Source organism: Peromyscus eremicus, chromosome 7 (assembly GCF_949786415.1).
Source record: "Peromyscus eremicus chromosome 7, PerEre_H2_v1, whole genome shotgun sequence".
Classification (NCBI taxonomy): Eukaryota; Metazoa; Chordata; class Mammalia; order Rodentia; family Cricetidae; genus Peromyscus; species Peromyscus eremicus.
In genome coordinates this window covers 93,976,146-94,048,234 of record NC_081422.1, presented here as the reverse complement: position 1 = coordinate 94,048,234, position 72,089 = coordinate 93,976,146, and the positions used below count along the sequence as shown (strand labels likewise).

The window sequence follows — 72,089 nt, the reverse complement described above, 5'->3', positions numbered from 1 at the left end:
GAAGCAACTGTGTCACACTGAACATCACTTGAGCAAAGGGGACCTCAAAGCCCACACCCACAGTGACACACTTCCTTCAACAAGACCACACTTACTCCAATAAAGCCGCACCTTCTAATGGGGGCCATTTTCTTTCAAACCACCACGGTACCTCACCCTGGTAAACCAGGAAAGGAAAGTTGCCCTCTATTACAGCCCATTGTTAAACTTAACTACATTTTTGGAGAGTGGGTGTGATAACCAAAATTCTGCTTACTACATTCTTCTTCCCATATATTGATGATTATGACTCTAAAGAGCCCCAGGATCCCACTATTAGCCTTACTCACTGATAAGCTTCCCCTCTACTATAGTCTCTATAAGGACAGGACAGTGCTTTCCTTGCGTGTACATCACTGTATTCCTTCACCAGAACAATACTCAATAGTCCTACAATAAACAGCCACTGTTTGAATGACTAACCCTGCTAACTATCATGCCTATTTGGTGACTGAGGGGTAAATATTAATAACTGACCTTCAACCACCAGCATTTGCATGGTCTCATCTTCCTGCATCAGAGCAAACAGAGTCATATGCCTGTATGTCTTCCTGTCTCTGAGATGCTTGCTCTCTAGACACACATTCTGAGATCCCTCAAGAGCCCAGCTGTCATGATATGCTAAGGCTAAGCCCGTGGAACAATCATAAGCAGTGGACTGGGAGCTGGTCCTGTCACTCCAGGACAAGCCCTAGACCTATAAGATTCTGGGTGACTCCAGCATCCAACAACTCCACCATTTTGTGTCTTCTATGCTGGAGCCCGACACACATCACATTGGAGCAGGAAGATAGCCATCCTTGCTGTCCTCTGCCCAAACTTCTGAGTCAGAGTCTACGAGTATAACAAAAATGGTACCTGAGAATGCCAAGCAGATATGCTGCGCTGATAGCCAGAGCTGGTTCCAGAAAGTAAAACTAACTACAAAGAATCAAGTATGCAAATTAAAAACTATGAAGTAATAAATAAAACCAAAGGCCCTGCAGCCATCGCAGAAAACACTAACACAACTGTCAACAAACAACGGAATGAATTTTTAAAATTTACGGCTAACAGACAATGCAATGTTGATCTAATAGATGCATCTGCAGTTTCAGAATTCAGCGTGATATATAATACACACTCTTTACAAATTGAATTTTAACTAATTATTTTAAATTATTTTTAAAATGATTCACACTAAACTTATGTTAACCCGCAAAAAAAAAAAATCTCAAATGGTTTGAAGAGTTAAACTAGTACAGTGTGAGCAATGCTCCATGATATAACACAAGCAAGAAGTGAACAGGTTGACAGCAGGAGACATCCAACTGTAAAGTGTGTAAACTGTGCATCCACATTCAGAGTTTAAAGAGAAAGTCAAAAAGAAGACTGAAAATGAACAATAAAACAGTGCATGAAAACCTTAGGGGAGAGCAGAATCAGGACTTGGAAGCTAATATATGCATTCATTAGTCTTTTTGGAGGGAGGGCTGGGGATCAAAGCCTCCTGCATGCAAGGCAGGTGATCTACCACCGAGCTACAGCCCTAGCACCAGATGTGTTCTTTGTAGTTACAGTAAAATTCAGACATACACAAAACTAAGGAGGACTTTATAACAAACCTCTACCCTTTGCCCAACCTTAACTCTTATCAAGATTTGGCCATCTTCAGTTATTTGGCAGAAAAATATATATTTTACCCACAAATCCTTCAGTGTATATCTCTAAAAGATATGCCCTAGCATGCTGTTAATCATCATAAGTAAATGATTAATTATTAATAATTCTCTAGTAATTGTATAGTTTGTTTGAATCAGGATTCCAAATAAGATTCAGTTATTACTTTGGTTTATATGTTTGTAGGTATCTTTTAATCTATAAATGCCACCCTTTCTTCTCTTCCTCCTTGACAATCACTAGTTGAAGAAGCCTACAGGAGCTGGTGAGATGGCTCCATGGGTAAAGGTCCCTGCTGCCAAATCAGACAGCCTACGTTTGATTCCCCAGGACTTGGAAAAGGAGAGAACTGATTCCCAAAAGTTGTCATATGTCCATCCATATGTACTATGGTATGTATGCAAACAGACAACACACATACACACACAAACACACATTCACAACAGACTATAGATAGGTAGGAGAGAGAGAGAGAGAGAGAGAGAGAGAGAGAGAGAGAGAGAGAGAGAGAGAGAGAATTTTTTAATTAAAAGAAGCATACGAAAAAAAAGTTTCTCTACAAAATTTCTTACCTCTTGGATTTCAGTGATTCTAGTCCCACAGGCCCACTGAAAGTATTCAGAATTTCCTATTCTTCCTATAAACAATTGCTCATGGTTTAATTGTGGTTCAAGAACACTTCACAGACAGTGGCATGTACTCCCCAATGCATCAAAGCAGCAGGCTTTGGCATCATTGAGAACCATGGCTGACCTCTGAATGTCTACTAAGGGCTGCAAAGGAAGGGTGTGTATACATTCTTTATTAATTAACTAAAATTCTTCCAAACACAACTTACCATCAACTACTATTTTCCCTGAGGTACAGTTTATATAAGAAAAGCAAGATAAATGCTACAGTCTCCCAATTTAAAAGGTTTTTTAGGATATCCTCACATTAAACATTACTGTAAGGAATATTTGTAATATCATTATGAGCTCATGGGTTTTAATATACATGATGTATTTCAATCCTCTACAGATTCCATTCTTTTTTGATGGTTATATTGTCTCACTGTTGGCCAGGGAAAATGGGAGCCTTTAATTAGGCATTAGGAGCCTATTGTTGTGACCCTGGTTGTCTTTGGTAGGGTCTTTGTTATCTATTGTGACAGATGCTCCAGGATCATTTTGTCTATTTTCTTCTCCAGATCTGGACTCTGCTATTCTTCTATAAGCACTAGTTCTGTTCAGTGGTGTGACGATTGGAGAAATGCATTTTCTAACAGACAGCTTGGAAATCAGTTGGTTAGTTATACAGTAATTTCAAGATGCCAGAAACAGAAACTGTCTCATCAAAGAAGCACAGTAGGGGGGAGAAAGAGAAGGGAAGAAATAAAGACTTACAACACACTTCCAAAAACTACTGTGATTAATTTAATGATAATAAGCTTTGAACCAGACTGAGTGTGAATGAAAAGGCAGAAATAAGTGGTGACATGGAGGGAAATGTGGAGGAGAGACCTAGATCTACAGTAAACATTAAAAAAATCATTCCATAAGTTCAATATATTGTGCTTCCTGAACTTCTAGAAAACCAGAGTTCAGTTCCCAGCATCCATGTGGGTGGAAGGGCTCACAAACACCTTTAACTCAAGTGCCATGAGATCCAATACTCTTTTTTGCACCCATGTATACATATTACACACACACACACACACACACACACACACACACACACACAATTTTAAAATTCAAAAAGAAAAATGTAAAATTTGGACAGAACTATGAAAGAACTGAATAAAAATCAATAAGTTTTGCCCATTCTTAAACACCTAGAACTAGGAGAGTGAGTCCTATCAAATGGAGGACCGACCCATGGTCAGAGCCTGGTGCACACTGAGAATCCAATAAACTTCTGCTAAATAAACACAGTTTCAAAGGTGGAAATTAATTCATGACAGCAGGTGAGTATAATTTCTATATTAAAATGAGAGAAGGAAGAAAAGCAGGGAGAAAATGACAAGAGAAAAGGAGAGAGAAAGCAAGAGAGGGGGGTATAGACTCATCACTTCATAAAAGGAAATGAAAAAAATCTTAGGTAAAGTATCATCAAATTTAATTCTGGAATATATTGTAATAATGTAGAGTGTATCCCAGGAAGGTAGGGAGAGCTTTTAACACAAATATCCAATATAACACTAGGTGAGAACAGGATATAAGCATCCCAGTAAATACAGGAAAAGGTCTGATAAAAATTGAACCTTTCCACAAGCAGAAATCATTTATTTCACCGAGACAGAGCATTTGTCAATGCCTAAAACAAACAGTGTACTAAAGGATGCAGTACTGGAAGAGGTCTCTTTAAGACAAAAACCAGGCAAAATGCCTATATCATCACTTCTGTCCATCACTATCTTGAATACCAGCAACTTAATCCTTTATGCATAGAAGAGATATCCCCCAACAAGAGAATTCGGCGCTACTCAAGGCGTAGCACAGTGCTCAAGAATTTACTTAGCACACACAAAGTTCTGGGTTTGAATTCTAGCACTGCAAATGAGAAGAGGATTCAGCAAGTTCACTAAAGACAAAGCGTATATAGAAAAATCAGTAGAGAATCTATTCCGTATAATTTATTAGAAAACATAATAGGACAATAGCTCACCCACATTGTCAAAATATAAAAGTCTATATAAAGAGCCTTGGAACAAGTAGATAATATTTTGTGGGAGAAAAAAACTGAAACATTATTGAAGTTCATGAAAGCAGCTCTGAAGGAATTGAGATTGTCTACAATCACAGGCAGGAAGCATCCATCCCATGAAGATGCCATCTTCCCCTAAAGTAATCCATACATTTACTATAACTCTAATCAATGCCTAATCAATATCCCAACAGAGGTCTTAGTAGAAGGCAAGAGGACTTGCTTTGCAGACAGTGGCAAGCACTTCCTTAAATGCACAGAGAAGCATAAAGACCAAAAATATTTGAAGAAGAGAGACCAGGGCAAGTAAAGGATAGGCTACTGGTGCCAGGGCAGGGGAGGGAATGGCCTTGTCCCATGAGATTTCAGACTTTCTACAAAGCCATTGTAACTAGAATGATGAGCCCTGGTGCCATTACAGATGAGATGTTCCAGCTCTGCTGCCAGTTAGCAACATGTCCAGGAGCAAATTCCTCAAACAACTTCCCCAATCCCATCTGGAAATTCAGTTTTAAAACGTATACATTGTAGGTGTGTTATAGAAACTACATGAAAAACTGATGCAAAGCAATTGATTCCGAAGGAAATAGTAAGAACTTTTTTTCAAAGAGTAGAAATGTATTTGGTCTTAGCTACTAAAAAACGGTAATGAAGGTATAATATGCTTTATTAAAAGTATTGATTAAATCCAGGGGCCCTTGAGCCTACTCCTTTCTTCCTTCTGTTTCTGATGCTGGCTTGCCTCAAATGTAACTCCTCATCTGCCTTTGAATCTGGAGGTTGGTATTGCGTTCTTTGCTTGCCCGTTCGCTATCTGCTTTCTAACACACAGAACTAAGTAAAACCATGACCTTTCCTGTGAGTCTGCACAGTCCACACAAGAAGGAGAATATACAACCTTGCCGACCTGTGGCTGGGAAAAAGTCAGATAGTGAGGATGTCTAACTTGAATCAAAAACAACTCTCAGACATCAGAAGATATTAACATTCTTCAAGCATGCTTACAGATGGTTCAGTTGGATTCCCCCACCTAGGTTTATTTACCAAGTGTTCTGTTCTTCTACAGTTAAGATTCTCTGATACAAAGTCTTTCACATAACCTAAGCTAGCCTTGAACTCTCAGTCCTGCTTCAGCCTTCCTACTGCATTGCCATACCCAGATCAGATATTTTATAGCCACACAAAAGTAAAAGCACTTTGGAAACATGAAGAGTATTAAATGATACATTTTATTAAAATAAATATTTAAATTGTTATTTGAGACAAAGTCTCACTCTGTAGCCCAGGCTGGCCTCAAACTCATGGCAGCCCTTCTGCCTCAGTCCCCAAATTGTGGGTTATATGCATGAACTACCATATCCAGATTATTTAATTTTTGAAAAGGAAAAACATATTGCAGGAGTACATCTCTTCCTTGCAGGAAAAGGCTGCAAATTTTCACTGAGTTTCTAGGTCAGGGCCTAGTCCATGGAGCCAGCTCCAGATTTTAATACTGCCATTGCCTCCTCTATCTTGAGGCATAATTTTCTTTGTGAGTGCCACAATTATGCTAGACAAGTGATGACTTTGATACTAAAGGAAGAAAATTAGAAATAATTTCTTTTAATTGTCTGGCTTCTGAAACTCATTACATGTGACACAGATGCTTTCAACAGCACAGAACCAGACTGAGATTACTAACTCCAAAAATCCAGCTGAAATGGGAGGCCGAGGTCAGTCAGGAGGAGGATAAAAACCAACGTCTTGTACTGCTTCTCTGAGCCCAAGAATTTCTTTTCACAGCTCTTTGTCCCCACTGAAGTTGGTGATATGGCTTTTTAAACAGTCCTGACTGGAAGGTCTAAACCTCAAAGGACTCCCAATACCACATACAAGATGCACGATATCCCCATGAGGGTCATAGCCCAAGAACATGCACTGATTATGGGCAATAAGATGAAATGGACCATAATGTATACATACCTCTCCCCTTCAAGGAAGTACAGGGTAAAGGCAGTTTTAAGGAGGCATATTAGCTTTCTCTGGAGGAGCAGAATCAATAAAATGTAGACATAATTCTGAGAGAATTTAGTAGACAGAGGGGTCTGGGTGATAGCTCAGTTAGCAGAGTGCCTGCCACGTAAGCATGGAGACTTGAGTGGATTCTCAGATCCCACATAAAAAAAGGCCAAGAGTAGTGGCAGATGTCTGTAACTCTAGTGTAGGAGAGGGAGCGAGGGGACAGGTGGATCCCTGAAGCTCACTGGCCATTCAGCTTACTTTAGTCAATGAGTTCCAGGTTCTGTGAAAGACCTTGTCTCAAAAAAAATTGAAAATAAAGTTGGAAAGCAATCAAGAAACACTTGAATTTGGCTTCTGTCCTCTACACACATGCACAGCCACCCACAACCATGCACATAGAAACAAGTATGTACTCTGCATGCACATACACAGCAACATACATACACATACACACAGAGCTTGGCTCACACAGTGAAAGACTGAACGGCCCCACTGTGCTGGTCTGCAGGAGAAAGAGTGAAGAGTACCAACAGCTTTTTAGTCCAAGAAACCAAAAGCCTCCGAGCAAGAGGAACCAACTATGCAGCCTAGGTCCAAGCCTGAAGGCCTGTGAGCCCCCTGGAGAGCTGCTACCACAAGTCCACATTTAAAGATTAAAGAACTGGGGCTGGAGAAATGGCTCAGAGGTTAAGAGCATTGGCTACTTTTCCAGAGGTCCTAGATTCCATTCCCAGCACCCACATGGTGGCTCACAAGTACCTGTAACTCCAGTTCCAGGGGATCTGACTCCCTCTTCTGGCATCTGTGGGCACAAGGCATGCATGTGGTATGTAGTCATACATGCAGAAAAAAAAATACTTGTACACATAAAATAGTAAAACAATCAGTGTTTAAAAACAAACAAACGGAAAAGCTGAAGAATCTGGAATCTGATGTTCATGGGCCATGGCAGAAAAATGCACCCATTCAAGAATGAGTCTTGCCTGTAGCAAGCTTTCCCCTTTTCCTACTCTCTGCTCCATCTAGGGCCCCAATTATTTACTGGTGTTCCCTACATTTGGGATGGGTCTTCACCTATCAGTTCTGTGCTCTCATGCCAACCATCCCTAGAAACACGCTCACAGACACACCCAGAAGTGTTGCCTTTCCAATTTCCCAGGTATCTCTCAGTCTAGTCTAATTGACAACCAAGGTTAGCCATCACAAAGGTGGTACCGTGAAACGTCTCTAGATCTTGTAAACACACTGAGTTGCTCAGAACTTCACAACTTGGGTTGTGGTCAAGGTCCGTGCCACTGAGCCTGATGAGACCCACTTGGGTGGAAGCAGAAAACCGACTCGTGCAAGGTGCCCTCTGACTTCCACCCACATGCCATGGCATGGACACATCAAAATAAAGATAAGTTCTAAATTTTTTACATCTTTCAAACGTTCACCATCTCTGTCATAAGAGGCTAGCCGAGGGCACCTGCTCTAAGGACAGAGCCTCAGGTAGCAACTCATCCGTTCACATTGCTGCCCAGTGGCAAGAACCCTGTTCTCAGGTATCCCAAATCTCTCAGTCTTCTTGAGATGGAGTGGTCCATTCATGCAGGCCCTGCGACTTTCATTGCTTGTTAACTTTCATCTCAATGTCTAACTTTAATGGACTCTTGAAGTCTAGAAATCAGAACCCTCTTTGGGTTAAGTTTAAGGCTCCCTGGCAGAAGACGAATCTTTGGGCTCTGTGGCAATTTTAAAAAGAAGTTTAATTGAAGTCTGAAATGTTGCATAAATGGAAGATATAAGTTTTAATTGAAAAATAATTATAACCACTTAATCATTTTTAAATGAGGGCTGTAATTGCAGTCAGCACACAATAGCCACATACAGACAGTAAGATCCCCGCAATAAAGCAGGGATGGTACAGCTTGATTTGCTAATAGCGCTTCCACTTCTCCTCCCTTTTGTCTCAAAGATTAATTCAGGCAAGGGCTATTAGTGCTGTTAATTGGTTCTGCAATTTAGACCTTGTGTCTGTGAATGAATGACTGATGCAGTCGCTCAGCCAATAAATGGGAGCACTTCGTCAACGCTCCCCATTGTCCAGCAGGGCATCATCCTGGATGCCCAGCCTCCCTCCCACCAGCCACTGGGGACAAAAGACCCAGGGCCTCTTCTAGGTCACGGCTTCAGAAGGGCCTGTGGTAGGTCAACATGATGCCTTTGAAATGAGTCTGACTTATTATATCTAATGGATATTCAACCAGCGTCCTTTCCTGCTCACCAGAGGAAGATGTTTTTTTTAATCCTCCTCTCACTTTATTATGAGGCTATGAAGGAAGAGGGGTTCCCGCTATTATGAAGCTTGGCAAAAGAAAGCACCAACTGTAACACTGACTGGAAGATAAATACACCCCAGAGCTCAGAGTGAAAAACCTTCCTTCAGTTGCTGCTCTGCCTTCTTGGCATGGGCATCCTACCCAGGGAGGCTTTGGAGACTTATCAGACCCAATGGGAAACCATATGGATTGTATTCCCCTCAAGGACTTGGGAGATAAGTGTGTGCTGAAACATCACCAAAGACGAGTTCTGATTGAAGACCATAGTCACCAGCGATCATTGGCTGGACTTCACCACTCAGGGAAGGGTGCTGTGACTCCACAAGAAAGCCCCTCCTCTACAACTGCAGGCCCCTTACACTGCCATAGGCATTGAGGTTGAAGCTGTCCTGAGCTTAGATACTAAGAGTCAACTGCTTGCCCGCCATTTTAGCCCCCAGGAACAGCCTTAAGCCGGAAAAGGCCAAAGAGGATACAGTGTGTCATACTCCAAACCCAGGGAGGGAGATGAGGATGTAAAGGGCCTCTGAGCCCAGTTGGCACTGGACATGGAAACGTGGACATCCCTTGAATGTTTGGCAGACTGTATATTGAGGTTACACATTTGGGTCTTTGCCCGTGAGGTGGGAGGTCTGTATTCAGCTTTGTTCCCATTCACAAAATGATTTTTCCCTTCAAAACAAGAGTTTAAAAACCTCTTCTATCCTGACAAGAAAGATTACAGCATAGAGAAGCTCCACCACTCAGATTCCACAAAGAAGCAGTTTCCACAAGAGCAAATTACTGGGCATAGGTCTCCAACCATGAACTCCAATTCAAGAGAAAATAACTCTGTTTAGTAAATAAAAATGAAGTTTACTGTGAGACTCTGTTCACTCCGAGACAGAACCTGGAGAGTCCCTGGTTCTCTTGAAGGGTGAAGAAAACAGACAAGCATCAGAGATGCTTTAAAGTCAATAATCATATTCACTTAAGTTCTGGTTTTGTTATTATTATATGGTCTCTCCATTGACGACAGTGATAAATATTCCTCCTTAAAGCATCTTTTGTGGTTTTAACATCTAAATAATTTTTGTAATTGTGCTCAAGTATCGATAATACATATATAAGTTTCAAATGGGCACATTTTTACTATTTATCTTTGAATAAACATTTTCTATTCAGAAGTTAATTAAGAGTATTCCCAGTTGGCCCAAGGCACACAGACATAGCTGGACACATTTGCTTCAGGAGTGCTTGCTGAAGGGTCAGGGATCACGTGTGCTTGCTTTGGGCACAGTTAAACATGATCGGCTGCCTAGAGTACTATCATCCCCACCTGCCAGCAGGAAATGGGGGAAGAGTAGTAATGGTGTTGTTATTGTTAACTGAGGATGCTACTACAATCCTGCCACTTTACAAAGCCACATGAAGAATTGCTTGTCTTTAATATTAAAAGAATGCAAGCTTCATTTGTAATCATTTGCATTTAAAAGTATTGGGGCCAGATAGATGGCTCAGAGGTAAGAGCACTGGCTGCTCTTCTCTGCAGAGGACCTGGATTCTATATTCAGCACCTATGTGGCAGCTCACAACCTGTGACTCACAGTTCACAATCTGTGACTCCAGTTCCAGGGAATCCAGTGCCCTCTTCTGTCTTCCACAGGTACAAGGCATACATGTGGAACACAGACATGTAAGCTAAACACACATACATAACATTAAATTAAATATATAGAGAAATATAGCTGTATTGTAGCCAGTGGTAATAGTACACGCCTGTAATTCCAGCACTCAAAGAGTGGAGACGAGAAGATCACAAGTTCAATGACAGCATAGGCCACATAACAAGACCCTGTCTCAAAAACTAGCAATAGGAAGGTGCTAAATTGTCATAGCCCAGTGAGGATCAGCTAAGGCAGTTCTGTAGTCTTATCACCTGCAACTTCTCACCTGCCACCAAAGCCATCTACTAAAGAACTACCATGTGAGGTCCATTGCAGCACAGACCCCAACCATAACCATCTATGCCCTGCCCCCAAGCCCCAGGAGCCTCTCCAGCAGAACAACCACATGTGGCCCAGCCCAGCTTAGCCTAGACAGACAGACAGCTCCCCTGCCTTAATTACTACAACCCCTCCTCAACTCTAAGAGCCCTCTCCAGCTGACCTTCCACAAATAGCTCAGGTTACCATGGACCCAGTAAGTCAGCCCCCTTACCCTGACCCACCTCTGTCCCTTCTAATCTTCCTCAAAATACCCATCCCACAGCCAGCCACTGGCCCAGTGGGTTAAGATGTAACCAATAACCCAACCACACAAGTACAGGTTTCATCAGAAAAACATAAGTAAGAAAATATGTCTCTCAGTAACCAATCCATAATAATGGTCCCCAAGGAGAATGACTTAGATAAAATTTGAAACTGAGAATTCAAAATAAGAAACAACTATAAACATGTTCAAAGAGTTCAAAGAATTTAAAGGAGGTCATGAAAAAAATTCCTGAATGAATTGAGATGAGGTAGGGATAAATTGAGTGAAGCCCATAAAAACACAGGCAGTAAGGAAGACAAATCAAGATATGAAAATAGAATTCAGTAAAGAGAATTCAAACTGAAATGAAGCTGGAGTGGACAAATCTAATTAATCAAATAAAGTCCTCACTAACAGAATGGATCATATGGAAGACAGACTATCAGGATTTGAAGACAAGGTAGATGAATAGATTATTCACACAAAGGAAATGACTTTTTTTTTAAATGCAGTAACGAACATGTAGGATATTTGAGACAACATGAAAAGAACAAAGTTTGGGGGCACAGAAGAATGATCTTATAGAGAGAGGTTCGCAGAACACCAAACAGACAGGACCAGAAAATCAACCCACTATGACATATTACAGTTAAAACACTAAAAACACAGAATAGAGAATACTGAAAGCTGCAAAAAAGAAAAGTCAAATCATATAAAGACTGATTAATTTGAAAACAGCTAGCCTTAGAAAAATGTATTCCAAGCTCTGAAAGATCGCAAGTGCCAACCCAAAAATACACCCAGCAAGTCAATCTTTTATAAATGAAGAAGACGTTAAAATTTTCTTTGATTAAAAACAAACTAAAGGAATTTATGACCATTAATCAGCTCTACAGAAGATAGTAAAGAATACTCCAAACTGAAGAGGATAGAGACACCCAAGAAGACACAGGAAAAAATAATACCAAGACAGTTAGTCAAATAATATCTAAGAAAACCCCACCAAACTCTCAAATGACAGGAATTAATACACACCTTTCAATAATAACTCTGAATATTAATGGTCTCAATTCACTAATAAAAAGACACAGACTAGCCTGTTGGATTAGAAAACATGATCCATTGTTTTGCTGCCTACAAGAAATATATCACACTATCAAAGATCAATTGCACTGAGGCTTGAGAAATGTCTCAGTGCTTTAGAGTGTGTGTTCTTCTTTCAGTGGACTTAAGTTTAATCCCCAGCACTCGTGTTAGGTAGCTCACAACTGTCCGTAACTCAAGAAAACCTGAAGCCTCTGACCCCAGTAAGCCCCTGAATACATATGCGCGTGCATCTGCACACACACACACACACACACACACACACACACACACACACACAGTTTTAAGAGATAGAAAATAGCTGGAGAGATGGCTCATTGATTAAGAGCTCTGACTGCTCTTCAAGAGGACCCAGGTTAAATTCTGAGCACTCACATGGCAGCTAACACAACTGTCTGTAACTCCAGTTCTAGGGGATCCAACACTCTCACACAGACACAGACTGCATGCAGGCAAAACACCAACGCACATAAAAAAAATTTTTTAAATAACTAAATAAAAATTTTTAATTAAAAAATAGAAAATTATTTTTGAAAAAGATAGACACTACCTTAGAGTAAAGGAATAGGGAAAGGTATGACAGGCAAATAGAACTAGAAAAAAAAAAACAGGTGCAACTATTCTAATATTGGACAAAATCGACTTCAAACCAAAGGATATGCCTTAAAAACCTATATTCTATAATATTTTTAAAAGTCTAGAAGAGATAGATACATTTCTAGATGCAGATGACCTACCAAAAATTAAATTAAAATAAAATAGATAACTTAAACAGATTTATAACCTACAATGAGACTGAAGCAGTAATAAAAAGTCTCCCTTCCAATTAAAAAAAAAAAAAGACCAGATGGATTCAATGCAGAATGCTACCCAACCTTCAAAGAAAAACTGTTACCAGTACTATTAAAATATCCCACAAAATAGAAAAGAAAAAAATGCTTCTAAACTCTTTTAACAAAGTTAGTATTATCCTGATACTAAAGCTAGATAAAGACACACATACAAAAAAGAAAATTACAGACTGATTTCCTGATAAACATAGATGCAAAGTTTTTCAACAATATGCTTACAAACCAAATTCAAGATTATATCAAATGGATTATTCACTATGATTAAACTGACTTCATTCCAGAGATGTAAGAGTGGTTTGCCATATTAAATCAGTAAACAAAATTATCACATGATCATCACTAAATGCAGAAAAGATCTTTGATAAAACTCAACATCCTTTTATGATTCAAGGCATGGAGATGTTAGTGATGGAGACAGCAGTATAGTAAAGGTTATACGTAAAACTTTACAGCCCACATCACAGTAAATGGAGAAAAACCTCAAAGCATTCTCACTGAGACCATGACCACGGTGGGTATATCCATTCTCTTCACTCAGTCAATAAGGTGCTTGGAGTCTTAACTACAGCAATAAGACAAAAGAAAGAATTAGAAAGGATACAAATAAGAAGAGAAGAGATTAAAGGATCCTTTTTTCATATTATGTTATTCTATATACACACACACACACACACACACACACACACACACACACACACAAAAAAAAACACCTTAAGGACTCCACCAAAAACAGTTCTTAAAGCTGATAAACATTTTCAGCAAACTGGCAAGATACAGACTTAACACACTGTCTTAGTTAGGGTTTCTATTGCTGTGACGAAACACCATGACCACAAAGCAAGTTGAGGAGGAAAGGGTTTATTTGGCTTACACTTCCACATTGTTGTTCATCACTGAAGGAAGTCAGGACAGGAACTCAAGCAGGGCAGGATCCTAGAGGCAGGAGCTGATGCAGAGGCCAAGGAGGGGAGCTGCTTAATGACTTGCTCCCCATGGCTTGCTCAGCCTGCTTTCTTATAGAACTCAGGATCATCAGCCCAGGGATGGCACCACTCACCATGCGCTGAGCTCTCTCCCATTGATCAATAATTGAGAAAATGTCTTACAGCTGGATCTCATGGAGGCATTTCCTTAACTGGGGCTCCTTTCTCTCTGATGACTAGCTTCTGTCAAGTTGACACACAAAACCAGCCAGTACGCACACAAAAATCAGTGGCCTTCCTAAATACCAATGACAAACACACTGAAAAACAAATCAGCAGAACAATTCCAAAATAATCTGGGGATAAACATAACCAAGGAAATGAAAAACCTCTGTAGTGAAAACTTGAAGCTACTGAGGAAAGAAATCCAGGGTGACACCAGAAGATGGAAAAGATCACCCTTTCTCGTGGATTGGAAGAATCAATATTGTAAAAATGGCCACCCTTACCAAAACCAATCTACAGACCCAGTGTAATTCCGATCATGATTCCAAGGACAGTCTTAAGAGACAGGGAAAAAATCTGAAAATTCACATGAAAACACAAAAGACAAGGAGAGGCAAATTAATCTTGAACAAAATGAACACTGTAAGAGGTATTGCCATTCCTGATTTCAAGTTGTACTACAGAATCATAGTAATAAAAACAGCATGGCAGTGGAACAAAAACAGACACACAGATCAGTGGGAAAGAATAGAGGACCAGATAAAAATCCATGCAATTATAAATACCTGATTTGACCTAAATCCAAAGGTTGTCACTAGAGAAAAGACACCATCTTCAATAAACAGTGCTGGGAAACCTGGATATCAGCATGTAGAAGAATGAACCTAGATCCCTGTATCTCACCTTTGCACCAAAATAAAAATAAAAAAAATAGAAAGAAAGAAAAAAAGAAAGCATCTTCAAATGTATCAAAGCTCTCAATATAAGACCTGATATCCAGAAACTGCCAGAGGAAAAAGCAGTAATTGGATTTTTTTTTAAACTTTTTTTTTCTGACGAGGACACAGGAAATAAGATCAACAATCAACAAAAGGATTACAGTAGAACTAAAGTGTTTCTGTACAGCAAAGGAAACTAGTAATTGAGTGAAAAGGTGGCCCACAGAATGAGAGAAAATATTTGCCCGATATACATCCGATAGAGTGTTCATAACTACAATATACAAGGAACTCAGTAGCTAAACTCCAAAAAAATAAACCATCTAATTATAAAATGGCTTATGTAACTAAACAGAGTTTAAACACACACACACACACACACACACACACACACACACACACACACACACACACAAATGGCCAGGAAAACACTTTTTTAAAAATGCTCAACATCCTTAACCATCAGGGGAATGTAGATTCAAACTACTTTAAGATCCCTTGTACTTGTTCACCATCTCTGCTTCTTACACTCCTCTGCCTCCTTTTTGGTGATGATCCCTTAGTCTTGGGAGGTGGGGTGCCATACAGATGATCTGTTTAGGGCTGAGCATTCCACAGGCTCCTATTCTCTTGGTCAGTTGTGGGTCTCTGTGTTAAGCACCATCGACTACAAACAGAAGCTTCTATGATGAGGGTTGAGAGATTCACTCACCTGTGAGTATAACAGTAAGTCATTAGGAGTCTATTGAAAACTGTGTTAGCAGTGTGACGACATGCACAAGGGCTGTGCAAGCTCAAGCCAGATCAAACCACGACCTGGAGGGACAGGGGGGATGGAAAGTCCCACCCCTAAACAAAGAGCTATTGGCAGTTGATAGCTGCTGAGGAGAAAGTCGGTTTTTCTTTAAAAGCGACTTTCTACTTCCCAGCGGCTGCCACCTGTAGGTCGACCGATTGTAATGAAAGGCCACACATTCATAAATGCGTGGGCAGCACAAATTGTGCTTCGTAGGTGAAAGGGAAAAAAGAAAACAAAGTTAGGGAGGGAGGGAACGAGAGAGATGGGTGTGGGAGGAGTTGGGGGAGAAGATCAATATGGTCAAAACTCATTATATGATACTACAAAATAACTAATACAAAAGAATATAATATTTTAAAAATCTGAAAAGTGATCTAAAATGGTCGTTGTAAATATTCATTTTATCTATAATTTGGGGTAACTACTTCTGCCTACCCATTTGACATTAAATTTACTTTTAGAAGATATTAAATACAATCTTGTCATGGATTTACTATTCTGATTAAAACTTTACTTAGTAACATGAATAAGAAAGTCAAAAGAGAAGAAATAAAAATGTCTACCAAGGCAGGAAGCCGTGTTCATCAGTAGATAAATCAAGAACTTCCAAGTTGGGGAGGAGGGATCTGCTTGTTTCTGAAATGATTTTTAAAAAAATTGGAAAACCTTTAGTTTTTAAGTAAAAACTGATCCTTTTAAATCTGAATTTATTTTATGTTCATATCAAATATCCCACCTCAGAGAGTTTATCTTAAGAAAAAAATGAAACAATTGAGAAATAATTGGTCTTCTAAGATACCTGCACCATTATCATTCACAATAGAAAATATTGGAGACATACATTAATACAGTGCTAATTAAATTAAGTTATAATGCAGTCAAACATTTTGAAAGTTTGAGGTAAATAAGTAATAAAATTTTAAATTATGCCACTAAGTAAAAAAATGAAAAGGCATAGGATATGTGACCAGCACATTGAATAGATGCTTCTGTTGACATAATAAAAATGTAGTCAGGAACTGGGAAGATGGTTCAATCCATGCAGGGCACGACCCTCAGCATCCATGTATAAGGCTGAGCCTGGCAGTGTGTGCCCACAATCCCAGCACTGGGCAGTCAGAAACAGGAGAATCCCTGAGGTTTTCTGGACCAGCCAAATCTATGAGCTCCAGGTTCAGTGGGAGCATGTACGCACATGCACAAATGCAATTTTAATTTTTGCCTTTTGTTGGCATTTTATAATTTGGACAGGGGGTGTTCATTTTTTTCACCAACTAAAAGTGAACGCAGCACCTTCATGATTCCCTCACTCTCTTGGGCTTACTAGACATCCCTGCAGTCACTTTATGCTATAGTTACCACCTCAGGTAAAAACAAGGAGAATGGGGCTGGCAAGATTGCTCAGCTAGTAAAGGCACTTGTCACAATCCTTGAGACCCACGTGGTGGAAGGAAAGACTGGACCCCAGCAAGTTATCCTGTGACCGCCACAAGCGCAGCAGGGTACATATGTATATATATTATACATAATATATATACATAATATGTATATATACATATATATTAAACTAGAAAGTTTTGTGGGGTTAACAAAATTCCAGATCTGATTGGGCCGATCTCTAGGCCAATTTGACATTTGTCTTTTGTCTTTGTTTCTGATGTTTTGCTGTATAGCAAACCAATTTCATCCAGAAGCCTGCAATTGGAAAATGACTGGTTAATTGTCCTCTTCACTCTTCCGTGCAGGAGCGCACCGCAACCACACTTTGCTCCGAGGCTTCCTTCCCTTCCGTGAAGACCACCAGCTGTCTGGCTCCTTGAGGGTAGAACGGAGTTCATGTTTACCAGTCTTCTGACAATGGCCTTTTTGCTTAGTCAAAGAAGCCAGGATTTGACTACGATGCCATGGATAAAATTTGATCTGAAGTGCAAAGGCTCCTGGTTATGTGACCAGCTCTGGTGGCGGAGGCAGACGGAACAAGACACCCCAACTACCTGAAAGAGATGGCAATGAGTGGTTGAGAAGTGCAAAGAAAGACCTGTGTTAGCAGCAAGAGAATTAGTCATCAAGCCATCTCCGTCTCTGGAGCAGAGATGCGCTGCCCGCCTTTGGTGTGCTAGCCGCTTTATGGGCATTCCTTCCTCCTGAGCCCTGTGTGTGTGAGCCTCCTTTAACAAAGAGCATAAATGAGGCTCAGAGAGGTTAACTAAACAGCAAAGCAAGACACTGAACCCAGGACCCGGGATCCAAATCCCCCGTTCCTTTTTGCGTCTTCCGCAGCACTCAGGATCGTCTGCGGAACTTTCAAACTCTAATCCATAATAATCCTTAGGCGCATCCCCAGCTTGAACTGAATCCAGGCCTCGAGGTTTGGGAACTCACACATAAGGCAGTCAGTTACCCTCACCGCCTTTGTAGGGAGGGAGAACTGAACTGAGATTTAGTAGCACGGCTCCTGGACCTCGCCCTCCGTACCCTGTCACCTGCTGCCCTTCCTGGGCACAGCTGCGAGGCGGGCGTTGTCTCTACACGGGTGAGGAAGCTCAAAACAGCCTCGTGGTGAGCAAAGCAGGCTCCACCGGCAGAATCCTGGTTCCTCTTCCTTCGCTCCCATTGGCCTGAAGGGAACGGCCATAGGAAGGGGGAGGGGACGATCAAGATACTACCAACAGAAAGAACCAACAAACAACTCGACAGACTCCTCCAGAGTGGCTCAGACAGGAAAACCCTGGCTGGGAAAGCGAGTGTGACAGATGCTGAAGAACCCGCGCAGGCAGTGAGTTTCCCTAGCCTCAGGCTGGCCCGGGACTTGAGGTCTGCAGGAGGCTTTACTCCGAGCTGCTGGCTCCCTCTCGTGGTGGCTGCCACCGCCGAAATGTGCGCCTCCTGGCGCCTTGGGAGGTTGGAGACGGTGAATTGGAATCCCCTCAGGGCCTAGGGGCTTTTAAAACAAGCTCTGAGACAAGAGCCACTGCATTCCAAATAACCTGGAGACAACTGGATCTGTGTTGTCCCATACTGCCACCAGCAGCCAGGAACAGCTGTCGACGACTACTCAGTTCTAAAGAAAAATGAAGTAAAAAAAAGAAAAAAAATCGCAGAAAAATGGATGGGTTTAGAATAAGTGAAACGCAACATCACACAAACTCAGAAAGAAGTCATGAGTTATGCGAAATCGAGCCAAGTGAGCATGTGTTTGCAAGTGTGTGTAATATATATGTGTAAACAAATGCACATGCCGGTACAGTATAACATGAGGAAAGAGACCAAGAAACGCTAAATGTAACGGAATTAGGAAGGACTGAACTCACATAATGGACACGAGCTTATATCTATAAAGTTAATGTTTTTCTAGTTCTAATTCCGCCATGGGTTTTGTCTGTTTGGGTGGTGATTAAGTGCAGAAGTTTAATGTGAAGATTCACAGCTTCCATTTTCATTCTCAGTCCTAACTGTGTATAAGTTCGTTAAATTGTCTGTGAGTCTGGTTCATTTTGATCTGTAATGTTTTTGTTTATTTTCAAAGCTTTTTTAACAATAAAGTAGGAAAAATGAACATTCTAATTGCAGCGGAAGTGCAGAATACCCACTGGATTCCAGAACCACAGGACTAGGAAAGAATTTCTGTATGGATACATGCTGAAAGGTTTTTTTTTAATGATAGGTTCAATAAATGACATTACTCAATTTGCTTCTTCCTTTTTACTTTTTAAAATATAGCTATTAGAAAGCTTAGCGTTACAGATGTAGTTCGTATCTGCTGCTTGAATCATATGTCAGGCTGCCATGCTTAACAAATAAGAACAATGGGTGCCCTGTTAAATAGGAATTTCCAGTAGACACAAAATTTCTTAGTGTATCTAAATATGTTCACTCTAAAGTTTGGATTATACTTATAATAAAACCCATTTTCTGGAATTCTAATTTAATTAGGCATCCTGTATTTTTATCTGGCCACCTTCCTCTCTGTCTCAGACAGCACCAGTTGGACCCTTGCTACTCAGAACATAGGTTTCACCTGGGAGCTCGTCTGAAATTCGTGTTCTCTGGCCTTGCGAGAGCTGCTGAACCAGGTTCTGCAGGTTAACAAGCCTCCATGTTTAGAGGCATTGAGCTTAGCAATCCCCAACAAAGTAGAGGCACAAAGGAGAAGAAAGATGAGACCCTCCCAGTACTCCTGGGCAAGGCAGACATCCCTAAATCCCAGGCCCTGAGCCCACTCATGTCTCTAATCATCCTCAAACATAAAGATTGCTTAAGAAACTGAATTATGTATGAACATATAAGTGAGTGGATAGATAAGTCAATTCAAGAGCAAATTGAGGATGGTTGAAAGGAAAAATTAGCTTTTTAAATTTAATTTTAGTTGTTGTTATTGTGGTGTATGTATGTGCAGATACACACATGCCATGGGGAGGTCAGAGGATATCTTTGGGGTGGGGGGAGGTCTCTCCTTCTGGGATAGACTTCTGTCTTCAGCAAGTACTTTGACCCACTGCACCAGCTCACCAGCCTGAGAACACAATTTGAGTGAAGCAAATTCTGAACTACATAGGCACAGCAGAAGAGGCGGAATGATCAGAGAGAAAACACCGTAAATGGGTCACTTAGAGTGAACAGCAGGTATGAACGTCCTATTTGTCTGAAGTTCATCTTGTCATCACAGAGACTTGAGCCCCTCAGTGACCCTCTCTCCTGCGTCTCTACTTCTCTTCTGGTTTCCCATCTGTAACTGCACACACTAGCCATGCCTCCCTGCTCTCTCTCACAATTTTCCTCCAACTCCATGCTCTTTGTTGTCATGGTGCTTTTTCTCATCTGCCCTTTCTTGAACAGATTTTTGATAAAAAGTCTCTGCTGTAACTTTCCCCCTTTTCATGTCCTACACATTCCTTCTCTCTATGTTCCAGCATCCTTCCTTAACATTTGTACTAAAAACATCCTTGGCTTGTGAGCGTCTTTGTCAATCAACCCATAAGATACCCCTCAGTCCTCTACTTGTTTGGCTTCTAGCAGCACAAGACAGTGTCTCACCCCTTCTTCTTCTCAAAGCACCGTTTTCTATTGCCTTCTGTGACCCTACACCCAAAACTTCTTTCTACCTCTTTGCTCAACCCTTCCCAGTCTTTTTGTTGATGCCTCTTGATCTGCTGCCTTATAAGGGTTGAGAGCATTCCAAAGACCGGATCTGGGCTCTCTGTAGAACCAATCTTGCAGTCTCTTCCTGCGTCATTTCAAAATGATCATCTTGCTTCTCTCATCAGGTGTCATCCACGTGCTGAGAACTTAGAAGCCTGTGCCTTCAGATCCCTGCAACTAACTAGGGAACTCTCTCTCTCTCTCTCTCTCTCTCTCTCTCTCTCTCTCTCTCTCTCTCTCTCTCTCACACACACACACACACACACACACACACACACACAATCTGCCACAGTCTCCTTAGATACCAATGCTAGATGTTAGGGATATGTTCTTAATATTTTTTCTCTCTTGCTCTTCTGTCTTAGTTAGCATTAACTGTCAACTGACACAGCCAAATCACCTGAAAAAGAGAGTCTAATTGAGCAATTCTTTTTACCAGATTGGCCTGTGGGCATATTTATAAGAAACTGTCTTGATTGCTAATTGATATAGAAGAGTCGATCTCAGTATAGGTACACCACTCCCTGGGCAGGAGGTCCTTAACTGTATAAGAAAGCTAGCTAAACATGAGCCTGAAAGAGTGAGTCAGCAAGTATCATTCCCCATGGTTTCTGCTGGACTTTCTTGGCTGAATCCCTCAATCAGAGATAATGTCCTGTGGAATAGTACGCAGGACTGGCTCACATCTTGAATGCTAGCTTTCAACTTCTACCCTTCAATATTACAAAATTCAGAGGTTCTAGTTTTCCAAAAACTAATGCTATACATAAAAAGCAAACTCTGGAAACAATCTAAATATCCAAGAGTGGAAGAGGCAGCCACCAACTTGATGGTGGCTACCCACAGAACAAATTGTTGAAACATATGCTGGCAGTGAGTTCTTAATGACAGCAATACATTTCCTGAATATAAAGTTAAATTTTAAAAAGCATGGCTAAAAACTGTAGTGGGTAGCTGTTCCAGCTTTGACTTGGAAGTGCCACCCCCATTGAGGCTTTGGTAACTGTCACACCTACAAGGCAGAGCCGAGAGAGGACCCCTGAAGACCCAAGATCTGGATGGGTCTGTTCTCTTGGTTCCTGGATCCTGGACACTGGAGGTAGACCAAGCAGAGTTCTCCAGAGAACACCACTGGACTGCTCTTCACCTTTCCCAGACCCTGTTACCTATCCCTTCACTTGTAAGTTACCCCACAAAATAAACCTCCCTTTTAACTACGTGGAGTTGCCTTAATATTTAAATCAATATCTGGCGCCCAACGTGGGGCTTGAACCCACGACCCTGAGATTAAGAGTCTCATGCTCTACCAACTGAGATAGCCTGGAGAACTCTGCTTGGTCTACCTCCAGCATCCAGGATCCAGGAACCAAGAGAGCAGGCGCATCTGGATCTCAGGTCTTCAGGGGTCCTCTCTCAGCTCCGTCTTGTAGGTATGAGAGTTACTGAAGCCTCAATGGGGGTGGCACTTCCAGGTCAAAGCTGGAACGGCTACCCACTACATCAAACTGTTATGTGTAGTCTGGTTCTAGCTATATAAAAATATGTACAATACTAGGAAAAGAAGATAGGAGGTAAATAAAGACAGATTGTTACGAGTAGTAACTCCTAAAGGGAGAATTGCACTTTATTTTCTGTGCTTTTGTTTTTTAGGAATTTGAGGGAGGAAGGGGATTTTATTTATTTTTCACTTTATTTTTACAGTAGTTGTAGGTTCACGTTGAAATTGAGTGGAATGAAGGAGACTTCCTATACATACCTTATCCCATACCCATCCAATGCAGAGCCTCCCCTGTTGTCCAGGTCCCCCAGCAAGTGGTGCTTTTCTCACAGCTTACAAGCCTGTGGTACCATGTCATCACCCAGAGGCCACAGGATTCAGGCTTCAAGTTGTACTTTCTGGAGTTTAGACAAATATTTAGCAGCAGGTATCTACAGCACATCATATGAATCAGTTTCATACCCTGAAAGTCCGCTGGGCTCCTCCCAGCCATCCTTGTTTGGATGTTGGAAAACATTTTCATTTTTTCTCTGTTTTTCTGTGTTTTGTATGACATTTCTGATAAGGAAAAATAAATATGTCATTTAAAGGAAGTCTTGGTGAGGGAAAATCAGATTGCATTCTTAGTTTCTCCCATGACTCAGAAACACTGTGTGTAAATTGGTATCTCCCCTGAATAAAAGCACCCCAAAGTGAACATGCAGTTCACCTATTGACTATTGGGAGATGGCAGGAAGCCAAGCAGGCCGACAGCTAGTCAAACAGAAACCAGCCTTCCCACCTTGTTTGCTCTCACCTGACTCTGCTCCTGATTCCTGAGAGCAGGAAACAGTCCTCTGCTTCCTGATACTAAACGTTGCTCTGATAAGGCGGGTACTGGGTGCTGGCAGGTAAACTGAGACATGGATGGTCACCATCCCAACTACTTCTCATGTAGGCATTCTCCTCTCATCTTATTGTTGTTACCGAGATGATGTGTTACGTATGTTAGCTAATGATAATTTTATTTTGTACTTAAAAGTTCGCTTTGTTTCAATTGATAGAAAGTCAGAGGCAAACTCTCTCTCTCAGTTCATGTCCACAAACATCTCAGTTTGAGAAATGGGATCACTACATAAGACCTTCCCCCAGGAGAGTTTAACACATGGAATCTTCCCAAGAGGACCAGCTATACTCGTTCTTAACTTATCTTCATGCTTCAAAGTGAAATGCTATTCCAAATTCTTAAGGCTTCTCGCAGCATCATATTCAGTCAGTTGTCTTGACTTTCTTGGCAGTATCCTTTGACACTCACAAAAAGTCTGATTTCGTTAAAATCTAAAATCTTTGTTTGCATTTGTTGGTTATACTTTGGGTGTCATACTCAAGTAACTATTCCCTGCTCTGAGACGAAGATACATGTCAATGTTTTCTTCTAAGATGTTTGTAGTTTTAGCTCTTGTGCTTAGGTTTTTTGGTCCCTTTTGAATTGGCTTTTGTGTGTGGTGTAAGGTAGGGATATGACTCTATTCTTTTAAATGCAGATATTCAGCTGTCCCACCATTTGTTGAAGAAATTATTCTCCTTCTCCACTGAATTGTCTTAAAACTCTTTCAAAAAGCAGTTGGCCACAATATGAGGGTTTATTTTTGGATTCTGAGTTCCATTCACTGAATCATGAACCTGTTCTTGGATCTGTGCCACACTGTCTTGATCACTGTAGATCTGGAATACGTTTTAAAATCAGAAAGATGAAGTCCTCCAATTTTGTTCTTCTTTGTCATTGACTATCTTAGATTCCTTGAGGTTTAGATAAGCTTGTCAGTTTCTACAAAGAAGTCACTCGAGAGGCAGAGGAATGTGGAGCTGTAGGCAAATTTGAGGCCACTCTGGTTTACATGGAGAATTCCAAGCAAGTCGAGTGTGCATAGTGAGAGAGAGGGGAGAAGGAGAGAGTGAGAGAGGGGGGAGGAAAATGGAGGGAGGGAGGGAGGTAAGGAGGGAGGAAGAAAAGGAAAAAGAAAAGGAGAAGGAAGGCTGAGGCTGATCTTTTAATGGGACTGTATTGAACCCATTGGGGAGATACTGGCTTCTTAATAACACTAAATCTCCCAATCAGTGGATGATTTCTCCCACTTATTTCTATCTTTTAAATTTTATTTCAATGATGCTTTGTACTTTAAAGAGTCTAAAGAGTAAAAATGGACCTGGAGAGATGGCTCAGTGGTACAGAACATTTGATGCTCTTCCAAACGACCCAAGTCACACATATGCAAAATGAAAATAATAAATAAATATAAATTTTCCAAAAGCAAAAGTTTTATACTTACCTTATTAAATTGATTACAAAATATTTTTTCTTTTATGTTCTGTGTGTATGCGTATGTGTATATGAATGTATGCATGTTTGTGTGTGAGCATGCAAGGATGTGGAAGTCTAAGGATAACCTCAGATGTGAGTCCTCAGTTTATACCTTGTTGGAGAGCAATGTCTCTCCTTTTGGTCACCACTGTAAACCAGGCTAGCTGCCCATGAAGTGCCAGGGATACTTTATCTCACTATAGCAGCACTAGGATTACAGGTGTGTATGACCATGACAAACATTTCCATGGGTTCTGGGAATATGGGCTCAGACCCTCACACCTACACAGCAAGTGCTTTACATCACCTCCCCAGCCGATATTTTTCTCCTTTTGATTCTGATTTGACACTGGGATTGTTTTCTAAACGTTATTTGCAGGTTTTTCATGGCAAAGTGTATGTGACCTTGAACCCTGCAACTTGACTTACCCCATTATTTGGCTTTTTAAAAATGGTTTCTTTAAGTTTTTCTTATATGTAAGGGTATAAGAGTAAGAATCCTATGTATAAGATATTTCCTTAGCAAATGGAGATGTTTTTGCTTCTCCTTCCAATCTGGATATCTTTCATTTCTTTTTCTTGCCTAATTTTGATGGCTAGAACCTCCAGGAAAATGATGAAAACAGTCATATTTGCCTCAGTCCTAACCTTATGGGGCAAATATTCTGTCTTTTATTTTTACTTCTGATTTCCGTGATAGGCTTTTTATTCCTCCACCACACCACTTTTTTTAGCTTAGAAAGCTTATAAACTTTTTTTTTTTAACTTAAAACATTTCTTCAGAATTTGCTCTGTTACAAGTCTGCTCTTGGCGAACTCACTCTATTTTATTGGTTTGAAGACATTTTAAAATTTATGTCTATTGCTGCAAGATTTTGTTTCCCAAGTGTAGAATTCTACATTGCAGCTACCTTTCTTCAGCTCTGAGAGGGTGTTGTTCCACGGCGCCTTCTGTCTTCCACTGTTGTTCAGTCTAATTACTGCTAAATGCCACTCCCATAAAGTGAATCTATTTTTTTTTTTTTTTTTTTGGTTTTTCGAGACAGGGTTTCTCTGTGTAGCTTTGTGCCTTTCCTGGAACTCACTTGGTAGCCCAGGCTGGCCTCGAACTCACAGAGATCCGCCTGGCTCTGCCTCCCGAGTGCTGGGATTAAAGGCGTGTGCCACCACCACCCGGCGAATCTATTTTTTATTATTAAAATGTTCCTTTGTTATTGGTGAAATTATTAAGGCCACTCCACGTAGTTAAAAGGGAGGTTTATTTTGTGGGGTAATTTACAAGTGAAGGGATAGTTTACAGGGTCTGGGAAAGGTGTAGCACAGTCCGGTGGTGTTCTCTGGAGAACTCTGCTTGTAGTCATATTAGTTTAGTTTTCTAGGTATACATAGATATATTTCAGATAGATAGGTAATCTTCAAACACTTCAAAGGCCTACAGAATATGGCATTTAAAATGTTTTAAAAACTTAGACTTTCTGGACAGTGAGACACATCTGCTCCTGGCAGCACTGATTTACTTCAAAGAGAAAGATGGGCATCGAAGACACACCATATGGAGTTTATCTTCTTCTTGACAAAAATAGCCATTTGAGCAAGCAACTGTTCTTGTCTGGACTGCTTGACACAATGTCATGTCGACTGGACATGCAGAACCCATGGGAAGGTCACCACTGAATTTTGCAAGTTGAGATGGTCCTTCAGGTTCCTGCTCCACAAAGGAAACTGCCAGACATTCTACAGGACACAGGAAAAAGTGACTGAGAGACTAGGCCTATGGGCTGAAGATGGATGCCCCAATGCTGCAGAAGAACTTTGGATGACTGTCCAGGCAGGCAGCTGTCTCTGTCATTCTAGATTTTTGGAAGTTGCTTACAATGCATTTCCTGCTTACTTAGGTAATATTATATCCTTCTGAGGTTTTGAAGTAGTTGAAGACTAGATAATTATAATTACAATTTTCATTGGTTATGATAAGAAATAAGTTAGATATGAAACCTTAGAATCACAAATATAGGATAACTAGGATATCTTCTTTAATTTTGCCAAATAGAAATAGACTAGATATTATAACTATAATTTTTGCTTGATAATTGTTTTGTTATATGTAATTTTACTATGTTAAAGTTAAAACTTTCCTTTTTGAAAAAAAGAAAAGGGGAAGTACTGTGGATATCGCTCTGTCTACTGTGAATGTATTGCTCTGATTGGTTAATAAATAAAATGCTTATTGGCCAGTAGCCAGGCAGGAAGTATAGGTTGGATAAGAAGAGAAGGAGAATTGTGGGAAGGCTGGAAGGCTGAGTCAGCAGACACCAGCCCACTGTCCAGGGAGCAGCATGTAGTGACATATAGGTAAAGCCATGGAACACATGGCAACATATAGATTAACAGAAATGGGCTGAGTTTAAATGTAAGAGCTAATCTGTGGTAGGCCGGAGCTAATGGCCAAGCAGTTTTAATTAATATAAGCTTCTGAGTGATTATTTTATAAACGGCTATGGGGTCTGTGGGGCTGGGCAGGACCAGAGAAAACTTCAGCTACAAATGGTGCCCAGCATGGGGCTCAAACCCATGACCCTGAGATTAAAAGCTTCCCTGGTGGTCTAGTGGTTAGGATTTGGTGCTCTCACCATGGCGCCCAGGTTTGATTCCCAGCCAGGGAACAAAGCTCACCACTGGCTATGGGAAGCAGTGGGTCTATGCTTTCATCCAGCAACATATTATGTGGCTTGGAGACACCTCTGTGTAACATGGCATAGGTCAAGCCCATACGCCCAGAACCCACCATAGAGTAGCTCAAGCCTGCATGTTGTGGTGTCTCACTCCCTGCATGAGACATGAAGCAGGAACATGTTTTGAGCTCCATTTAGAATTGCTTATTAAGTATTCTCAGGTTTCAGGTGGAAACTTAAGCCATTGGGCGCCATTTGTAGCTGAAGTTTTCTCTGGTCCTGCCCAGCCCCACAGACCCTGCAGCTGCTTATAAAATAATCACTCAGAAGCTTATATTAATTAAAACTGCCCAGCTAGCTCAGTCAGTAGAGCATGAGACTCTTAATCTCAGGGGCATGGGTTTGAGCCCCACGTTGGGTGCCAATTGTAGATGAATTTCTAAAACAGTCTTATTAAATAAGAAACACAGAACCAAATACAGGGGTGCAAGCCATAGAGTCAGAGAAATAGTGATAGCCACCAAACTAACCTTAGCTCACCACACTGCTGTTGCTTCCCAAGAGAACTGAACCAGCTTCTTCCTGTCTAACCTGCGCCTTTATTGCCTTGCTGTTCTGCCTTCTCATTGGCTCTAAGCCCAGTCACATCACTTCTTCATCACTGCTTGTCTATACAGACCTCCATGTCTCTATGGTTGGTACTGGGATTAAAGATGTGTGTCACCACACTTGGCTGTGTCCTTGAACACACAGAGACTCTGCCTGCAATGTGATGGGATTAAGGGTGTATGCTACCACAACTTGACTTTTGTTTATGGCTTGGCTATGACTTCTGATTTCCAGACAAACTTTATTTATTAACATACAAATAAAATATCACCACATTTCAGCACAAATAAAATATCACCACAACCAAGAGTCTCCATGATCTACATTTTGCTCTTAAATGTCACCAACCCAAAGCTTGCCATCAACAATTGACTAAACTTTGTAACACAAAGATCTGTGGTTATAAAACTATGTCAGAGATGGTGGAATGCTGTTTGCTCACACCTGTTGTTAAAGCCTTAGACTCTCTAGAGAGCATCAATGAGATGTCGGCTTCAGAAAATCTTGCTACTACAGGAGAGAATGAGAACTTGAGAAAATGAAAAACATTTCATGGAATTTTTGACATCAGCTCTTACCAATAGAAGTGAATTCATCATCCAAATGAGTTTTTCTTTTTGTTTCATCTAAATAAATGTTGAAGAAATATTTAAAAACTTTGTATTGGACAAAGAATTATGTATTATTAGTCTGTTTGTTCCTCAATTTCATCTTTACCCAATTTAGCTACTCTCCAAAAGCCACCCTTAAGTCAATTTTTAATACAGTTTGTCAAAATGTACTGTTGATTGCCTTAGGTAGAGGGAGAAATTAAAATCACAAATACAGTATAGCAACAAAATCTGTAATTTTCTAAATATCCTTTAGCTATGGTTCTGAATTATCCCAATTATTTCCTCATTAGAGAACAGTTGTCTCTTTTTATTCCTGGTCATTTAACCCCATGAAACTTCTGACAATCTCTGTCTTACCTAAAGGAAAAGTGGCAACTACCTCTACCCCTTTCTCCAAGCATCAAGATGCAGAATGAACAACGCCTCTGGGTAGGGCACTATATTTTGATTTTCTTATCTGTATTTGATCACTACAAGCTTTGTTTGTCAGGATTCTATTAACTGAAAGAGAATACCAACCAAACCAGCTTGAGCAGAGCATGGGTTGGGTGGTAAGGGTAGACGGAGACATGTTGATTCACATAATGAAAACCACCCATGTGAAGCTCCCTTCAGGCATAATCTGGTAGAAAGGCTCAAATATCAGAAACTACGGGTTCTCTTCATCTCTCTGCTGCTCTCTGCCATGATTGATTCTAGTTTCTACTGAAAAGTCTAGCTTTAAATGTTTGTTAGGCTCACTACCTGTGTGATTCCACTGAAAGCATCCCCCCTTTTCTTTCCCAAGAGGCCCAACAAAACTCCAGAATTTCTAAGAATGTACCTTGGTTAAAATGTTTGCCTAGAATGCATGAGGCCCTAGGCTTGAGGCCCAGCCATGCAGAAACTGGGCAGGAAAGGAAGCACACGCCTGTAACCCTAGCACTGAGATGGGGGAGGATGAAGGGTCAGGGTTCGAAGTCACCCCTTGACTATGTAGAGAGTTTGAAGCCATCATGGGCTATGTGAAATTCTAGCTTTAAAAGGGTGTCTAAAATTGAGTCTCCCTGGTATTGGTGTCATGTGCCCATCCACAACCCAATCACTGTGACTGGAAAGTGAAAGGCACCAAGCAGCAGGGCCTCTGCCCATCCTACCTCTGCAGAAGCAGCCACTCCCCTGGAGTTAGTGAACTGACCAGGCATAAGACACTGGTCCTCACAGTATCAATTAAAGTGCTATGACTGAAGTTAGTCAATTGTCCAGTTTGTCTGAAACTGGGGTATTTCCACAGCCAATGGCTTTCTGTGATAGGAGGAGAGTCCTTCCTAAGCAAATTAAGCTGGCTGGTCCCCTACTGTTATCAGATGACTCAAAATGCTAACACTGAGCCATTGTGCCCTCTGACCTAGAAACCAGAATCACTGAGGCTTAAGACTTTTCCCTCTCCCAGGTTTCGTGTAAGCCCTTCCCACTCTGTCCTCTGCATTACAGAAGCCACCTGCCACCATCATCAGACAGTGTCGTGTGTATCTCATACAGAAATATGGTGAACCACAGGCCCAGCCTCAAACTGTAGTGGGGTCTAAATAAGCTTGAATTCCAGAGTTTCAAGCTGCCTTTCTGTGGCTTAAGCTCTGCCTCACTGCCTCGTCAATCACTCACTTTTCTTGTTTTGTTTTGTTGGTTTTTTGAGACAGGGTTTCTTTGTGTAGCTTTTGGAGCCTGTCCTGGAACTCACTATGTAGACCAGGCTGGCCTCAAACTCACAAAGATCCTCCTGCATCTGTCCCCCAAGTGCTGGGATTAAAGGCGAGCACCACCACTGCCCGGCAACTCACTGGTTTCTTAAACATTCTCCTTCTTTTTCTAATTCCAAACTACATTTTATTTTTCTCTCTTCTTTCCACTTCATTTCTCTTTATTACACTCTTTTCTCTTTTATCCCAAAGAAATTTAGACCTTTCTGCCTTTGAACTCTTTCTCTTTCTCAGCCTCCCCAAAGCCATTTGCTTGCCTGCCTGCCTTTTTCTCTCTCAGTGTTGATTTGGCCATGATCTTCAAGTCCAGACTGTGCACAGGCCAGGAATAGACAAAATAATCCACTGGGTGCAGGGAAACAAATAAAGAAGTTCTGTTGAAAATCAGTATTGAACTTGCCTCTTTCAGTTTTCATGTGAAAATATCATGTATGTAGGTATGTAGGCATGTATATGGGGTGCTAGGGATTGAACCTATGGCTTCACACATGCTAGACAAGTGTTCTAGAGTACATAACACATAAATACATCATCACATTGTCTTAGTTAAGGTTTCTATTGCTGTGATAAAGACTATGACAAAAAGAAGCTCAGGGAGGAAAGGATTTATTTCAGCTTACAGTCCACATTGCAGTCCATCATCAGAGGAATTTCAGGGCAGGAACTCAAGCAGGGCAGGAAACTGGAGGCGAGGAAGGAATGCTGCTTACTAGCTTGTTCCCCGAGGCTTGTTCAGCCTGCTTTCTTACAAGATCAATGACCATCAGCCCAGGGGTGGCTGCTCATTGTGAGCTGATCCCTCCCACATCAACCATCAATCAAAGAATTTCCCTACAAGCTAGCCCAAAGGCCAACCTGATGGGAGTATTTTCTTGAGGTTCCCTCTTCCAAAATGACTCTAGTTGTGTCAAGTTGACATAAAACTACCCAGGGCATATGTATTTACAATTTATACACACATGTAACTATGCATATCTGGGAACAAAATTACACTCTACTTGTTTCTACATTACCAGTATTTGTTTCTACATCACCAGCAGTGATGTGCACTTCATAGCTCAACAATGGCTTCTTAGCCTAATGCATCCGTGAATGGATCAAATCTATCACCTAAAATCCATCAGTCACTCTGTGACATTCCTCATCCCTGTCCACAGAACACTCTGAATCCCTCTAAGCGCATAGACACCATCCCAGGGATGTTTTGTTCCTTCCTTTCTCGCCTATCCCTGACATGCATTAGTTTCCCCTGACAGCACTTCTCCCAACCTCAGTCCCTGCCCTTCAGCTGTCCTTGGACTTGCCTGCCTTTGCCCTGAAGTTTGCCTCCCCCCAAGCTTAACACCTCCCCACAGGCTCACCTAAACTCCCACTGTTCCCTTCAGCTCAAGAGTTGTATTTTTGACCTTCATACTCCGGCATGGCTACTCAACAAACCTTAGCGATAAATATCTCATGGGCTATACCAGCAGCCCAGCAGCCCAGCAGTTCCAGGCTCCTGTATCCATGCTGGCCTGTGAACTACCCTGGCCCATGATCAGGCTGTCCTCTCTGAGAAAAAAAATATGAAATATTAATATGTATTGAGCTGTCAGTGACGTTCTTTTATTCTGAGATGGTAGTTTTCTATCTTTTGTATTAAAACATTCTCTTATGATTGTGGTAACTAACAGTGTCCTTGCTTGGGAAAGTGAGTTGGCAATCTTCTTTGGGTTCCTAAATAATTTACGTAAAAATATATTCATTCATAAAATCTTAAAGGCTTGGGATCACCAAATCATCTGCAAACACAACATCCTTTATATGGTTTGTTTTTACAGTGGAGAGAGAAGTTGTAGATGGGGTTACAAACTAGACTTTCTAGCCATTCATTGTTCTTAGAAGGTAGATTAGGTGCCTAGAGCAGGAAATAGCAGCTAGAAGGAAGGTGTTAGAGAAAGACAGATGGGAGAACCAGAGAAGCTAGGATTCTCTGTGATGATACCCAGTCCTTGCCACAGGCTGGGTCTATATAAGAATTCTGCCCTCTAAGGCCCTGTATCTCAGCACACAAGCATATGCTGGCAGCAGAGCAAGCAGCGTCCTGGGTCGTATCCATTTTCGTATGTTTTATCTGTTTGGGTTTCAGCTATAGATATAGTTGAAAATATACAGATCTACTTCTTGTCTAGCCCAAAAACATATATGTTGATTATTCAAATTCTTTCCCAAAATGTGCTTGAATTTATGAGCTGACTTTTAAATGTTTTATTACATTTTATTTTATGGACATGTGTATATGTGTGGGTGCATGAATGGCCTGACTTGTATGTGGACATCAGAGGACAACTTGCAAGAGTCAGTTCTCTCTTTCTACTATGTGGATCCCAGGGATCCAACTCCAGCGGTGAGGTTTGGTAGTAGGCTCCTTTACCTACTGAGGCATTTCACCAGCCCATTATGAGCTGCTTTTGATCTTAAGTTTTGTTGAAAATTCATATGCTGTTAGTCACCTGACCTGTGCATAAGACAATAACTAGTACCAGAAACCTACTTGATGCTAAGCAGTATTCTGGTTATTCATGCTTTCTGGATTTAAAATTTTGAATTGAATGAAATAGAGTAAATGGGCATTTAGACTCCAGCACATAGCCGCAGGAGTATTATCTCATTACTCCCACAAGCTAAACCAAGTGGAAATGAGTCACTACTTGGCTGAGTCGTGTTCTTGGAACACCCACATTAGACTGAAACTCAGGTTTGATGGTCATTTCTGAGTCATATCTAAGGTGGCATTATGAACTCATAACAAGAACATGTTCAGTTTCTCATAAGAATCTGGGATAACTGCTTCACCTGGAGAGGGCAGGTGTCCCACTCTAGGAAATTTTAATTTGCTTATTGGAGCCCACCTTTAATACTAAAGACCTCTAAATATTATGATGTTCTGCTTATTATTTTACAAGGTGTTTTTATGCTATGGACAAGAAATAGTCTCAACCAGGCATAGTGTACATATCTGCAAGAGTGAAAATTGTGAATTGGCAGTTAAACTGGGCAACATAGCAACAACATTGAAGACTGTCAGAAGCAAGGTGAGGCAGAGGGAAGTGAGAGGGAGGGTTGGAGGGAAGGAGGGAGGGAGGGAGGGAAAGAGGAAAGGAGGGAGGAAGGATATGTACCAATCCAGATTGTTAAGATGGTGTAAATAAAATCTCTCAAAGCTGGAACAAGAATTTATTCTCATTATCACATGTGCTGAGTTTTAATTTCTAGACTGGATAAAAAGCAAAATGAAAATGAACAAAAAACCCATAGGGACTAATCTCAAGTTTCCAAAGCATTTTTGGTTGATGACAGTCTGGACAGAAGGTAGATATGAGGAGTGTTATCCTAAACGCAGGAGCAAGTCGTGCTTTTAAAAGGACCCCACAGGACAGTAACAACCAGGGAGGGCAGAGCTGCCGTGAACTTTCCTCCCAGCACTGAAAGGCATGTTAAGTCAGGATTCTCTCTTTCCACTTTGGTCCTCATAGCTGCCATCACTGGCATTTTGGATAGATGAACTGACTTCTGTTGTCTCCACGGCAGAGTATGTCACCAGGATACAGTCCCCATTTGAAACATTAAGACCCTTTGACACGATGTACAGTTAGATTTTCCTTGGGAGTTCTCCCGTCCTTGAAGGCCTAAATGAGACTGGTTTGAGCCTCATTTCATATCCTAGAAAATTCTTCTGCCCTCTCCAAGATTCATCAAAATATCTAGGAATCTTACATTTTAGTAGCCACCCCTAAATGCAGTGCTCCACCCCCTACTGAAATCTTCCAGATGTGGTAGCACACAACTGTCATCTCAACACTTGCAAGGTGGAGATGTCAGGAACAGGGGTTCAGTGTCATCCCTTGATATGTAGTGACCCCAACACCAACCTAAGCTACATGGAAACCTCTGTTTAAAAAACTAAAAAAATAGACGTAGAGAAACTGGAGCACAGAAATGTTAACTAATGATGTCTAGCCTCACTCTCCAAGAAGAGAGTTGGTTCTTGAACCCAGAGCCGAAATAGAAATGGGGTTGAGGACACAGTTCTGTGGGTAAGAGCTCTTGCTGTACAAACACAATGACTCCAGTTCAGATCCCCACATAAAAAGCTGTACATGGTCGTGTGCATGTAAGTAACTCTAGCTCTGTGGAAGAGAGAGGGGGAAGCGAGGACTCCAGCCTAGTTTCCAAGTTCAGTGAGAAACCCTGCGAACAAGAGTTTACCATGCACAGTGTTCGCATACACCACATACACTTACCAACACACACACACCAACAAAAAAAAAAAAAGTAGGAATGATATGTGGACCAAAAACTTAAGTCTTTCTGTAACTAGAGATGTTTTGTGAGAGAAGGTTAGGGTTTAATTTGTGATTCACATGAAGAAATACAACATGACAGTTATTACCAATAGCTAAAGCATTTGCTGGTAATATCATCATCTCCCTAGTATCTTGATATTTGCCAGTGCCTTCTGAGGAGTGTTCTGTGTATGATGCTCAACATTGCACATTTATTCTCACGTGTAACCTACAAAGCAACCCAGATAATTCAACACTATTACTATTGTTACATTTACTACTCTTACATTTTGCAGATGGAGACAATGAGGCTCATGGAGGTTAAGTGGTCTGCTGTTGTCTGTCTGCATTTGGCTGGTAAGCAATGAAATGGGCATTGAGTCCATGATGCCCAGCTCCAGAACCCAAAGAACTTCTTGCAGCTTACTTCTGCTCTCTCGTGCTTCCCCCATGATCTGTCTGTTGGTTCATGCAGACTTCATTCTGATGCCACAGAAGCTGCAAATGACTTAGCCACATTAACTAGTCCCTTCCATCAAACATCTGCTAAAGCTGATTTTCACTAAATGCATATTCCACATTTTCAAATTTTGCCAAAATTTATGTTAACTAAAGTCAATACTGATAGCACTTCCACATCCATATCTAGGCATGTGCAGAAAGAAAGAATTTGAGTTGCCAAAGGAGAAGGAGAGCAGAGTAACTCTTGCCTTCTATGTTTTTGCTCCCGTATTGTAAATAAGTGTCCTTTCTGAAGTATATGTAGTGACTTCTTATTCATTTTTTTTTCACTTCCTGTTGATTTGCTGTTTAAAATGTCACCATGGATAATACTGAAGTTCTTTCTGCTGTTTAAGAGTATGAGTAGGTTACCACATCCCCCATGAGGAAAATACTTATGTGAGATGGTAGGCATGAATTATGCTACTGACCATAATTTCAATGCTAATGAATCAAAAATACATATTAAATTAGGTATCATTAAATAGAAGTACACATAAAATAAGGTTATCTATTGATGGTAAAAAAGTGAACATAGGTTCACAAGACCCTAAGGGTATATTTTCCCCTACAGGCAATGTTCCAGAATTTACTAATTTGATATTGTGATTTTTTAATAATGACCATGATGAATGAGAATCAATTCTATTACAACATAATCTTGCCAACGCTTTTTTAACTAAGGTGGCAGTGCCCTAGGAAGTACCCGAAGAAGCTCAGTGTCCTCCCTTGAAGCATCGATGAGACACTGGGTCTTCAAGGGTTTGTGACTCAGCCCCTGGAAGCCCCTCCTGACCAACATGCCACACTTCCTGAGCAGCAATCCCTGCAGTTGCTCACCCTCTACAGAGGAGAACCTGGTTAATCAGAAAAGAAACTCCCTTCAAAGGCAAACAGTGAGTAGAGTGTACATATGGTGGAAAACAAATGGCTCTTGGTACCATGTTGTGGAAATTATCTCGCTTAGGTAGATAAAGAAGCAAGGCCAGCCCAGGTGGCACTGGTGAGTCCCCCCTCCATTACACGGTCCATTTGTGACGTGTGCACCAGCCTCTGAGAAAACACCATCCCTACACTCGGTGCCCTCAGAACCTGTCTGTCTTTTGTCCTCCGAGTTTGTGTGGACACTCTTCTCCATCATGTCTGTTACTGCCTGCCAGGGCTTGGGGTTTGTGGTTTCGCTGATCGGGTTGGCAGGCATCATTGCAGCCACTTGTATGGACCAGTGGAGCACCCAGGACTTATACAACAACCCAGTGACAGCTGTATTCAACTTCCAAGGGCTATGGCGCTCCTGTGTCCGAGAGAGCTCCGGCTTCACGGAGTGCCGAGGCTACTTCACCCTGCTGGGGTTGCCAGGTAAGGACCGAGTGCCTGGCTCGTAAGGTGGATGGGGTAGAGAAGAGGGAGCAGCCTGTACCTGAGACCCCAAGAGAGGGTCTAAAAGCCAGAGAAACTAATATTCAATTTTGACAAGAGCAATAGCCCCTACCACTGTGGTTGGAAAGGAAGTATAGGGAGAGGAACTTTCTGGAGCTGTTGGTATATCTGTTCCTTTAGTTATTGGTGTCCAGTTCCTCCAAGGACACATTTTTCTAATTGTTCTTGCATGAACAAGGGCAGAGTCTCCATTACCCTCAAGAACAAGACACAGGAGACCCAGACACTTGCCACTTGCTCCTTAGAGAGCCAAGAGCTCCCTTGCTGGGACAGAGACCACATAGCTCCTGGACAGACTCTGTATCCAGGCCTCCTGTGCCCACTCCAGCTTTCAGGAATTCTGAAGCTAGCAGCAAGAATAGAAAGGGAGCCATGGAAAAGACCTGAAGGAAAGACACAGGGTTCTCAGCATTGCATGGGAGGGGCCTGTGCTTGGGGGTGGGAGAGGCTCTGACCTCCAGGTGTCTGACCTCCAGAAAGTATTGGCCTCAAAGAACAAGACTCTAGAACCTCTCAACACAAGAATGTATGCCTGGCAAATGAGTTCTGCTGTGAGGGAAAGGTGTTGTGGACGGCCAAGGTCCTTCCCCATGTTTGCAGGTTAACCACACAAGATTGTAGGGGGGGTGTTTGTTTGTTTGTTTGTTTGTTTTTGCTTAGTGGATTGGTCATTTCAACTTGAAGAGAACTTCAAGTCACAAGAGGATGTTGAAAGTGTCTTTTGCTCATTCAATTGAGTGAGAAAAAGAGTAAGCATGACATTTTAATTTTGCTTATTTGCTCCTTCCATAGATACACTTACTATGTCTTACTAGGAGAATTGATCTAAGATGAGTATTGTAGGAAGGATCAGAAATAGCATGGGGTTTTCTCCAGGTGGGACTTGCCATTTCACTACAAGGTCAAGATTTAGACACCCAGAAAAGGAAGCAAGAGAAGATGGCAGTTATATGGAGATTTGTCCCTTCATAGATTCCCTATGTGTATGTGGAGTGATCCCAACTGTTGATGCAGCGACCCTGTTTGAGTGAGTTGTTTTACAAAATGTCTGTGGCCATAAGATGTCCGAGACCTAGTGCTTCCTTGTAATGGGCTTGCTCATTTGAGGAAAGGCCGCCATGGCATTCCTGAAATCTAGCTCCAATGGCTACATCAACACAGTTATTTCTGGGATTAGATAGATAAAGTTCTTTACTCTGTATTTCTGTTTTTAATTGCTGCAATCGAGTATGTGCAAAAGTGGGATGTGAAATGTAAGCAAGCAGCACCAATAGATGGACTGCTAGGCACGAGCCTTCAAGCTTGGAGCCCTGGTACCACTGGGTGAGGAGAAGTCCCTCCAGCCATTTTGCTCATTAGCAATTGAGGACATCAGTTGGCTGACCCAGGTAGAAATATTGGGATTGGCAGAAACACCAACTGTGTGTAGCTAGCCAGAGAACCCAGGACGTAACTGACTTTCTTTTTCCTTGTCCTTGAAATGAAAGCAATGATGTTTTAAAATTTCTATTGGGAGTGCAAAGATAGATTCTCAGGCTCAGCAAGAAACAGTCATACTCAACACAATCCTCCAGAGCAGTGATTCTCAATGTTCCTGATGCTGAGAACTTTTAATATGGTTCTTCATGTTGTGGTGACCCCAAATACAAAATTATTTTCATTGCTGCTTCATAACTGTAATTTTGCTACTGTTATGAATTGTAATGTAATTATCTGTGTCTTCTGATGGTCTTACACCTAATGACCCCAGTGAAAGGGTCATTCAACCCAAGGGGTTGTGACCCACAGGTTGAGAACTTCTTCTCCAGAAGCACTCGAGGCATAGGCCTGCCAGTTGCCTTCCTAGAACAAGAGGCATTCGATTAGGCTCACAGCCAGAGGTCAACCTGTTCCAAAATGACAAGGTTCCTTCTTGGGGGAAGAAAAAAAACAAAGCCCTTTGATTCCCTCTCACAAATGTAAATCATAGGGGACTAAACAATGACATAGAAATTGTGGCATTAAAAGAAATATTTATTTATTATTTATTATTATTTATTCGATGAACATTTGCTGGGCTTTCTGGGTGAGGATAACATAATTATCAAGGTGCTTGAAAATCTAGAGATAGTCAGAAAATAGACCATTATCATGTGGGGTTTCTCAACACCTATGGGTGTATATTTCTCTTGAGGGTCATCCTGAGAGTTTTAGGATACTTTACTCATTAGGTGGAAATAGAATTGTCTCCTAAGTTTATTTGTCACTACCAAAAATATCTCCTGACATTTCCAAATATCATTGAGGGTGAGGGGTTATCTCTGGTAAGGAACCACAGTGACGTGTACAAAGCATCAAGCAGACACCACAGAGGAAAGCTACATGGATGAGCTACTTGAGTGAAAGGACACAAAACAGAACAAAGATGTCTATGGCAAGGAGATTTGTAGGAAGTGGTGACAGGGATGGAGACAGTGAGAGCAAACAGAAGCAATTATTTTTTTTATTTTTTGTTTTTTTGAAACAGAATCTCACTACATAGCCTTGGCTGGTCTGGAACCCCAGTGTAGACTAGACTAGCCTCAGAGTTGTAGAGATCTGCTTGCCTCATATATATGAAAATGTCAAAAAATAAATTTAATTGATGAAAAATGACAATCCAAAATGCTTAACATACAACTACTTTAATAGTCCTTTTTATCCTTTGTATGTCATCATTTTTAAAAGTTTGGGTCATATGTATTAAATTTGTGTAATCATACTTTTAGTGAGCTATTTCATAGGGATATATTAAAGACAATTCATTTCTAAAAGAAAGAAACAAAAGAAGACAGAGAGGCAAAGGGTTTTCCAAACAGAGAAAGCCCTATCTGAGTAAAGACAGCATGGTGTGAGAGAATGGAAAGAGCCAGGCTCTGTGTCACAGGGGTTAGGGAAGGAGGGGCCACACAGTGCAGTGATAGGCAACAATGCCTAGCAAGTAACACCCATGAACAGTTGACAAGAGTCCAAAGGAAAAAGGAAAAAAGGTCATGCCCAGAGACATTTCCTAAGGTCTTCAGATTCCTGGTGAGAATGTTACAAAATATTTTTTTTGCCTCCAACTAACAGTATATAACAATAGTGGATGTTTCAGTCCTTGCTGTGTGCTGGGCATTATTTTAAGAACTCAATATATATTAGTATATATTTTACATTATTATATATTCATTGAATTCAATGGCTTGTAATTTAATGCTTTCAATAATCCTCTGAGGTGAAAACTGTTGTTTCCTCCACTTTGCAGACTGAGGAAACTGAGGCACAAAGAGGTTAAAGAGTTTGCTAAGTGGCCATGCATATAAATGGCAGTCCAGGATTCCACCAAGCTGGCTTTCCACAGAGCCTGGGCCCCTCTGCAGTACAGGAGTTCTAATCAAAGGCTCAGGAGTATTTGACAGAGTGCTTATCAATAAGAAGATGCAAATGAGAAATGTTTGACTGTTCTTGTTTAAGAACAATGAAGTGATGGTCTAACTCTACCAGATATTCAACACAGTTTTAACACTTGGATAATAAGTTGTGTTTTGCCACAAGGATGAACAGATTAATGGGGAAAAAACTAAAATTAGAACGACACAAATGTGAGTTTCATGTGAGGTACAGGAAGTTTTACAAAACATTGGAGGAAAGGAAGGCTACTCAAAAATGCTACAGAAATTATTGAGTGGGTTTCATGGGAAGAAAAATACATTAACTACTTTGTAAATATTTTTAATTACAAAATAATTTATAATGTTTTCCCCCTACATGGAAAATATTTTTCTAAGTATGAAAACAATGTTGGAAAGCATAAAGGAAAAATAAATTCATTTGACTACATTATTCAACAAATACTTATTGAGCACATTCTATGTGCCAGATACTAGAAACCCCATAAAATGGAATACATTGTATTTTTTGCCAAAACTGTAAATGAATCTAAAAACCCAGTAACCAATCAAAAGCATGATTGTTGTACTTACTGCAATGTATTACTACAATTAACAAATAGTTCACACAAATTGATGGTAAAAGATGTTAAAGTGCTAGTGAATGGATTGATAAACAGTTCAGGCTGCTAACGCAAGAAAGAAAATTATCTTCATAAATATTTTGTTGTTGTTGTGACTTTTTTGAGACAGGGTCTCACTGTGTGGCTCTGACTGGCTTAGAACGTGCTTTCTTTGTAAACCATATTGGTCTTGAACTCACAGCACACCTGCCTCTACCCTCACCCCCACTTAAAGGTGTGCTCCATCGCACCCAACCCATAAGTTTTTGGTTTTTTGGTTGTTGTTGTTTTTGTTTTGTTTTGTTTTTGTTTTTGTTTTTAAGGAAAAACAGAACTCAAACCTTCAGGGTCTCGGGGCCAGTAGCATGCCTCAGGGGTAAAAGTGCATGCTTTGTAAGCATTGCTGACCCAAGTTCAACCCTTAGGTTTCAAGCTGGAAGGAGAGGGCTAACAGTGACTCCTGTAAGTTGTCTTCTGACCACCAGAAGTACACTGTGTATACACACACACACACACACACACACACACACACAACCCACAATAATAAATAAAATAAAAAACTTTTAAGTGCTCAAACTCAGTGGGCAAAGAGATATAAATTAAAACAAATGGAGGTGAGGATCTAGAACTATATTTTCCATCTTGTTTTTATTTTATATGTATGGGTGTTTTGCCTGCATGTGTGTCTATGCATTGTGTGCTTGCAGTGGCCTCTGAGGCCAGAACAGGGTATCAGATCCCCCAAAACTGGAGCTACAGACAATTGTGAACCACCATGTGGGTGCTGAGAATTGAACCCTGGCCCTCTGGAAGAGTAGCCAGTGCTCTTAACCACAGAACCATCTCTCCAGCCCCTAGAACAATCTTTTTAAATACTGATGCTGGGAATAAACTTTATGGAAAATGTCATTCTGCATAAAGGAGATATTATTTCAATACTTCACATTCTTTGACAATTAAGTTCTCCTATGAATCTGTCTGAAAAGAGTGACCAGAAATGCTGGCAAAATAAAATTTACACATTAAATGTTTGTCATTACATTGCTTTAATATAAAAGAAAATTAGAGGAAGATAAATCTAAGTATATGAGAACAGAAAAATTTATGTGAATAATAGTACTTCTATATAAAGGACTAGTAATTTATATAAGTTATTCTTGCAAGAGTTTTAATGACAAAAACACAACTAAGTGGGAGGAGCAAATTATCAAAGATATAATTTAGACCATGTAAAGTTAGCCATACAGAGAACTGATAAGAAAAAAGTATGTCTAGAGTTTATCTGTATGAGTGGAAATAGTTTGTCTAGAGTTTAAAAATATGAGTAATTTGTTAAAATGCCTCCAAATCTTCTACTATGAAGACCAAACACTTTTAGAATCATTAGGAATATTCAATATGGTAGCTTTTTTTAAATAATAAATGTGTCAATTATTCTTCTAGCTAGTTCAACTAATATCTACTTATAATATTTTCATTGCTCTTTGGATCACCATTCTTGCCAAATTACTCAGTTGCTATTGTAGCTGAAAAAGTAAGAAAACTGGAAGGATAATTTCTCTAGTGTCGGCAAAACGGCGTCGGCTCCCGGAAAAACACAGGCTGAAGTTGCATGGAGCTGTGTTTGAGTTGAACATGGGGTGATTTCCCTGAGGACATCAGCAAAACATCTTGCTCCATTCTAGAGGTTATTAAACAGAGTTGTACCAAAGCTATTACTGTAAACAGAATCGGGTCATGGGTTAACACAGGGATACACGGTTCATTTTAACAACACCTGTTGCCACAAACAAGGAACCAGATTTTCCTCCACGGACCACCATTTGTTCTCTGAGGGAGTCAACTAAAGCAGTGGTCACTTGCTAAGAGCATAGAAACCACCCCAGGCAGTGAAAAATCCACCTTCTAAGTGTTTTAAACATATCCTCTAAAGTGTGTAGATACATAATTTCTCTTTTCATTCAGAATTCTGTGTACATAGGTTTAGCTTTAGTTTGCCACCAAAATTAATTTTTTTTCCAAAAAAAAAATTTTTATTGTCATATTTTAACCTAGAAAGAAAGCATCTTACCTAAATAATTTTTTCCCCTGACTTTTAAATTTACTGTAAAACATCATAGAGAAACCAGGACAGAAACTACTACAAATGAGAATAAATAATCTATTTTTTTCTGTTTTCGACTTACTATTTTGGTGGCGTGACAACCGGTGTTTAGGAGGAGTGAATGATAAACCAGATAGCTGAAAACCAAACTCATGGAGCTTTGTGGGAATGACAAATATGTCCTCTGGTGGAACCAAGGCTGACAATGTCCCCAGAAGCAATGCCAGAAGAATTCTGGAATCATTCCACCAGCATTATTCAATCTGATTGATCAATCTCAGTCCACCATCAGAAACCAGTATCATTTATAGTTGACTTGGCCCAGCAGCTCAGCTCAGGGACACTCAGCCATCATGATGACATCTCATTTGTCATATAAATCTGGCTTAGTCCCTCGTTTGGGTTTTTCTGGTTCATGCTTCATTCTCTACAAATATCGACCCCAGAAAGTGGTGTGCAATCAAGAGCAGGGTTGCCTCCATTCACACAAGGGGAAGACCATCCACATTAACCATTTTTGTGTGTATGGGGGGGGATAAAGCCTCGGGAGTCGGGGCTGAGTGCATCCAAGATATCATTGAAATATGAGCTGGCTTCCTGGAGAACTTGTCATGGCTAGAGACTGGCAGCAGGAATGTGATTGGTTTGTGTGTGCATGCGTGCATGCATGCCTGTGTTTCAGGACCTTGAGAAGTTCTTTTCTTTCCCCCTTCGCAGCTGAGAACCGATCCCAAGGCCTCACGCTTGCTAGGCAAGCGCTCTACCACTGAGCTAAAGGGAAGTTCTAATTAAAATGTCTCTGAATTCAGAGGCCAGGCAGTCAGGACCAGCTTGAGGCAACAGGCTGAGAAATTCTCCAACAGGATGTAGCTGTGGAGCAAAAATCCAGATCTGACCTCTTCAGTCAGGCTTTTCTCTACTTAATCATACAGTTTCTGAGAAATTCACCAACTGTAGTGAAAACTTTTCTACAACATGTGGAAGCTAGTGAGATCAAAAAGCGCTCTGGAATGTTCTTCATAGTTCCCTATCATGCTACAAATGAAAAAAACTGACCTACAAAGGCCAAATCACCAAAGGCACGGAGCTGGGGACAGGATGGGGAGCAGCTCCTCAGCCTCTCGGTGGCCAGGGCAGAGACTCAGGCCAGCTTTCAGCCTTCATAGTAACCTCTCTCTGTGTGTAGTATTTGTATAGCCCCTGTTTTATGAAGGACAGCAAGAGTCCGTTGGAACCCAGCTCCTTGGGTGTCCCAGTACCCCGGAATCGAGGTAGCGTCTCTAGAACCTGGCTTCCTGCTGATAGGGAGGGCTAGACTACATCTCTCCTCTTTACAAATGAAATAATATCAGCTGCCCTCTCCATCTGAGATCAGAACAGAAAGGTGACGTGGGAGTATGTGGATGATGTATGACATTCTGACTTATGATAGAGCCAAATGGGTGCATCTCAGGGATGTTTTATTACAATTAAGGTCAGCCTTAGCGGTCTCTGCTCACGCTCTCACAGGATGGGACAAACTCCCTTCTCCCTTAGACGGTGCATTCTGGGCAGAGACAGAGCTGGTAGGGCCTGGACGAGGGGAGAGAGTACTTCTGTCCACTCAGCCTGCTTGGCGTTCCAACCACCCTGGCTGTGAAGCTTGACCAGACAAGTGCCTCTTGGGGCCACTTCCCCAACAAATGAAAAGCTATGCCCTTGAAGCAGGAGTGAAACTGAACTATCTAAGGAAAACAGTGTGAGCAAACACTGCACTGAGGGGACCTTCTGATTAGGAGACCTCCCCTCGGCCAGCCAGGCCGCACGCCTTCCGAGCAGGAGGGTGGTGGCTTGCTCCTGGAGGCCTGGGACCAGCAGCTGAAGCCATGGCCACCACCACGTGCCAGGTGGTGGGGCTCCTCCTGGCCCTCCTGGGTCTGGCTGGCTGCATAGCTGCCACCGGGATGGACATGTGGAGCACCCAGGACCTGTACGACAACCCGGTCACCTCCGTGTTCCAGTATGAAGGGCTCTGGAGGAGCTGCGTGCAGCAGAGCTCGGGGTTCACCGAGTGCCGGCCATACTTCACCATCCTGGGCCTTCCAGGTAGGCGAGGTCACAGAGGGACAGGAGAGGCTGAGGGGCTGTGCATCCATAAGGGACTCTCAGGACTGAACCACAACCCTGCTTCGGGTGTGACCCTGGCAGCCCTGGCTCCCAAGAAAAGGTGTGAATAAGAGAAGGGGGCAACAAAGGGGGCAATAGCCACACTTCTGAGAGAATTCATACACCAGCCAAAGAAAATGGCTCTAATGTAAGGACATGCTGGTGACGGCTAATTTGAACCTTATTACTTAAGGAGACCATAAATGGCTTGCTTCCATAAGCAGGAGACTCGCTTCTGCCTGCATATACATGAAAGTAGGGAAAGGGGGTGGTATTTCGTTATACACAGAGAAATTTATCCAGAGTGACTTCAATTGTACTTTTAATTTGATTAAAGTTTTTTTTTAATTGGGGTCTCTGTGGAGTGCAAAAACATCATTATCATTAAATTATGGTTTTCTTTTTCTGCATTTGTGATGAAAATATCTGGTATACTTGTCCTAAAAATCAGAGATGTCAGAAGATAATATTATAACAATGTAGAATATAAATATATGACACCATTTTGCCTTCGAAGATGAAGTTGAATTTTGCTTCTAGTACAGATAATTATTTCAAGCATTGTAAGGACTTTGCATTCTTGATAGTATAGGAACTCAATCTTTACTTAACAAAAACAGCAAGCAAGGGTGTGGAGGGGGCTTTAATTCTCCGAAACAAGCCCCTCATAAAGAGACAGATGAAACAAATTTACAAGTTGTAAAGAGGTTGTGGAGCCCTTGGGATGGAATTGTAAAAAAGCAATTCAATGAGTTCATCTTCATTTTGAGAAAGGAGTAGAGGCTGAGTGTCAGGGTGCGTTCTGTCTGGGGAGTCACTCATTTCAGGGCTATCACGGTCACCGACTCGGGAGACCTGAGTGGGGAGGAAAGGAGGAAGAAACAGCCAGAGGGGAGAAAAACAGACTGAGAGACTATGCTGTGTGGAAGAGACAGGTCATGGGGAGGCCGTGCAAAACGTGGATTGCTGCATGGCTAGCCACACCCATGTTAATTATTAGATGGAGATAAAAAGACTGAGATCGTATTCACATTTCCCCAAGGTGGCTGTCCCATGCTCACCACCCTCTTTCCAGCACCCACCAAACACTGCTGATAGAGTATTCTCTCACAATTTCTGCTTTGAATCTTCCAAACATCTTTATCCACTCTCATGTGCCTCATTATGGCACCTTCACTCTGGTACCATGGTGGGATCCTTTCCTTTGACCCCCCTGAGAATCTCTCCTCTGTCTCCTGTAGTTCCACAAAACTTAACTTCCACCCAGGCTCTGGAGGCCCTTTGTCCTCCTGTCTAGGATTCTTCCCTGTCAATTCACCCCTTGTCTCACTTCCTCACCTTTCCTGCTAGCCTGGGCTCCTGACCTCCTTCCCTGGGGAAAAAAAAAATTTTTTTTTTCATTTCTAACCATTGTCAAGTTCTGCCTCCTTCCTAATCACTGACAACCAAATTGAAAGACGGTATTTTCCCACCACTCCCAGACAAACTCATCACCTTTGTCCTAGGTAACCTGCTCCTTTGAGCACAGCACAGGGTTGGAGTGATCCTTCCAACCACCAGTTCCCACTCCTCAGTCTCCTACCCATGGCAAAACCCAGGAAATCCCCGTGATTCTCTGTTCCCTGCTTGATTAGTAGCAGATGTGACAGTCCAACACAGCAGCCTTTCCACACCCTCTCCTTCTTTCCCCGCTCTCTCTTCCTAAGGCCAAGGCCCCATTCCATTCTTCTCTCTCTCTTCCTAGTGTTTTCTGGCCCAGCTGCCCAGAATGTTCCCTTTCACCACCCACAACTGCCATTTCCACAAATCTTATCTGAAGCTTTCCCACATCTTCTAATTTAATGGGATCCCACAAACCAGAGCAGCCTAAGCACATGTTCATAGCATTGAACTTCCCAGCCCCTTTTGACACTTTTCATGGAGCTGAGATGTATTTCCTGCATATCTCAGTATACAATGCAAAACTGGCCTTGTGAGCACCTGTAAATTCCGGTTCAGGGGACATAAGTGAGTCAAAATGTCAATGAAAAGGCAGTGGATTTGACGGTACTTTTACATAGGTGTTTGCAAAGCAGGAAGAAAATGATTATTCTGGGGAGAGGGGGCTGTCTGAACTCTAGATTATTAACGTCATTATTTATACAATTGTCTCACTCAGCTCTGTGCTAACACAGAGTGAGAGTCTCCTCCCAGTCCTGACCATGGAGCCTGGTAGGGAGGCTATTTAGAACATAGTTAATAAAGTACATTGAACCAAATAATAAACATTTATTTTTATATTTATGCAAGCCATTTGCACACACACAAAAATTACAGATAAGTTTCTTCTCCCAAAAGATAGAAGACTGATTTTGCCTTTGTACTATGTTTTTACTGTCGTGTTTCTATGTGTAGAAAATAACCTGGTCCTCCTCCTTCTAAAATAGTCACGTGATCACCCAGTCTTGTTATTGATAAGTTTCTGCATACTTACTGTATTACCTGGTAGAGCCTCAGGAGCTGTTAGTTGGAGTAGTTAATGCCAGCTGCTGCAGCAACCACACTACACAATTCAGTAGCTTCACACCAAGTAGGTTTACTACCTGCCCACATGAAGTCCATAGGAAAAAAGGGCATAGATGGGCTATTCATAGAAGTCGAGGCAAGAGAAAGTCATAGAGGAAGCATAAGGGCTTTTAAACATGTCAGCCTGGAAGTGACACGTCACCTCCACTCAGAAAGCATTGGCTAGAACTAGACATATGTCCCTGGATGGTGAGAGATGTGGGGGCTTATGGCTATTTGGTAAGCACTGATCAGCTCAGCTGCAAAGGTCCTTTGAGCAGGAACTGTCAAGGCTGCCAGCTGGCCCCCATGCTGTCCTCCCACTCACCCCCTGTTTTCTTTGCCATCGTTTTGTTTGTTAGTTGCTTGTGGCTCTTGCTTTATTGGAACCTAGGGCCAGGTTTCATGCTGGCTAGGCAACTGCTCTGCACTGAGCTACATCTCTAGCCTTACTACCACGCTGATTTCAGTTCTACGAAGCAGGTAATCCCTCAACTGCACAATGGTCAGAACCAATAGGAGTGCAGGAGAAGGCATGCCGTTGATTCATACTCATTTTTTTTTTCAGCAAATATTGCTAAATTCCTCCATGTGTAGTATGCTGTCTGATACAAGGGTATGGTTTCAGAGGGCAGACATTTGATAGGAGTGGTCAGGAATCCGGAAGGAGGGAGGGTTGGAGGAGTTTCTGTGAAGAAAAAATTCCTTAGGACTTAATATCAGATGAGTGTAAACACGGTCATGGAGCAAAGGCACAAACTTCTTCCCCAAAAACTTAAATGGAGGGAAGGGAAATGTGGCAGTTCCTTTATTCCATGTCAGGCCAGACAGGCAGCTTTTAGACAGGCAGCCCAGTTACCACCACAAACAAGTGCTGAGATGTTTTTCAAACCCTCAAAGGGAGAGGAGGTCCTGGACTATGCTGAAAGCATTTTAGGGTGCAGTACGCTGGCAGAAACCACACCCCAAAGACTGCAAAGATGAATGTAAGGTCCCATAGCTATGTGCTTAGTGACGCTGAGTGCAGATGGTCTTCTCTCTGTTGGTAAGTTTGTGGCCAGAGGACCCTGAGCTGCCTGTCTGCACCTCCCACACTACCCTGCATTGACCCCACACACAACGGTGTAGGGGAATGGAATGGGGCTGCTATTCTATGCTATCTCTCCTCTGTTAGGCTGGGCTGAGCCATCATAGGAATAAGTGTTGGGGCAGGGGAATTCCCAGTAGCCACACAGATCCCCCAACACTCTGGGTTATAGGAACAGGATTCCCCTGAAAACCAAGAGAAACATGGCTTGGGAGTTGCCGTGGAATACAGTGTGGAGTAAGGAGCCACTGGTCTCGTCAGCAGGAGTGGTTGTAAATTGCAACCCAGACTCGTGTGACTTAGATTTGACTGGCTGAAGGAATGGGTGGGAAGGTCATCTAAAGGCAGCAACATAAGCAGACGGGGCTTCCAAACAGGAAGTAGAAGGGGTCTGAGGACAGTTGTGAAGGCTCTGAGGGAGCAACATTTACCAACCAGAGTGCAAAGCACAGAGACCCGTCATCTGAAACAGCTGTGTGGACAAAAACCCAGGGAAGAGGAGAGAAGACTCCTTGGTGGTGGATGACATAGAGACAGTAGGAAAGCAGTAGAGAGATGGTGTGGGTGGCTTAGTTTTGACCTAGAACAGGAGGGGAGAAATATGCCTGGAAGTGTTAATAGAGAATCACGACAGACACCAATCATACTTTTGGTTAGTAACCACAACAATCACCACCAGGTATTAAATTCTTCCTTAGTGAGAGCTCTTTCCTTGCAAAATCTTCACTTAATCTCTAAAGAAACTTTTTCATGCCTATTTGGTGCTTACAGTCATAGAACAATTTGATTGTGGAGTCTCCTACAAAGAGGACAGGGAGAGAAGAGGTGCCAGTGACAGCAGTGCATGCCACCAGCTCTGTGCACCTAACAGCTGGATTTCCAGTCCAAGCAGCATGCAGTGCCCGGAAGTGGAGCGAGCGGCCATATGTCAGGCTGCGCTTAGGCTCTCCTATGGGGAAATATGTACAGATTTATTCTTGCAAGGTAGAAATTGAGACTCCAAGAGGAAGGAAATGGAATATGGCCAAAATCACATGGAGAGAAGATGGCCACAAGTCTGAAAGGTTTTTCTAAACTGTCCTTTCCTCCTGCCTGGCCTATTTCGACTTCCAGCTGGGAATGGGTTTTTGAGACCTCCAGAGAGAGGGGTCTGGACTTTAGTACAAGAAGCGTAAAGGATACATCATCCACGTCCCTTTTATAGCAAAATTAACTGTACACAACAGAGTATCCCTTTTATCCAGAGGGTGGTCTGAGTACTGCTTCCAGTACTTCCTAGAGACAGTGGAACACCGAAGCAAAGATCAGTCAGCAAGCAGGGCAGAGGGAAAGCAAACTTCTACCAACCTCATGCTGCTGCCGCTGCCACCATGAAGACTTTGCACTCAGATACTGTTTGCTTAATGTATTTGCAAACATTTGGACGTGTTTGGGGCAGTGGTAAGCCCTAGGGTTAGAGGCAGGTGTGTCCCAGATATCTTAGCTCCTCACATCTCCTGGCTTAATTTTCCTCACCTCTAAAACACCACACTGTGTGGCATGTATGTGAAGAAATAGGCAGCCTAGTCACAAGATCTGGCTGTTGGCACTTCTAAATCATCATTGTGGCTACGCCACCCAAAATATCTGAAGTAAAGATAACTTCTTTTCCCCATCCCTGTCACATCTGTGTCCTGAGTCCTTCAGTATTTCTCAACCCCACATCAGACATTAAGAATCTCGGGGGTTTCCATATGAGAAGTATCAGTTCCCCCTTCTGCATCACAGTGTAAAATCAACCACTGGAGAACTGGGAACTTTCCCATCAACCACAGTTATAGACACAGAAGGAGGGGTTTCAACCAATCTACACTGAACCCAAAAATCTACAAGGAAAAAAAATATGGTTATTCTGAAGTACCTTTTCTAAAGTTGTCCTGCTCATTTCTTTTTGCCCTTGGCTGAATGTTTTCTCGTGAGTCTAATGCACGTGGTCATATGAAACCAGTTGGCCTATTCCCAGTTACTGAGGGAAAAGCCTGGTCCTAAGAGATGAGTGATTCCTTTAGTCATAAAGTTGAGCTGGGATCTGGCAGTGCCTCATGGTTTTTAAACAAGCTGTTTTCCCTCCCTTCAAACGGGGGTGGAGAGGGAGGGAAGTACAGCATGCCTTTGACTGTAAGGACAAACATTCCAGTGTTTATACATCATCATATATGTGAAGGAGAGACCACAGGGAGGTGAGCCCATGTCTATAAAGCTCATGAGGACCTGTAACTTGGGTTAAAATGAGTCTACTTGTCCTGGTTTTTCCAGGAACAAAGCTGAGGCTTAAGAATCAGAATACACTGAGCAATGGTGGCGCACGCCTTTAATCCCAGCACTTGGGAGGCAGAAGCAGGCGGGTCTCTGAGTTCAAGGCCAGCCTGATCTATAGAGTGAGTTCCAGGACAGTGAGGGATACACAATGAAACCCTGAATAATAATAATAATAATAATAATAATAATAATAATAATAATAATAATAATAATTTAAATGCCCCCCAAAAGAACCAGAATCCTTGCTCAGCTTGCAGCTGTGGTGGTCCTGGTCTCAGTGGCAGGGCCAGCTCCCACAATGTGGCCTGCCAGGGGCTGGCCTTGTCAGGGTAAGCATCGTTTCTTGGTGGTGATGGTGAGGGGGTAATATCACTAGAGTTTTATAGCCGAGTCTCACCTGAAAGGCTGACAAAATACTACAACGAAAGTACCTTAGACTGGGAAGTTGATGAACAACAGCCCTACTGCTTATTTCTCACCACTCTGGAAGCTGGAAAATCCAAGGTCACAGTGAGGGCAGGTCTGCCTCTCTTGAGAGATGTTAGCTTTTGCTGTGTTCTCACTTCGTGAAAGGGAAGGAAGGGCCAAAAGGTACAGCCAGACTTCCGTGACCCCTTTGATAAGACCTACTGCCATTCCTAAGGATTGAACCCTTCTCTTGAGACTCCACGCCTCTATACTATTTATACTATTGTGATAGGGATTAAGCTCATGTGGCTCCTCTGTCATTGCTGGCATGGTCCTGTGTGGCGCCCTTGGTCTGTGCTTTAACCCTCCCTGGTGCCACTAGGTCCAGCCTCCCTCTTCTCAGCCGTCTGCTTTTGTTCGTCACAGCACACACTCTAGGCAGTTTTATCACATGTTCATGTATAGTTTGTACAAACCAAAGCCATGTGGAGTTGCCAGCGAAATGATTCTGTTAGGGAAACAGAGGAAACTTGTATTTATCAAGCCTGGCTTCATTTTATTTAGATACTGAGTGGTGCCTGATCCTCATGCCATCTCTTTGCAAATCTGAGGGGTAAAAGGTATCAAGGTGTGGGTCTTTATTTCACTCCGGAGTTGAGGGAACTTCATCTGAGGTCAAATGACTTTCCCAGGGACACTCAGCTGGCATCACAGTGTGGCAGAATTCAGAGACATGAGGCCCTTCCTACTGGTTCCTTGAATTCTCTGGAGAAACCAAGTCTACCTTGTTCTGAAGTGTCCCCTCTGAGGTCAGCCACAGACTTCCCTATATGGACTCCCCACCCCAGCCCTTCCTGCCTCCAGTCTGAGACCCAGCCACCTGAAATTGTGGGTTCTCACCCTGCTCCTCCCAGCCCCCACCAGCGGGCCTTTGGTTCCCAGTGAACGACTGTCTTCCCAGCACTACTCTGTTGCCAGCTCAATGCTGACAACTCGGGGTGCTCTTTCCTCCCTGAGCCACCCCTCAGGACCGTCTTCACACTTCACCCTCAAAATCTTAAATTATCAAACAACTAAATGAAAGACTCGGAATGAGGCATAACATCATCATTTCTCTAAAGGTTCCCAAGCATGCTCGGGGGCAACTAGGGTTGAGACCACACCTTGGTACCCTTCACCCATCAGTCCACGGCTACTTTACTGAATGGGATATTTTGCAACAGGGAGGGAACACTGAGTTCCAACCTTTCTGTTTGTTTTTATCAGCCCTGAGTCTTGCCCTCCCTTCTGGCTGATATGGCTAATTATTCACTGGAAAGAATGCTGCAGTCACACCTTTGGTGCAGGGAGGCAGACCACAGAGCCTGCTGACTCATGTAGTATCACTTCATAAAGCCTGTGTAGCTTGATCAAAATATCAAATAAGAGACTCAGTGGCAAGAAGAGAAACCTATGGTTCCAGGTAATTTTCCTGTTTTCCTGTCTATGGAGAAGAGTCTATATTCCAAATAGTAGACCCTTCAGGTTGAAAAGGGAAGCTCAGATCACCTTCCTGACTCTCCAAGATCATTACGGATGGTACAAAGCTTGTCCACCCACTTCCTAGCACCTGCCTCCATCACAGTTCCCCTTCCCAAAAGAATCTCAAGGGGTTTCCAAACAGAGAATACCTTGGTCCATGCACATAAGCCTAGGTTCCTGGACCCAAGCTACAAATCAATATTGCATCCTTTCTAACCTCATGGAAAAGAGGGGGTAGAAGTATGTAAGAGGTTCTGAAAAATAAGAAGGGGCTCAGAGCTATGCTAGAACCCTGATTCAGAGCAGATCTTGCCTTCATCACAAGTCTACAGGCCAAGAAAGAGCAAGTGAACAAGAAGCATCTGAGAACCTGCCACAGAGGCTGATGTGACAGACTGTGCAGGCCCCAACCCCCGGGGGTTCCGGGGTACACTGACAGCACTCTCCACTGTATTTTTGCCTTCTGCCTGCCAGCTCCCCACATCGCTTCTCATCCAATGATGTCAGAGGAGCCCCCAACACAGTATACATGGGCTATGTTTTCGAGAACAGATTATTAAAGCCACTCAATGGAGTCAGGGGCTTCACCCTTGCTGAGGGTGGAAGAAATGTAACATCCGTAGACTGAGGAAGGGATCTTCATTATCCTCTGTGGTTGTTTGGTCAGTTCATTGGTGCTCACTTGGTTTCGGTTGTTTTATCTGAACCAGACGCCTTGCCAAGTGTTTCTCAAAATGGATAAATTATATTTTTTAATAGCTTAGAATTTGAAAGATCAAAGTTAGAGCAGTTTTTAAAACCATTAGTAGGTTCCTGGGTAGACTGAAAACTTCTAAGAGGACCATGGGAGTAAGACGGAGGGATGTCCATGTTCCTTCTTGTTCCCAGACATCCAGTTTCCTGATAGCAACATCTAAAACCAGAACAGCCCTGAGGGTATTTATTTCCGGAGGGTGTGGGCTATCTCACAAAAGTCCTCTGAGTCACAGTTCTGAACCACAAAATCACCGTGTGATTTAACTCTGTGTGTGTGTGTGTGTGTGTGTGTGTGTGTGTGTGTGTGTGTGTGTGTAAAAGACAACTTGACCTACGCCATGGGCTGCTGTCACAAAGTCCTTTGGCATTTACTCAGCTAGAGTATTCCCAAGGTAAGAAGAGATATAGGCTCAGGACTGTGGAAATATGTAATCTCAGTATGTAAAGCCTTGAAGACTAATCATTTCTCTTGAAAGTTTATTCCTCTACAATATTGGAAGGAGGTGCAGAGGACTTGAGCTCTAAATACTTGATGAAATCCAGGCCTCATAGTGAACACCTATAATCCCAGTACTTGGTAGGCTGAGGCAGATGGATTGTTGGTAATTCAAGGCCAACCTCGGCTACATAGTAAGTTCGGGGCTATCTTTGAATACATAACAAAACTCTAAACAAATGAACAACAAAAGAAAACCCCTAAAACATGATAGATAAACAAATCCATGGATAAGAATATCAAGGTATTATGAATTCATGGCTACAATAGTTCAGTGCGTGCTGCCTCTAAATACACAAAGACAGAAGTGAATGCATAAGTAGACAGCATGCATTTGCATTTTTTAATAAGGAAATGAACAAAGTGTTTGCTCCCAACACACTGCAGGGCCAGCAAAGCCACTGGGCATGGCTCTGGAATACAGGTAGAGGAGCAGTAGAGCCATCATACTTTAGGAGTAGACATGTCTTAGTGCCCCTCCAATGCTCATGTGTTATCTGTGTCTTACTGGAGTCACCAATACAGTAGCACAGAACTCAACTGTAATCTCAAGATGCCAAATTTATTAGTTTTTCCAAGAATGATCCATCGCCGGCTCACATAAACCTGTATTGAGAATGCACCTGCTAATTAGACCAAGGGTAGTGACAGTGGCTTATAGAACATTCCTCCCAGGAGTAAAGCAAATAATCAATCTCAAGGTCCTGAGGGAGCTGAGAATCAGAACAAAGTAGATGGAAGTCTGTAGTGTTGAGTCTGGGAGATCTCATCTCAGCCAGCCACGAGGCATGGCAAGAAGGCCACTAGGAAGCGTTTCTGTCATTTCTTTTCTATTCCCAAGTTTGAATTTCACCTGGGCATTATTAATTGGACTCACAGAGGCTAAGAATGACATCTTTCAGGTGGCCCCCGGGCCCCCCTACCATCATTAGAATGATGTAGGTCCTGTGAATCTATATCTCTAGCTGCTTCCTGATTTGGTGCCTTGGGTCTAACTAGTAATGTAACACTCAGTGGGGCTTTGTCTGTCTTCTCTAAAAGGAAATACTTCCCAGAGAAACTGCTCACCAAGATGCTGCTCTTGGTAATCCCTAAGAGGTGAAATAAAGAGTCTTGGGGGGGGGGGTGTTCTACAAGCTCAGACATGTTTATAATGATCATTTACAGCTTTTTAAACTGGGAGATCATTTAAGTGGTTTCAAACAAGAGAAAAACAATCTTTTCATATGTCCTCTGACACTGCAGTGTGGGATGTGGTGCCTGTGACTGGGACCTCACATGAGACGCCCCTCCCATCGGCAGGGACAGTCAGCAATGCTTTGGTCGTGCTTTGGAAACTGTCCATCAGCAATTAGTCTTTAAAGAATACACTGATGAAAATATCTTGCATAATTTTAAATCACCTGATTTCAATTAACAGTCTCAACATGAATTAGCTTCAAAATATGTTATTTTTTAAATGGTGTCAGAATAACTCTAGATTCCAAGAAAAGAAGGTATTTAGCCCTCATAAGTAACTGGAATCCACAGCTAAAATTTGTCAGAACTCTTGACTTTCACCTACTTGTCATTATGTGGCAGCTTCTCCACCTGATGGAAGCCCTGGGGTCCCTGGACCATGTGTCACCCCTCCCCTTGAGAGAGACTGATCTGAGTCCAAAGTACAAACATCTTACACAGGGGGTCTCATTTGCCAGGTTCCAGTCACATGCCCATGCTGGATTAAGTCATTATGACCAAGAGTCAAGTTTCTAGCCTGAAAGACCAGGATTGATAAATAACTCAGAGTGGGTCCTTGGATCATTCTGTCCCACAAGCCATTTGCTCTCCATCTAAGTAGATCTGCTTCCTAAATTGAGGGGGAAAAAACAATTTTAAGTTTTTATAGCAATTGGGCATTTCTGTGACACTCAAACAAGTGATTCTTCATTTTGCCAGGGCATCAACCTATGGCATTTAAACTAAAAGATTTTTTTTTAGTACTAATATAAGACATGGCAGCCATTGGGATTTGTGTGATGGGGAGAAAGGGCTATACTAGAAGGATAAAACAAATTGGTGTCTGGTGTTTTATATGTACCAAACATATGGCACATATGTACATATGGTACATAACTCATCAGCTGAACTCCACCAGACTGACCCACACTAGGAGACTTGCTCACTGGGAGACACCAGAGACCATATGTCTTCCTTATAAAATTCTTTATGCTTACAATAGGCAAGCTTGATGAATGTCTCTCAGCATTTCATAGTGTTCACTACTGACATCCCATCCCTAGTATGGGAGTTTCATAAGTGACTGTTAGGATGAGTTGCTGTCTTTTAATATAAACTAGAAACTATGTTGGACCTACCTGGAGGTGAGGACCATAGCAGGATCCAGTAGGACCTACAGAAACAATTGATTCCTAGAAAGAGGACACTCTTGATAAACTGTGGTCATGTTGAAAGACTTAATATTAACATACTGATCATTATGCAATTATAAACCTACAGTTCACCCATGACCTTAGTAGTTGCTTTTGAAGAAGGACAAAAATAGAGGATTATTGGTATAGTCTCAGTACCTTCATTTCTTCATGCTAGACTTAGTGCTGAGTTGCCCTACAGTTTGTTTTCTTTTCTCCTTTTTTTTTTCTGAGATAGAGTTTCTCTGTGTAGCCTTGGAATTCGCTATGTAGACCAGGCTTGCCTCAAACTCACAGAGATCAGCCTTCCCCTGACTCTCAAGTGCTGGAATTAAAGACATGCACCACTACCGCTCAGCTTTCCCTATAGTTTCTATGTGCTGCATGAAGCTTTCAATTCCTATGCAAAGACAAGCAGAATGATGCGTGGGTTAATTAAATTTACTGTCAGCTTGATAAATAATTTGATAATCACTTTAGACAAATGCATTCCCTTTCTAGGCCCAGATTATCAAGTTTTGAAGTAAGAATAAATACCCAGAGTTCTCTGAACCTCACCCATCCATAACTCCCTTTCTATGGACATCTGTATGTACATCTTTCATCACTCAGAGGAGTACAAGTGATGCCTTTTTTCATTCCGCGTTTTTGCACAATGTCAGAGTTCACAGTTTACGGTCTTGCTAGTCCTCAAAGGTTCAGCAGTGGTGGATTGGAGCTGTTGCATTTTACCAACATAAAACCTAATCAGTGTCGTTGTTTGTTGGCTTATGTCATTCCCTTCTTCTACAGCCATGTTGCAAGCAGTACGAGCCCTCATGATTGTGGGCATTGTTCTGGGGGTCATCGGTATTCTAGTATCCATCTTCGCCCTGAAGTGCATTCGAATTGGCAGCATGGATGATCCTGCCAAGGCCAAGATGACACTGACCTCAGGGATCCTGTTCATCATCTCAGGTAAACCCAGACTCCCACTCTCAAGCATGCACCTGCAAATGTTAGAACAATTTATTTTGATAGAAGTGGCTCCTCCCCACTACTAAACAAAGCTCAGAGTGTTTCACACTCAGATTCAAGGTCTGAGTGCATGAAAGCCAAATTACACTCCACAGAACTGTAACCCGTTCTAAGGTCCCTCTTAGCTGCTGCTGATACTGCAATAGGAGAGGTTCAACCCTAAGCCTAGCAGGCGACAGGGCCTTTGAAAGGCATCTTCTTTGTGAAATGCTAGAAAGTGGCTTTAAGGGGAAAGCTCTTGCCAGTAACCAAAGAGCAGCCCCCAAATGCTTGATTTATTTACCCTTGGATCCTGAGGTGCATGGAAACATCTCTTTCTGTACACACACATATGAATCCTTCCAGAATTAAATATGAGATGAGCTCTTTGCCTACTGTCTAGCACATAGTTGGAACTCCACAGTCAGTGGCTGCTTGATCATTCTATTGCAGGAATGGAATATCCTACAGTCTTTCCACCTGAACTCATTTCAGCACAAACTGCCTCAGAAACATCGTGATCCCTTAAACTGGTCCTTGTTCTTTTCCCACAGGAATCTGTGCAATTATTGGTGTGTCCGTGTTTGCCAACATGCTGGTTACCAACTTCTGGATGTCCACAGCTAACATGTACAGTGGCATGGGTGGGATGGTGCAGACTGTTCAGACAAGGTAACCTCTTAGTTGGCTTCTTGGTGATCCGCAGAGAATATTGTAAGAGGAGGACGATTAAACCATGTGCCTAATGTGACTGTCAGTGCCTGAAATAGCAAACATTTATCAGAGGCAACCACACCGTATCATAACTCAACAATGATCTATAAATTCATAAGCTTCATTTCCATGAAACACCCTTGCTGATATGACTTGAGGCTGATCCGGCATTTACACTGAAATACAGTGACAGTTCACAGTATTTATCTAGCATTCTTACACAGGGCCCCATTGTGGTGGCAATACGACAGGCGTGGTTAACCCAAGATGCAAATGAGCATCAACTTAGACCCACAGTCCGTAATGGAGGCTTGACAGGAGCGGGGAAAAACCCCAATAGAAAGGAGAGAAGTCCGGTATGGATGGGGAGAGGCCTGGTTCCTCCAGGGACTGTTGCCTTTTTCTCTCACTCATTCATTCATCCAGCAAATGGACTGAACACCTGCTGAGGCCCAGGCAGAGACCAGAGTGCAAGAGACACAACCAAGCTCCACACTCTCATGGAGGTCCAGGAGATGGAGATGAAACCTCGCTATAATTTGATGCCTGAAAGGAACAGGACGATTTTTTTTGAGACTTTATTTCTTTTTTTTTTCTTTTTTAAGATTTTAAATATTTATTTTATTTTATTTAAATAACTTTTTTCATTTATTTTACATATCAACTGCAGTTTCCCCTCCCTCCTCTCCTCCCAGATTACCACCCCCCTGCTTCCATCTACTCCCCATCCCCTTCCACTCCTTCTCCTTTATTTCTTTTTGTTTTATGTGTATGAGTGTTTGCTTGCTTGTATGTCTATATATCACATATGTGTCATGCCTGAGGAGGCCAGAAGAGGGTGTCATATCCCCTGGGAATGGAGTTGCAGACTGTTCTGAGCTGCCATATGGGTGCTGGGAATTGAACCCAGGTCCTCTGGAAAAGCAGCCAGTGCTCTTGAGCACTGCGCCATCTCTCCATCCCCAGGAAAAAAATGTTTAATGGAAAAAGCAATATCAATACCTATATTTGTTTAGGCCAAGTACCATATTGATGTATCTCAGCAATGAGCATCAGCAAAACCCCTAAGGAGGAAAGTCTTGTTTTAATGTAATTTGATGTAAATCCTGTCTACATAGAAGAACCTGGTATTTCTCCAGCCACCCGGCAAGCGGTATAGACAGGGTATCAAGACGGTACAACTGTCATGATCTGACTCTGGAACTCCAGGGCTCATTCACGTTTCTCCTTTGTTTCAAGACCGAGGAGGAACATGATCACATAAGTTTCCATTATTCTGTCCCAGGTCTCTCCCATAGTCTCTTGGTTATAAGAACAACCTGGAAGTAGCTGATCAAGTCATTCCTGATTGCCTGGGACTTTCTCGTTTTTAATACCAGGAGTCTGACATCCTTTGAAAGCACGTTCTCAATGATCTAAAGCGCTCCCCCACCCCCATAGGTCACAACTCCTAAAAGTCCACCAACTCCCAATAAGACTACCTTGGATATCAAGCTTTTAATGCCTGGGCCGTTAGGGAAGAGTAACTATATAATGCCACCTGAGATAAGCACCACTATGAAAACTCCAAGATACCAAAACTCTCTGAGAAACAGCTTGAGGCTGGCGACTCCATCACTCTTAAACTTCTCTTGTCAAGGCTTGCAGGCTCACTCACTGATCAGGAGAGAGGAGGAGGAGGGACCGGAGGAGAACAAGGGGGATGGCATGGCTGGAAGCAGTGGGAAGAACCTGGAGGGTTTAGTCAACTGTATTCACAGCATCTCCCTCTTCAGGTACACCTTCGGTGCGGCTCTGTTCGTGGGGTGGGTCGCTGGAGGCCTCACACTAATTGGGGGAGTGATGATGTGCATCGCCTGCCGTGGCCTGACACCGGATGAAAGCAAGTGAGTCCTCCCTCCCACCGCGGCTAGAATTTCATTTGATGTATACTTTATAGCCAGAATAATTGATCCGCATACATGGAAGAATGATATCAGCTATGGATTCATTGAACTTCCTCTTTTATGGGGAATCTAAGGAATAGAACAAGATTCCACCAGGAGTGTTCAAGATGGATACACTTTGAAATTGGGGGGAGAGGGGGCGGTAATCCCTCTAACTTCCTTCTAGCTCCAGTGCTTCCTAACTCTGTAATCCTTCCCTGGAAGAGATTTTTGCATCAGCTACCAACTACAGAGATATTTGGCAAAATATTTGATTGCTTTGACGATGGTAGGGGATAATGAATCTGGTTTCTAGTGGGTATATGCCCAGGGTGGACATCCAGCAATGCACAGGAGCATCCCTCACCACAAAGGATCTGCTCCAAAGACCAATAGCCCTGTAATTGAGAAACCCTGCTCTTAACTTTTGCAAAGGACCCAGGATCCATAGAGCCAGATTGTGTGGTGGTTCTACCACTCACCGGCCCTGTAACTATGGCAGGTCATTTCTGCTCTCCTGGCCTCTGACAGCACATTAGGATTGTTAGAGCACAACACCCTATGATAGTTAATTTATGAACAATAAAAATGTATTTATCATGGCTCTAGATCTGGGAAGTCCAAGATGAAGGCATTGGGATTGGTGTCTGGTGAGAGCCCAGTCTCTGCTGCCAAGATGGCACCTTCCTGCATTCTCTGCAGTAGAGGAAGTTTGCTTACATGGAAGAAGGAACAGGAGGTCAAGGAAGTGATCCTTTTGACTGCCTTATGGCTTGATCCTGTCTCCAAAGGCCAATCCCTTTTTTGTTTTGTTTTAGTTTTTTGTTTTTGTTTTTCAAGACAGGGTTTCTCTGTGTAGCCCTGGCTATCCTGAAACTCACTCTGTAGACCAGGCTGGTCTTAAACTCAGAGATCCACCTGCCTCTGCCTCCGGAGTGCTGGGATTAAGGGCTGTGTGCCACCACCACCCCAAAAGCTGGTCTCTTACCATCACACTGGAAATTAAATTTTCCTGTGGATTTTGGGGGGCACATATTCACCCCCCAGTAGCCTCTGAAACCTTGCCTGTAAAACAAGCAAATTAGAAATTATACATATGTACATCCCAGCCGACAGATTCTGTGATTCTTTGTCAAAACAAAGTCCCACTGGACATTATCACCTTCACTTTAATTAAAACAAAGAACTCAGTAGTCAGTAGCAACCATCTCATTGCAGCTCTAATACGTACATGTGTTAGACAGACAGACAGAATTTCTTATTAATTTTTTTATGTTAGAACCAAAACCAAACAAAAGCCAAGGAGGTAGACGCTGGTAATACCAGCACTGAGGAGGTGGAGACGGTGGGAATCAGGAGTTCAAGGTTATCCTCAGCTACACAGCAAGTTAGAGGCCCAACCTGAGCTACGTGAGATACTGACGCAAAACAAAGACAGACAGACGGGGAGGAAGGAAGGAAGGAAGGAAGGAAGGAAGGAAGGAAGGAAGGAAGGAAGGAAGGAAGGAGGGAGGGAGGGAGGGAGGGAGGGAGGGAGGGAGGGAGGGAGGGAAGGAAGGAAGGAAGGAAGGAAGGAAGGAAGGAAGGAAGGAAGGAAGGAAGGAAGGAAGGACAAGCAATTATTTAAGTCTGCATGCAACATGATGACAGGTCTCATTACAACATTTTCATCCTTGTGTCCAGTTTTGTCCTTACTTGTCTCATCCCCCACATGCTCCCCTGTCCCCTCCCTCCTTGCTGACCCTTTCCCTCCAACAGCCCCTGCTTCTGCTTTCACACCACATATACTCCATCACCCTCTCTCAGCCACCCTTCTCTTCCTTTAAATTTCTCCCTCTCTCTCCAAGTCTCCGTTCTTCTTTGAAGGCCTGGTGTAAAAGCAAGAGATTCTGTTCTGCCACAGACCTCTTATGCCTCTACGAACTCAGTGACTCGGTGCCTTGGTCTGACTAAGACTAACATTATCTCTACGAACACGGAACTGTTCGGTGCCGAGACTGAGACAGTGAAGAGTAACTGGAGAAGCTGGTCTCCCTACCAAAGACACTGGTGTTCACGGATTGTTTCTTTTGCTTTCAGCTTCAAAGCCGTGTCTTACCATGCCTCTGGCCAAAATGTTGCCTACAAGCCTAGAGGCTTCAAGGCCAACACTGGCTTTGGGTCCAACATCAGAAACAAGAAGATATACGATGGGGGTGCCCGCACAGAGGATGATGAACAATCTCCTCCTTCCAAGTATGACTATGTATAATGCTCTAAGATACCCCCCAACATGTGCAGAAGAAACCCTACCCCAAGAAGAGCTCACTCCAAAACAAGGACATTCTACCTTGGTCCCTTATTGCTTTTGACTGACAGTTGGAAGTTGGTAAAGCCTTGATTTCATCCATGGTGAGGTTAGACAGTCTTGGCCACATGTCTCTGTCTCTAAATATTCCATCACAAAACAGCTGAGTTATCACTTATGTGTTAGAAGGCACAATTCTCTCTTATCCCAATCCTCTGCTTTTTACTATAGACTTTTAAATACGATGACAGAATGTAACTTGACTCACTGTCTAATACTTTGATGACTTGGACAAACTTTTCCTCCTCATATTTAATAACCCTGATGACGATCTATTTCCCAGCTTGATCCCCAAGGAAAATTTTAAAAGGGAAAAAATAGATTAAAAGGCATTATTTCCTACTAATTTTGCTTTACCCACCCCCAACTTGACTAATAATAATAATAATGAACACTGATTAAAGAAAAAGAAATAATAGAGGAGAGATAGTTGAGGTCTCCCCAACATACCATCTGAGACACTCGCATGGCGACTCAGTGGTTTTCAGTAGAGGCAAACCAGCCTGTTTACTTCTCTTGGCCTCTGCTAATTTCAACAAGACCATCCCAAAGCTTTCCACCTGAGGTTCTCCTTTTGTCAGAAGTCAAAATTTTCCTTGGAAGAGAAAGAAGTGGAGTTTTTGGTAACCTGAGTCCTGTGTACAGTTATAATAAATAGTACATTAGCAAAATGGTATATAATATCGCTGTAAATTAACCTCACCCTTACAGACAGAAAAATCTGGTGGGGGGATGGGAATCATTCCTTGACGTTGTCTATATTGTACTCTATAAGGTTCTGCATAAATCCAAACTTCATGAAACACTTTTGATCCTAATTGTTTCTTTTGAGGTCTCCACAACCCGAGTACTCATAGGTACAGCCCTTGTTTTAAAAAATAAAAAAAAATCAAATCCCAAATTCTAGAAAGCAGCTTGAAACTGGTTCGTTTTTTCAGAAAGAATAGTGAGCCTGTGCATGCTCACTGGCGTAGCTATAGTCACTGCCAATTAACAGTGGCACTCCCTTGGCCCTGCGGTCAGTTCTGTGGTTCTGACAGCTGCACCAGTCCTTAGCATGTGGGCCACACCCTTCTCTGTGCTTGTAGGACTGCCCTTTGGAGGAGAAACATGAACTCCATCCCAATGTGCAGCCAGAAGAGGCTCCCAGGAAACGGAGATGAGGATGCTCACTAAAACCCACCCAAGCCCAGAGCAGCAATAGTGCTGTAAGAGCCTGGCCACAGTGTTGTTACAGAGGAAAGGGCAGTCCTCTCATTAATAGTGCATATAAAAGTGGCCTCCAGGAGTTGAGTGAATACTCAGGGGTGTCTCCAGGTAGCACACAGAGTCCTTCCCACTGGGACACCAGTGGTTTAGACTATATTGAAGAAAGTCTTCCTGAAACTCATTATCTGAGGTGACACTAAAAGTGAACAGATCAAAGAATTCAAGAGAGGAGGGAGAGAAGAAGGTGAAAATGAGCAACTGAGGGCGTGAAAGTTATCAAGGTTCTTGGGGTCCGAATGGAAGGTCGTCCCTTTGAGACTATGGACACAGTGAGCTTCCCCCAACCCCCACCTACCCACCCATCAGAAAGTCCCTGGTCAGATTAAAGGCAGTGAGGCCCAGCTGTGTTTTCAGTTAGTAGTTCTCTGTCTAACACATCATTGGTTTTTTTTGTTGTTGTTGTTTTGGGGGGATTTTTTGTTTTGGTTTGGTTTTTTGAGACAGGATTTCTCTGTGTTGCTCTGACTGTCCTGGAACTCGCTCTGTACACCAGGCTGGCCTCAGACTCAGAGATCCACCTGCCTCTGCCTCCTGAGTGCTGGGATTAAAGGAGTGCGCCACCACTGCCCGGCTTAACACGTTGTTTAAAAGCTTCCCTAGAGACTGTGCTTTGTCATCTTTTTGTTATTGCTCGGTCATATTGTATGCATTGAGTATTAATCTCCATGTTTTGTTACTTAAATATTAAAAACACTGTTAACTTCCATTTGAATAATTCTGTTCTTTTTTCCTAAGTGTTGAAATGAGGATATGAGCAAATGAAGAAGTTTCAGTACTTCAAAAGCTGAGTGCATCTTTCCAGAATTGCTTCTGCTTGCAGAATCTGTGTCTGCCAGAGCAGAAGCCTAGATGCCTGGAGGCCAGTCAGGTCTGGGCCCAGCCTGGGTAACGGTTTCTGAGTCAGAAGCCATAATGAATCGAGGTTCTTGGAACAACCAGGAGTGAAGCTCGGATCTAAGCACCAGTTTAACCCGTTTGACCGTGAATACACCAAACTAAAGTGTCTAACGTTGTTGGCTTGTCCACAGCCCTGTGAAACAAGAGAGCCAGTGCCTGTCCTCTTGACCTAGGGCTGGGGGGGAAGCATGATAAGCTGTAGTCACTGAATCGGTACCGGGGACAGAAATGGAGTCAGTTGCAAAGTCAAAACAGCTCACCCTCTGCCTTGAGTCCTGCCACTCCCCAGCTATCAGGCTGAGCAAAGCATCCCACCTTCCTGAGTCTCGGTCCCCTTATCTACAAAATGTGGTACTAAAGACACAGTAGTAATGACGTATAGGACCTGTGAAAGGAACTGGTGAACACTTCACAACTTTAAGACAAACAGAATGTTAGCTTTTATAACTGGGCTAGCTGAGGCCGAGGTCGGCTCAGGCATGGCTGCACTGAGAGACACGAGCAAGAGTCTGCCTTGCTCTGTCCTACGTCTCAGTTCTCTTCCCTGCTCTGTTGTTTGTTTCCTGAGAAGATCTTCTGAGGGCATGGTGGGGAGAGCTGGTCACACTGCAGGCAGGAAGCCTTTGCCGACATGCACAGGAGAAGAGATCCTGACAAAGTCCATTGGACTGTGAATTATTCCCCATCCCAAAACCACTTCCTTAGCTGGAACATCAACACCTAGTCTGGCCAAGCTCAGGATACCCAGCCAGGATACAGACTTGTTATGTGCCATGGAAGCTGTGTCCTGAGGATGCTGTTTGCTTCATTTCTTTACACTTATGTTTATAATTAACACATTCTTCAACAATTGCATATACATATGTAATACATTCCAGTCATACTCATTCACTTATTCTCCTCCCATTCTCCCTAAGCCCCTTCCCAACAAGTCCCCACTCCACGTTCACATCTTTTTATATTCTTTTTGATTTTTGACTCACTAATTCTAACCAGGGCCAGTGGCCTGGGCATGAGTGTAGTTACTTCATTACTTTCTCCTTGGATTGTGCCTGAATTACAAGGAAAATTTCAGAGTTCTAACTTCTGGCTCTCTCGAATTACCAAACAGCGTATGATAAAGAAAAAAAGTCCTACGAGATTCCCCCAGGTCTCGAAAGAAAAGTGTCAGTGGTTGAAAATAATAATTTTAAAATTTCGCATTCAATTTTAAGTATGTGAAATTACAAAGGTAGTTAAGATGATCCTCAAGGCTAAGAGTGCAGTCTGTGGAGGCCCATAAAGTTTTCCTAGTAAGACCTGAGCTTGCTTCACCCAGCAGGACTGCATTAGAGGATTGCTTAACCATGTGTGTGGTTACTAGGTGATTGGAAAAGTCTACACTTGGCTGAGCTAAGGGAAGGTCTTTGCTCCACCCTTGGCATTCCTATAAACAACCCTTTAGGAGAGACAGAAGGGGCCAGTGGATAATGATCCAGGCCCTCCTGAGGCTACCCTGTGTTTCTGTTTCTCTCCCCTCTATCCTTCTATCTCAATATTTCTCATGTCTCCCTCCTCAAGAGTACCCTGGGGGGAAAGTGGAAGGGGGCCTCTCACAGAGAAATGGGCAATCCTCCCACAGTAACCCAGTGTTAGAGAGCACACTGAGCATGTGTGGAGCCCTGGGTTCAGTCCACAGCACCAAACAGAAAACAGAAGGGAAGGGAAAAGGAGAAAGGGAGAAGTAAAGGGAGGAACGGAGGGGAAAGGAGGGGAAGGGGGAGAAGTGGTTCTCGGGTTTATCATTTAGTGTTTGCAGGATCAATTACAATTATTTATAACATATTTTTATATTTTCTTTCTTTGTTGGCCTCTTGGATAATCTCCAGGCTATGACCAGACTGAGAGGCTGCCCAGCTGCTCCCATCCGGACCTGCTGAGACTCCTGGAATGCACTAATGGGAGTCTTGACTGGGTGTGGTGGCACACACCTTTGATCCTGGTACTCAGGAGGCAGAGGCAGGTGGATCTCTGTAGGCTCAAGGCCAGCCTGGTCTACATAGCAAATTCTAGGTCAACCAGGGAAACACAGTAAGATCCTACCCAAAATAAATAAAAGGCAGAAAAGAAAAAATGGGGGTTTTGCTGGGCATAATGTCCCAGCAAAACACTCAGGAGAGAGAAAAAATAAAAAATAACATCTTACCTGTGGACCTTAAGGGACAAAAGCTAGGGGATAAGAAAATATTTGGGGGGGGGATCAAGCCTCTAGCCAGTCACCAGGAATCCCCCACACAAGCTCATGCACTCATACATGCACACAGCGAGATTTCAGGGTCTTCCTCAAGGATCAGCATTCCTTTGATTTTTCTATTCTTAAGCATTTGCATGCATGCATGCATGCATGCCTCGGGAATGGTTTTGAACTACTATATTGCTCCCAGCTTCAGTCAGGCTGATTTTCAACACCTCACAATCCAGAGTTTAAAAGGAACAGGGTATTCTATTCATAATGTCCCAAGCAAACGTGAAATGAGCATGTAGGGAATCAAGAATTGAAGATAACATTTCAGCCAGGTGTATGGTACACGCCTATATTCCTAATATTCAGGAGGCAGAAATGGGAAGGTTGTAAGTGTGACACCAGCCTGGATATCATCACAAAACAGCAAGATCCAAATTAAATAATAATAATAATAATAATAATAATAATAATAATAATAAATTTAAAAAATTAAAATAAAAAAAAAACCTAAGGAAGAAAATGGTGAACTTATTACCAAATAATTGTTTAAAATGGTGTAACTGGGTCTAAAAGTCTAAGACTTGAAATGATTTTTATATATAAATAAGCTAGGATACAAGTATTAAAACTAGTAAGATGTTTTAATAGAGCTTGGGAGATGGTTCAACAGATAGAGCACCGGCTGCACCTGTGTGGGCACTGGGCAGACCTGGGTTTAGATTCTCAGAACCACAAGAGCCAGGTAATGTGATGGCTGACCTGTAATTCCAGCACCCAGAGGTCAGAAGTAGGGTACCCCCAGACAAGCTGGCTACCTAGACAAGCTGGAGTCAGCAAATTCCAGGTTCTGCAAGAATCCCTGCCTCAGTAAATGCAATGAGAAGCAGCTAGGGAAGACATATGAAGTCCATTTTGAGCCTCCACACACTTGTGCGCACACACATATGCACCCACACACAGGTAAACACACATACATACACACACACTCACGTCACACATATATAAAAGCAAAAAAATAAAATTTTAAATATATTTCTAAGGAGTTTTTTTCCAATGTGGATTATTAAAGAACACATTGAAAAATGCCCTGGAAATATATTAATTGGTTGCTTCTAGTTAGAGATATAATTTTCTTCTTTATTCAATAAGAATGAAATTTTTAACCAGGTATGGTGGTGAATGCCTTTAACCGCCACACTCTAAGGACAAGAGAAAGCAGATCTCTGAGAGTTCGAGACCAGTCTGGTTTGCTTAGTTGCTAGAGCTGTACAGTAAGAAAGCCTGTCTCCAAAACAAAAAGTCTTTTCAAATAAATCTAGACAAAAACTAAAAGCTGAAAGCAGATGATTTTTAAAAACAGAAAATGCATTTCAGGCACCTTGGAAGAAGAAATAAACTAATTGTGAAACCAGAGACTGCCTTTAACAGTATGTTCTACTCCACATCCCTTTGGAGACCCTTTGACATCCATCTCTCCATCTGATCACTAGGCACAAACCCTGGTGAGGAAAAGGACCACGAAGGAGACAGAGCAAGCTCAAGGGGGGACCAAAACAAGAACCAAAGGATCCAGTTAGGCCTCTTATTGCTCAAAGAGGCCACATGAACCTCACCTTCAGCCCACGCCTGCCAGTTCTCAGCAGCACTTCCTGGCCAGAAGAGCCAGGCAGTAGAAAAAGGTTAGGATGCTTCCAGTTGGGGAGCCTCTTATTGGCAGCTGGTAAGGCCAAACCAAACCAGCTGTGTGGGGAAAGCCCAATCAGGGACTGAAGATATAACAACTGGAATTCACTACACAGAATCTATAAACAAAGGGTCCCACATGGGCTGTGCAAAGGACATGATATCTCTAAAGAAGGTTTAGGGGTCCTCAATATGTCTACCAAGATGTCTAAACAACCATCTAAGTGTCGATTTATGTAAAAGCCATTCAAAGTAAATTAAAAAGTCAATATTAACACTGTGATAATTATCATCTATTGATAAATCAGAAAACATAATTTGGGGCATTTTTGAATGGTCACTGAATAGTAATTTCAAACCTACAGATAAACTTGGGTCTGGCCGTAACCTAACCCTAACAATCCCTAAAACTTAAATAATCCTACCCTTATTCCTATCTCTGACCTTCAACTTAACTCTAACCTTAACCCTAGCCTTAGCCCTAACCCCGGCCCTAGTCCTAAGGCTAGCCCTAACCCAGGCCCTAGTCCTAAGGCTAGCCCTAACCCTTACCTTACCCCCATGAAGTGTTGTCATCTTTGTTTTACAGTTAAAGACACAAAAGTTGGAAAAGCTCAATTATTTTGCCAAAGCAACTGTCCCATCACGCCCAGGGCTGTGCTGGGCTCAGCACTGAAGTCCTGTGTTCTGGAAAATCAGTGAGCAGACTAGGACAGCATTATCAAGACTGCCTCACCAATGACTAGGAAGGCATGCTTTCTGCCACACCACAGTGTCTCCCAACTACACAGGAGGGGACCATCAAATGGGGAAAATACATGTAAAAATACACATAAAAAGAAAGGGATGGAGGAAAGAGCAGAGGGGGAAGTAAATAAACAAGGGAAGAGGGAAGAAATATGAAGCCAAGAAGCACAACACTTAAACTTTAAGTCTTAAAGCGATTTGCTGCAAATTTTCTATTTTAATTCTCTGATTTCAAAAACTGCTAAATAAGGGCAAGTCTACTGTGATGGCACAATGTAGTGGAGAAGGACATTAGGCCAGCTTGTCTCTCCCGAGCCAACATTATCAACTTCTAGAAAGTTCTTAGCATGCTCCGTGATGTGTATGCATACCTAAGGGCTTCCAGCGTAAAGAGAACTGCCCGCGCGCACTCCAAAAATGCGCTGTATATAGAAGAAACACCTCCAGAGGAGGCAGGCGAAAGCCTAGACATCCCCGAGACTGGCTTTGGAATAGGCCCACTTGATTCCCAAAAGCCCTTAACTTTGAGGTTTCTCTAACAGTATCTGGAGTCTGAGTCAGTGTCCCTTTGCGCTGAGTGCTTTTCCATTCCTTTCTTGTCTCAAGTGCAGTGAGAAGTGAATGGCTCACTCTGGTTTCGAGTTTTTGACCAGTCCTGGCCTTTCCTGTTATCAAAGCTGCCGCCTTCAGCCCTTGTTGATGACAAAAAAAAAAAAAAAAATCTTATTTATTTTGTTCAGCAGCCAATTTGAACTTCTCCTAAAGAATATTTTGAAAGTAAAATGTCAAACATATTAAGCATGTAGGACTTGCCACCCATATTTACTGCCCAAAGAAGGGAGGTTGCCATGGCAATGCCCCTGCTGAAGAGGATAGAGCTTGGCTGAAGGGCGAATAAAATACCGTAATGGAGCACAGGCTGCGGAGCCAGTCTGCAAATCTCTATGATACTAGGAGCGTTTGCCCTAGGCTTAGGAGCTAAGTCATCGTTAACAGAGAGAGAGAAACAAAAATGTCCAACGTGCAAACCAACATGTCAAAAGGCAGGGGTGTGGTCAGAACGAGTGGAGGTACTCTGTGAGTGGATGTGACCATGTTTTTTGTTTTGTTTTGGTTTGGTTTTTTTGAGGACTGTAGGAACACCTACCCTTCCCCACCACACCACATCAGTTCAAACACACCAACGCCATTCATCCACAGAGAGGCACAGCCAGGAGCTAGACAGACGCTCACAGAGAGTTACCTAGAGTCCACTAACCGCAAACAACCTTCTCAGCCTCTTTGGTCACACACAGCAAGACTCCACCTGCTCGTTCCCTTTGACTCCATTCCCTTTAGGCTTTCTTAGGAATCTGTTCAAAGTAAGTCACCCTCACTCGAAAAAAGGGGCCATGGCAGTGAATTTCAGTGCAAGGTTGGGGGGGGGGGGATCTTAGAAGCAAGGAAGGAATTAAACTATGGTGTGGTAAAATGTGTCTACATCAACTAGGTGTGGTGGCACACACCTTTGATCCTGGCACTCAGAAGGCAGAGGCAGGTGGATCTCTGAGTTCGAGGCCAGCCTGGTCTATACAGAAAAATCCTGTCTCAAAAACAAACAAACAAAAAGAATGCATATACATTTTTAAAAAGAAGAAAGAGGAGGATTAGGAAACCTAAAAAAAAAAAAAAATGTAGAAAGAACACATACAGCTGTTTATTGGTGAAATTATTAAGGCCACTCCACGTAGTTAAAAGGAAATTTATTTAATGGCGTAACTTACAAATTAAGGGATAGGTAGGTCGCGGGGTCTGGGGAAGGTGTATCGCAGTCCAGCGGTGTTCTCTGGAGCTTGGTCCACCTCCACCATCCAGGGTCCCGGAACCGAGCGAGCTCGCTGATCCAGATCTCGGGTCTCCAGGCGCCTCCCTTGGCCCCGCCTTGTAGGTGTGACAGTTGCCGAAGACTCAATGGGGGTTGGAACTTCCAGATCAAAGCTGGAATGGCTACCCACTACAGCTGTTGTAGAGGACTGAGTTCAGTTCCCAGTACTCATGTCTACACCTCCAGCTCCAGAAGATCTGAGGCCTCTAGCTTCCCCAGGTATCTGCACTCACATGTGCATACTCATACACAAACAATAAACATGTTTATTGTTTAATAAACACAAATAAACATATTCTTTAAACCTAAGAAAAAAAACCTCTCAGAGCACTAATACCATTGCATAACAACAAACTGGGGTGAGGATGTAGACACTTTCTGGTGGGAATGTAAACCATTCCAGACAATCTGGAAATTAACAGTAAAACTAGGCTGGCTTTGCCTAGCTCCTAGAACAGCTTACTAAGTTCCTATAAGACTCCTGTAAATTTGAAACATAAACTCTACACATGCTCCTCAGAAAATTATGTAAATACCTGTTTGTGTTTAGTATATATGCAAATTTCCCTGAAATTTTTTATAAGCAGACTTGGAGCCCATGGACACAGAGAACCAATTGTCTACATTTCCACATGTGGGGCAAACTGTCCACATTTCTGCAGGTGAGGCAGTCTGAGGGCACTGAGCTTCCCAGAGCTACTGTGATGGTGAAGGGCAATGATTGGGCCTTGGTGTGGGAAAGCAAGAGACAGACTATCATATACTTTAAAAGGGACAGAATATCACATCAAGACAACACGTATAAGGCCTTCAAGTGAAAGAGAAGCTTCCATTTAAAGCCCAGGGAGGAGCTTAAAGTGAAGAAGAGAAAGCCTTCATGGACAGGATGATTGGGGCTGGCAGAGAAAAGCCTTCAGGGAATACCCTGGACCAAGAAAAAGACTGACTTGTATATCCTTTTAGGGTATGGCAGGTGCACACCACATGGCTCAGTCTGTGTGACCAGGAGCAAGGAGGAGCCAGGTATTAGGTATGACCATAAATTACAGACTATGAAGTCACAGCACAGTATGGCTTCTCAAGTCTCTGTCCCAGAGGGGGGGGAAAAACTGTAAAGGGGCATGGCTTGATGGGTATTTTTCAGACTGTAGGATCTGACCAGCTTAGGGTGACCAGCATCATGATGTAACTGTTGATCTGGCAGA

The 72,089-nt window shown here is 42.4% G+C and overlaps 1 protein-coding gene across 2 annotated transcripts; it reads left to right on the top strand.

Annotated features, from left to right (window-relative positions):
- The first annotated feature begins 36,135 nt into the window (after window positions 1–36,135).
- Window positions 36,136–62,104, top strand: Cldn18 (claudin 18). Of its 2 annotated transcripts, none has more exons than XM_059267081.1 (5): window positions 36,136–36,355; window positions 57,011–57,175; window positions 57,769–57,886; window positions 59,704–59,814; window positions 61,933–62,104. In XM_059267081.1, the coding sequence occupies exons 1-5, from the start codon at window positions 36,136–36,138 to the stop codon at window positions 62,102–62,104; spliced, it is 786 nt and encodes a 261-aa protein (XP_059123064.1). The 2 variants fall into 2 exon arrangements, with proteins under 2 accessions (XP_059123064.1, XP_059123063.1); XM_059267080.1 differs by lacking the exon at window positions 36,136–36,355 and adding an exon at window positions 44,418–44,637.
- The last annotated feature ends 9,985 nt before the right edge of the window (window positions 62,105–72,089 follow it).

Excerpts from the sequence above, each read along its gene's own strand:
- Cldn18 (XM_059267081.1), top strand. The coding sequence starts at position 36,136 with ATGTCTGTTACTGCCTGCCAGGGCTTGGGGTTTGTGGTTTCGCTGATC. Across the intron at positions 57,887-59,703 it reads GTGCAGACTGTTCAGACAAG|GTACACCTTCGGTGCGGCTC; the intron begins GTAACCTCTTAG and ends CTCCCTCTTCAG. Across the intron at positions 59,815-61,932 it reads CTGACACCGGATGAAAGCAA|CTTCAAAGCCGTGTCTTACC; the intron begins GTGAGTCCTCCC and ends TTTTGCTTTCAG.